At 44.6% G+C, this 72,089-nt stretch overlaps 1 protein-coding gene across 1 annotated transcript; it reads left to right on the top strand.

The window, feature by feature from the left end:
* The first annotated feature begins 19,945 nt into the window (after positions 1–19,945).
* LOC147733097 (uncharacterized) lies at positions 19,946–70,551 on the top strand. The gene is made up of 4 exons (XM_086957645.1): positions 19,946–19,998; positions 23,814–23,905; positions 58,710–59,450; positions 67,977–70,551. The coding sequence occupies exons 2-4, from the start codon at positions 23,845–23,847 to the stop codon at positions 69,020–69,022; spliced, it is 1,848 nt and encodes a 615-aa protein (XP_086813771.1). The 5' UTR covers positions 19,946–19,998; positions 23,814–23,844; the 3' UTR covers positions 69,023–70,551.
* The last annotated feature ends 1,538 nt before the right edge of the window (positions 70,552–72,089 follow it).

The raw sequence follows: 72,089 nt of genomic DNA, 5'->3' as shown, positions 1-72,089 counted from the left end.
GAATCGATTTAATTTTCTTTGGAGCCCAATCTCCGTCTGATCCATAATTACCAGATCATCAGCATAGAGAAGGCATGATATCTGGTTTCCTCCCAGTTTTGGGTTAGCCCCTCTAACCTCTCTCAACTTTTGAGGCAGGTCTGCTAAGAACAGGGAGAATAATAGGGGGGCAAGTACACAACCCTGCCTTAATCCGTTCCCAATTGGGATTCTCTTTGTCAATCCTCCCTCCTTATCCAGGATTATCTGTGCCCAGTTTTCTGTATGCAGTTCTTGGATTAGTGCAAGCAGGTCACCCTGTATTTCATAACCAACCAATGATGACCACAGCTGATCCCGGTCCACCAGGTCGAAAGCTGCACGGAAATCCACGAAACAGGCGAATAATTTTCCCCCCTGATCGATTGACTTCCGTGCAATGGACCAAAGGGCAAAACAGTGGTCAACAGTTGAGTGGCCTTCTTTGAACCCTCCTTGTTCTGGCGGTACTATTTGTTTGTTGTCCACCCAGTCCTTTAGTATACCCAAAATTACTTTTGAAAAGACCTTTTCGCCTATATCTAATAGGTTTATTAGGCGATAATTTTTTGGGGAGTTTACATCACCTTTCTTATGTATTGGCCTGACAATTGCCCCTTTCCAATTATCTGGGAACTTGCCTGAATTTAGGATCTCTTGAAACATATTAGAAAAAAACTCCGCCCACCAATCTATATTCGTTTTTATTATAATTGCAGGTAGATTATCAGGTCCAGCAGCCCGTGTTAGATTTAGTCTTTTTATTATACCTCTAATGGCATCTGGGGAGAAGTATGCTTTAATTTCTTCCCTTATTCTAGGCCAATCCTTGGTCGTTGTCCCCTCCCTATCTGGCCATGTACCATAGATTTCTTTCAGATATGTCACCCACTTGACCTCTGGCACCGAGCAGTGTAGGGTTCCTGAGGCTTTCCCCGTACATTCCTGAATTAACTTCCAAAAGCCTCTCACATTCTTTTCTTCAATTGTCTCAAGTAAATTCCCCCAACATTTGTCCTTAAATGTCCTTTTTTTATCTCTAATAGTGACCTTATATTTTATTTTTAGTTTCTTAAGTTCATTTACCGCTTCATCACTATAATATGCTCTTAGGTGTCTCTCCTGTTTTCTGATGCTGGCCTTAACCTTCCGACATTCATCATCGAACCAATGAGAGCTGCTACTGGGGTATGGTTTCACATTATTTACTACTTTACGGTTACCGTGTTTTAATTTTATCCTGAGGCATTCCACCATATCCCTTATTGTGTCCTCATACCATATTATGCCCTCCACTGGTGCTAGGCTATCTAAATTCACGGACAACTGGTGTGCACTCAGTTTTTTTATATATTCATCGGTAATTCTCGTGGTTAGTCCTTTAGGGTATTCCACCTCTACTGGAAGCACTTTTTGTCTATGAGGGGAACTGCGTACCTGGAGTTCTACCTGTAGAGGGTAGTGATCACTACCCTCAAGCCTAAGGATTTCAAATTGTTTAATTAGATAGAAGTTCCACGTCTGAATGAATGCATAATCTATTGGGCACATTTGTTGTCCTATCTTAAAGGTAAGATTCGCGGGCCGGTCTGCATCCTTCCTTCCATTTACGCAGACCATCCCTATGGCCCCCAGCAATTGCCCAAGCTCATCGTCTTGATTTGAAATCTCACAGCGGGGAAAAAGTGCGAGCTCTATTTTATATACTCCCAGCATATCCCTCAACCAGGGGTCCGTTTTAATAGGATTTAATCTATGATTGAAGTCCCCCAATATCATTAGCACATCCCTTGGATAGCAATCACATAGGTACTCCACGTCTGATTTTAAACATTCTAGATCAGTCTTATATTCGTTTGATTTCCCTTTCTGAATGTACACATTTATAATGCATAAGTTTTCACCCCCCAGCATATTGTTTACGGTACACACTCTACTACCCAACGCCCATTTGCACTTGAGTTTGAGGGGTTCCAAATCTTTGGCTATCCTAGTTGAGATCAGCGTCATCTGGCCACCGGAGGGTCTACCTAATTGGTTCTTTTTTGCTGGTTTTACGTGGTGAGTGAAGCCTTCCGTAACAGGGGTTTCGTCGCACAGCCAAGTTTCCTGGAGGCATACAATATCATTTTTCTTCAAGATGATATACAGTATGATCTTAACGTTCTGGCGATCATTGCTTGAATGGCCTGAACCTAAGATGGCGATCATTTGAGAAGGGCAGGGAGCACTTCTCCTTCCTCTGCTGGGCTACGTGTTGGAACCCTAGGGTCCTGGGCAAGTGTTTCAGTTGCAGTGCCTGTTTGTAGGGGGTGATCTATTGCTAAGCCATCATAACTTGACACCACGTTTCTCATGAGTGCTGAGTCTGACCGTAAGGTGGTGCCTGCATTTTGGAACGTGGAGTATTTGATGAATGATGTGATCATCCGTGACCAGCACTGAGCTGCTGCAAGACTCATAAGTGGCCGTACTCTACCCCCATCTCCCTAAAGAATGTCGCCTGGCCTCCACATGTTAAGGATTTCCCCCCTGGACCCATTTCAAATGATTTCAAATGATATGCCAAGATGACCCAGTGTGATGTTTGAAATTGGCAATGGACCGAATGACTATGTGGCCACACCTGGGTTGTGGTCCCGCTTCCTCTAACTTTTTGAGCCCCCATGAAGTACTTTTCTTCCACTGCCGATCTACCAGAACTGATCTACTTCCAAGCCCTCTGTTTCTAAGCATGGGCGGAAAATCCGTTCCGCTCGCGGATTTTCGGTAAATTCGCAATCCGCGAACGTTCGCGAATTTACCGAAAATCCGCAAATTCGCACGCAGCGGATTTTTTTTTCTTGGTGATACAATTTTGCGGCGTGCGGTGTAAGTTCGCAATTGCAAACATGTAGGTGCGGCGGGCAGCAACAATCTCGCACTCGCGAAATTACAAAAATTGCAATTTTGCACAAGAAATCTACTAGCAAGCAGCATAGACCTTCTGAAAATGATGATTTTTATCAGAATAACTCCTCAGGTTGGCATTTGCCTGCACTTTTTTGGATTTGAGGTCTTTTGATTTTCTTTGGATAACTTTTGGATTAGAAATCAACTTTCTCATATAAGCTTGTTTGGGGCATTACAGTTGCTGTAATGCTGTTCTGCAGAAAAACGAGTTTTGCAAAAGTGAAAGCAGGTTCAAAAGTTCAAACTCATCATTAGTAACCATTCCCTGTAGTGCTTCCTGACAAGGGCCCCTCCAGAGTTCAGTTGCTAGTTGCAACAATTGTATGACCCTGCTCTGACCCTCACAGCAGCCTCATAGAATAGCTACAAGTAGGCCACAAAGGTCCTGGAAAAAAATTGCACTGCAACAGAAAGCAAATTACAGATAAGGAAGCAGGTGCCAGACTGGAATTTTGACACATTAATAAATCAACCCCAAATTAATTCATGTCAGTTGAAGCAGGCAGGTGTGCTTGCTTTCCCCCCCATAATCTACAGTGATGATGAACCAGAAGGTGGCATTGATGTACCAGAGGGTGGCATGGGTGAAACAGAGGGTGGCAGGGGTGAAACAGAGGGTGCTGGGAACCTGTGATGATGAACCAGACGTAGAAACAACATAATTGTGACCGTTGCGAGCTGACATGTAAGTTCGCAATTGTGAACTGGTACAAAACCCTCGCAAACTGTCAGAAATCCTTGCGAGCTGGCAGAAATCCTTGCGAACACAAAAAAAAAATCCGCAAATTCGCGAGAATTCGCAGATTTTGCGGATTGCGAGTTCGCAAATTCGCAAAATTCGCGAACGCTAGATTCGCAAAATTCACCCGCCCCTCCCATATTCCCTCCATCCTCTACAGGGGACTTGTTCTCCTATATTCAATTACGCAACTGTAACTAACGTAACCATGCAAAACTGGTATTTTTGTTATTCCTGACCGTGAAAACCTGAGCAACATGGCTGATGGCCTGTAGAGCGGCTAGACAGCTATAGAGGAGATCGGCCCTGGTTTACCCCCTCGGCCGTCACCTACCCAGCCGGACATTAGGCACAATTCTCCTAGTCTCCCCACTTATTTCTCCTTCCGCCCATTCCCTCCAATGAACTACCGTAACATTGCTCTTTTTCCGGTGTTTTACTATGCTCTTGTAACATATGCAATTTGTAACTTGTAACTCAATGATCCAAATGTAAAGCGCTCTGATATTTCCAAGTCTAGCCAGCATAATATAAAACTCGTCAAACATACAAACAAACAGCGGTGAAGGTCAAGAGCTGAAGGGGGAGGTTGTTCCAGGATTATGCATGGGATAGGAAAAGGTGCATCCTCTACTGTTCCTTTGGCAAAACCAGGGTGTGTGAGCGAGGGAGAGGAAGCAGAGAGCAGGTGTCTGAAGGGCTCGTGGAAGACGACAGGGTGGTTGATGTAGGCTGGTCATTGGTTGTGCAGGGCCTTATAGGCATGGATCAGCAGCTTGAATTGGTATCTCTTCTGTATAGGGAGCCAGTGGAGTTTACTGAGCTTATTGGAGATGTGTCGGTTTGGGGAGATTGAGGACGAGTCTAGCTGCAGAGTTCTGTATGGTTTGAAGTCTCTTCAACAGAGGAGAGGAGAGTTGATCCCAGGGTAGAGTGCATTGCCATAGTACAGACAGCTGGTGACTAGGGTCTGAGCGACGGTGCATCTGGTGTTGATGGGGAGCCATTTTTATATTTCTCAAGCATGTGAAGTGTGTGAAAGCAGGTGCACGAGACAGCATTGATCTGGGCTTTCATGGTGAGTTTGCTGTCCAGGATAAAAGGAAGGTTTCTGGCATAATGTTGCAAGCAAACAGTGCTTCATTGAGGCCAATAGGCCTAAGGAATGTTTTTAGGAAAAAACATAATAGGTTGTCTATATTTTTCTTTGGGAGCCAATTGTACACACTATATCAAGGGAAAGTCTAAAGCAGAACAATATTTTAGTAATATTTGCAGAATATGATCATATTTGTTATCTTTTTATGTACAAATATTATGATCTAGAAAAGTGACAAAAACGTGCTCTAGTGTGTGAAAAAACATTCAAACATGCATCCAGTTAACAACAAGATATTAAGCTGCTTAGGAAAAAAAAAAAAAAAATAAGGAGTTAGGTTGTTTAATGGTCAACTGCATTTTGATTTAATTTAGTTGAGTGAGATCATCATCAGGACAGGTGTGTGAGCAGCTACTATCTATAAGATACAAACAAAAATTGTGAATGTAGAACCCCAATTGCTTAAATTGTACAATAATTAAATGAAAGAAAGAAACATGCCTAGGAGGCAAGAGTGCTGACAGACTAATTACTGTTTTCATTTTGGCAGAGGCATACAGTGATTGCCCCTGTGGTTTTTCAAACCTGACTTCAAACCAATTATATCTTTAATTTCTAACCAAGCTCAAAGTGTGCTGATTTGGATAGTCAAGGGAAAACTTACTTAGACATGGAAACCTTGTTTATTTTACAACAACTTCATGGTGCCCCAAAGTAATAGTGGTCCTGACGTGAGTGAAAAAACGGGGGGGGGGGGTAGGGTTTAGGGCAAGGCAGTCCTTTTCAATGAAGACAAGGGCGTGCTCAAGAGAAAATTAATTTGCACTTATGCGGAATGTGATAAATGTAGTTGTGCTTCTTTTATTTGAAACTATAATGAATAGGTTCCTATTTAACAATGGCTCTTTTCAATGTCATCCGAATTTCTGAAATACATAAAATAAGACTGAACAGGGTCTTCAAGAACCGAGCTAGACCAATGACCTGGCCAGTGTGACTGCTCTCCCCCGTGCAGATCCACCACTAAGTGCAGCCCCCTAAGCTCTCTGTTTGCTAACCACTGCTGGGTGTTCAAAGGCACTCTCTCCACCTGCAGGGTCCTGCCTGCACCTCATCCCTGGTGGTCCAGAGAGAGAGCACTCTGCTCTTCTGCTGTTCTGCCTCTCTTGGCTTTTCTGTGCCCTCCTTTCTCTTTTCTCTCCCAGCACTCTTTTCTCTCTTTCTTCCTCTTTTCTCTCTCCCCTCTCTGCTCCCTTCTTACTCAATGCCGCTGATGCCCCCGCAGCTCCTCCACCCTCCAGTTTCTCCTTCCCGCCCCCATCTGACTGCACTCCCCTGACGCCTGCTTGATTGCGGGCAGCTGCTGGTGCACCGAAGGCGTGCCAAATGCAAGCCCATCGAGGCCCGGCCATGACCTGACTGCAACCAGTGCCAGGAAACCTGGTCCTCCAACCCGCCTCCGCTATGACTCCAGCACCCTCCACACTCTCATACCCGGATGTAGACGCAGCTGCCAGCTTTCAAAGGCGAGCAGTACCCATGGCCCAATCTCCTGTTGACACTGCTGCTACACCTTTACCCACCTCCGGACCCCAGCAGCAGCCCCCAGCCTACCAGACATCACCGCTCACAAACCACTCAGCTGCATCCTCCTCAACATGCGCTCCCTACACAAGCATTCCATAGAAATCTGGGAACTCCTCAACACCCAAGTGCCCAATGTTGCCTTACTCACAGAAACCTGGACCAATGCCAACTCGGTGCCCAACATCTCCACCGCCATTCCCGATGTATGCAAGATCCTGTGGAAAGACAACACAGCCTCCACCATTGGATCACAAACTGCACGACACACTCGCCTCCCTCAAGAAAGCCAGAAGACGACAAATCAAGAAATCAGGCTGCTTCACCCATGCACTCCAAGAATCCAAAAGCTCCTGCTGATGACTCAGAAAGACGCGGAACAACTGAACCCCAGAAACACGCACCGCCTACAGAAGAGCCACTACAGCACACCACCAACTCATTAAATCCACAAAGAAATTTCTCCAAGACAGAATCCTCACCAACACGCAAAACTCTAAAGAACTCTTCTACATCAACAAGGAATTTGCCAAACCCTGCAGCAAAACAACAGATGTCCTACCCTCACAAGACCTCTTCAATAGATTTTGCACTTTTTTCCACCTGAAGATGAAGATGATCTACGACAACTTCAACAACCAAGACCTCCGCACCACTCCAGATACTACCCCCAGCGACACCACCCAACAGACCCTGCTCACCTGGACCCCGCTCACAACAGAAGAAACCCTAAAGATCCTCCCCTCACGACCAACATCAGACCCCTGCCTACCCCACAACTTCCACAGACCTGTCACGGCCATCGCACCAGAACTACGCCAGATGATCAACTGCTTCCTCGAAACCGCCACATTCTCCGACGACTGGAAACACGTGAAGTAATCCCCCCTGAAGAAACCCTCTGCAGACCCGACAGACCTTATGATCTTTAGGCCCACCTCCCTGCTTCCGTTCGCAGTCAAGATCATTGAGATGGCAGTAAACACCAAACTGCAAAAATAACAGTTGATGGACAAAATACAGAACAATGTCCTACATTGAAACTGAGCTAGGGGCCTTAGAAGATCTAGACTGGGAGACTGCACTGATGCATCCACAGGAAGTGGCCATTAAGTCAAGGCTTCAACTTATTCAATTTAAATACCAGCACAGGGCTCATTATGACAGATCTCACTTACATAGAACAGGGAGGGCAGAAACCCCTAATTGCCTCACTGCAATGAGGAATCTGGGGCCTATTTCCATACAATATGGGAGTGTCGGGAGATATGAGCTTATTGGGAGAATGTACTGACTGAGATGGAGGCTGTGTTAGGCGATGATATACCTAGAGACCACAAATGTGTGCTATTGGGCATTCATACAGACATAGACCTCCCGAAGCCAAAGCTATTACTAACCAATCTCGGCCTGGTGGTTGCCAAGGGAGATTTGGCACGTATCTGGGGGTCGACGCAGGGACCTACATTGGATGAATGGAAGAGGGGGATGGATATGTAAATGACAGGAGAAAAAAACACCTATGCGGCCAGGGGATACCCAAACGAGTTCCAGAAAATATGGAGTCCGTGGATACAATACTATGGTCTTCAGACTGAAGTTTTACAACTGGCCACCCAATCATAGAATAGAAGAATGCGATGGGGAGGGAACCAAGACGTGGTGGATTCTAGAAGTGCAAAACTGTGACTCCTGTATCACTGTTGCAAGTATTAATGCCTCCATGCCTCAAATGTTATCAAGAATTTGCTTCCAACACCTCCAAATGTCAATTATAATAATGTTGAATTAAAGAAAATGTTAACTCCTTAACTGCGGTGCAAATTTCGACGTGGTGCAGGAGTTCTTTGCATCTGCCAACGGTTGTTCAAAGCACTGGGCAGGTAGTGCTTGCGTCGGCCATTGGCCGACGCAAGCACGGAACGAGTTAATGAAATTATTATTATTTTTTTTAATTCATACATTCACCCCAATACAGAGATCTGGGCCTAAATCTATCGTTTTTTTACTCCCCGTGCAATTCCAGTTTGAAGCCAACCATATGCAAATCAGTCTTGACCCCACTCCCAATTGCAACAGTCCAGCCCGAATTGCCAGGCCAGGTCCACCCTGCACTGGAAACAAGCATCTTAAGACCAGTTTCGGGTTTCACCCCCCCATCAGCCAGAATAGCTTGAACTCAAGTGGCATGGAGAGCACGGGACCCACATCTGGGCATACCCGTCCCACTCAGGGTGACAAATGCAAACAATTGATGGACGGAATGCAGAACAATGTCATACATTGAGCTCAGTACAGAGATCTGGACCTAAATCCATCATTTTTGTCCTCCCCATGTCAATCCAGTTTGAACCCAGCCATATGCAAGTCAGTCTTGACCCTAAGCCCAATGGGAACAGTCCAGTCCGAACTGCCAAAGCCTGGTCCTCCCTGGATTGGAAACAAGCATCCTAGGTCCGGTTACGGGGTTTCACCCCCATCAGCCAGGATAGCTTGACTCCGGTGGCATGGAGAGCATGGGACCCATGTCTGGGCATACCCGTCCCACTCGGGGTGACAAATGAAAAAACAACAATTGATGGACAGAATTCAGAACAATGTGATACATTCACCCCAGTACAGATATCTGGGCCTAAATCAATTGTATTTTTGCTCCCCATGCCAATCCAGTTTTAACCCAGCCATATGAAAATCAGTCTTGACCCTGCACCAATGAGAACTGTCCAACACGAACTTCCAAGCCAGGTCCTCCCTGGACTGGAAACAAGCATCCTGGGACAGGTTTTGAAGCTTCACCCCTCATCAGCCAGGAAAATTTGACTCCATTGTCATGGAGAGCATGGGACCCACGTCTGGACATACCCATCCTACTCGGGGTGACAGATGTAAAAACTGGAATAGCATGGGGAGCAAAAAAGCTATGGATTTAGGCCCAGATCTCTGCACTAGGGTGAATGTGAATTGTGGGTTGCTGGAGCTGAAACAGGCTATTGTGGCTTCCTTACATGTTTGGATTTTTCTGTCTTTGAAACAAGTCTTTACGTTTTGTAATCTGGGCGTACACATGCCTGGACAGATGGAAATCAGGTGGATTAGATCCTCTTGTTTATCATTACTTTGCCCGCACACTGTCAGGCCAGTGTATTTCCATGCTGGTCTGGTCACTAGGGCTGGGATATTACCTACAAATGATGACAAGAGGCGCTGTTTTATGCTTGCTGGGAAAGGAATGGATATGTTTAGTGCAGGAAACAGAATATTATAGTAATTTATTTCCATCCATGCCTGCAAACGGGTGCTGAATTTGATTTTGGCGTCTAGCAAGGATATGAGGGGGTGTCGTCTATGTTGGATATGACATTTAGTTGGTGGGCTCTGATGATGGTGGCCACGGGGTCATGTAGGTGTTGAAAAGAGTGGGGCTGAGGGACAAGCTTATGGGGACGTCACAGAAGGGGTCCTTGGGCTCTGAGGTGAATGGAGGTAGATGGGATTTTTGGGTTCTTCCGGTGAGTAAGGAGGTGCACCACTTGGCACTTAAGGAAACTTGGCGTGATGTGAACACTAGGAATCTGTTCATACACTGACCACTGTCTGATGGACACCAGAACGCCATTGCCTCGAGGCGAGTGCACTGCTGCCACAGAGGGAAGCGGAAAGCCACAGTGGTGTGAAAGGGAAAGGAAAGGAAAGCAGGCTGCCGGTCGGGCGACCGGCCCTCGGCTTCACACCCGTCACTCGTCTCCATCTGCCGATTCAAACGGCTCACAGGCTGGTGGCTTGGCTGTTCCCTGCTCCCCCTCCCCCGTGCTGTGCAGTGCAGAGCAGAGCGCTGGAGCGCGACCGTAGGTGGCCGCCAGAACTCGCAGCCTATGCAGCAGCGGCCGCGGGCAACATTCGGGAACGGCCCGGTCGCGGCGGGAGCCCTCGGCAGGCAGCCGGCCGGGGCCACGAGAGCTCTTGGTCAGCTCAGGGCCAGTCTGGAAAGTGGAGGAGGATTGCAGTAAGGTCCCCTACAGCGGCAGGAGCATTTCAGAAGCAGCGGGAACACTCAGCAGCAGGAACAGCAGCCAGGGCTTCCCCTGAGGCGGCGGGAGTCGCAGGAGCCACAGAGACCAGCCTGTGCATCTGTGCATCTGCCGACGCGGGAGACAAGAGGTAAGAGGTGGAGGCAAGCGTGGCAGCCGTTAGAGGTCGCCGCTAAGTAAGAGCCAGAGGGCGCGGTCTGAGGGGTTGGTAGACTAGGTCTCCAGCTTGCAGCCCCCCTCGTGTGCACCGCTTGCTAACCCCTCCGTCCCCCTCCACCCTTCCTGAAGGACCGAGAATCCTGCTCCGTGTTTTGTTTGTTGCCGCCAAGAGTGGCGGTTGCGCCTGGCTCCGAGCGAGCAGTGTTTTCCCGACTCCCGACTCCCGGTGCCTCCCGGTGCCTCCCGGTGTCGTCCGTGACAGGGGGTGTGACTGAGACAGTACCGCGAGTAGGAAAACCGCGCATCTCCATTGCCAGCGCCGGTGTCCTAGCGGTGAGCTCCGGTGACGGTTCGGAGCAGCTCAATTGAGGACCCTCCACGCCGCAAGTTCAGACGCCCGGGCCTGGACGTTGAGGTCAGCGGCCACAACTGTCTTCTGCAAGACTGGGCAAGGCAAGGCTGAAGAGTGGAAGCGCCCGGGGTAGTGCCTGGGGGGACGACGGACGACGGTGCGGCGCGGTGAAACCTGTGGGGAGATCAAAAAGCCCATTGTTAACCGCAGCTGTCATCGGCCAGCCAGCAGCTTCCAGCTTGCCAGAACCAGCGCGAACACCGGAGCTCTAAAAACTCCAACCCCCCCAGCAGTTGAGAATCGGCTAATATCCTATATATGGGCTTCACTCATACAGAACTAGTGAAATTCACCAGAACAGAGTTGGCCGAGGCCGGTGAAGCGGCGGTGAAGCGGAGCAGCCTAGTGAGAGGCCAGGAATACCACGACTTGCGACGACCTGCAAAACCCGCATACTACACTACTGTTGCTGTAGCGGGTTGCGGACCGCAGCAGCGTTCGTGAGCGGCAGGGAGCGGTCTCCCGGAAGCTGCAGGAGCAGCAAGAGCCTCCCAGCCCGGCAGGAATCACAGGGCACTGCCGAGTGCCTTCCAGTACGGTGAGGAGCCGTGAGCCGCTTTCCTGTGAGCTGCTTTTCTGTGCGGCGGGAGCCGAGGGAGCTGGGGAATATTTGCCTGGCACGTACGCAGCGGCCGTGCGGGCTTTTCACCGGCTCTTCATTGCAGTAAGGACCACAAAAGTACTGTCAAGCATAAGTTGTCTTTCTTCGCGGCCGGAGCCGCAATTTATTTGCATAACAGCAGAAATCGTGAGAACTTCCTATCGCAGCATCCCTGTGAGGGTATAACAAAGGACAACTAAGGGACTGCAAATAGGCAGAGCAATGAGATCAGGAACAGTCAGACTAGAACTAAAGCCTAAACCACCTGCCCAATCCAAAATGAGAAAAAGGAAACAGGGCAGCCTAGAGCTGAGCGCCTCACCGAGTTTAGGACACGTCCAGGCTACCAACCTCAAAGCGTGCAACAACACTGGAGAGGACTGTACGCTAGCAGACGTGGACATACCGTCACCCAACCAGCCTCTAACCCCAATTGAATCATTGGACATGTTGTCACCCAACCAGCCTTTAACCCAAATTGACTTCGAAAAAAGAAACCACCAGGCATCCTTGGCCCCCTTGCCGCTTTGCCCAACTAATGTCCCCCACAACTTACAAAAGCCCGCACAAAAGCCATCACAAGCAGCCCTGGGAAACCTGGTAACTATTGACGGAATGCCGCCGAAGAAAAAGATATGTTCATATCAGCCTAAGATCTACACAAAGTTCTCCTTTCTTAAAGACCCAGGGACAGCCATATTTTCAAAGACAGGGGACATCAGTGGCCTCCAAACTCCACTACTAAAAGGTGTAGCAGTCGATACCCACACAGCAAAGAGCCTAGCAGGCTCATCCAACTGCTTAAATAACTTTTCTTCATTTAGCAGCGGGGTAGCCATACTCGCGTCAACACCACCACAATTAACATCAACGGACCCAGGGGACATGGCTACACTTAATTCAACAACTACTCCTGCTTATACTACCATCTTTAACTTTCCGGGAAATGGGACAGTCAGGAAAAACCATATGGTTGAGCAGAGTACTGTAAAGAAAGCGGAAACAATTGAGTCAATATGTGTGCAGACCTTATCCACCTCCAACCTGACACAACCGAGTAAGTACGGTTTATCTTCCTTGAGTAGCCAAGAGAGGTCTCAGGAAACTAGGGCCATGGTTCACAGGGAAGTGGAAAGAGAAGACTTGCCTGGCCTCCACCGAGTTAGCAGTTCCCCAACTCGTGCAATCACTGGTATGGAAACAGGGGGCACATGTACGGAGCCACCAACGGAGCCACCAATGGTTTTAATAAGAGAAGCAAGTGGGCATCCTTTGCCCCAATCGCCAGGACTTCCTTTGACTCCCGTAAAAAAATCCCCAGGCAACCTGAGCAGAATTATCGAACAACTAACTCCAACCATTGGACCAACGGTGCTAACAGCATCTCAACGACGTACATTGCTGCAGTTTAATGACTCCCAATCTACAAATAATTCCATAAACAATGATATGTCTTCTATTTCTGTACAAGAGTGGGAGGAATTAGTTGCGGCCTACAATGCCAAACCCCCCGAAGAGAAACCGATGATCAATGCCTCCTCAAGACCTGAAGGGGGCATTAACTTAGGCAATTCAGTCCCAGATACCCTATGGTCTACAATCCTAAGCACCTTGCAACAGTCGGCCACCGCCCTGGACTTTCAGTCACAAAAAATGGACTTACAGCTTACCGTCTTGCAGTCAATGGCCGAGTCAATTTCAGGGATTGATTGGAAAATCTCGGAACTAAACGGACTCATAAGGAGGGGACAAGATGCAGTCCTTGCAGATCACTCAGCTACCATCCAACCCCCTCTTTATGACCCCCTCTTAGACAAATTATCATCTTTACCATCTATGCTAGGGGACCTGATAAGCGACTTAAAAGCATCAGCCCTCCAACCATTAAAGCAATATACCGCCGACCCTCCTGCAGTTCCTCCGGTACCTGCTTCAAGGCAAGAGATCAAGTTGCCAAGTGACCAGAGCCTAGCTATTGCCTTGCCACCCCAAGCTTTATCCACCGAGCTACTGGAAACAGAGGAAGCAATCACTATCACAAGCACAGCTGTACCTTCGACTCAAACCAACGCAAAGTCCCGCAGAAAGAACAAAAGGAAAGGTAGGAACCGTTCACTAATAGGGGCAAGGCTTAACATAGAAGAACCATCACCTTCCACTGCGATTTCAGACACTGATGCCCGGAGCCTGTCACCAAGTGTCCGCCTGTCCCCTTCGCCCGAAGCCCAAGACAGCGCGCCAATAGAGTCCTCATCACAGTGCTTAAAATCAACACATAATTCCATAAAAAAGATGACATCAAAAAAATGCACCAAACAGAAACTTCTACAATTCAAAATAATCCAGTCAGGCCAGACTCCAGACAACAGTAAAATTAAATCGGGTGAAGAAGCCGCAGAAAACAGGCGGAATGCCACCCCTCCGGTCACGACCTCGGAGACATGTTCGGAGTCCAAGCCGAAAACAACTAGTACCACGATTATGAACTTTGAAACTTGTCCTGAGCCCAAGCCAAAAACAAATAGCGCCCTCTGGGTTACGAAGCTAGATAACGACCAAGGCGGGGGCTCACTCGCCTTAGGTGCATCATCTTCTAGCCATGCCCTTGATCAAGCTCCGCAGGCCTTCAAGAGCCCACCGACGGTTCCAACAAAAGTGCTATGTCAGAGCATTCCAACCTCAATTCTGTTTATCCCAGAATATACATCCAGAGGGAATGAAGACATATTGAATAGGGGGAACATTTTAAGACTCCTGCACTCTTCAACAAATCTAGCAAATATCAGCTCGAACGACCTTTTACAAGTAGGGTTCCAATCAAACACCTCGACCCATCAGCCTGACATTACCAAAACTACCTGGATCTCGCCGGAGATAGCTAACAAAATCTTGGAAGAGGAGGCAATGTTCCAGCAATGGGGAATTGCCTTGAAGCTGGAAAGGCAACCCCGCTATCCAACTCCGCTTTTAGCCTCCATCCAACCTCAGCTTCAAAAAAAACTCCACTTCAATATTAAAGGGAGCTAGGAGCTGCTCACCGGGGCAACGTTACCGACACACTAAAAGTCCCCAATGGGGCCAATATCGCAATCAAGATACGAACTTGTCATTATCGACAGACCCTAATTGGAGATGTATTCAGCGCACTATCGCGACAACGACTGCTGATGTTTGACAGTATGGGCAAGTGCCCTTTAACCCCTTGGTGGTACGTAGGGCCACAAGAATCTGTTCATGGAACATCAATGGCTTAGTTAATAAAAAGAACGATCCGGAGCTCATACAATATTTAACCTCATTCGATCTACTGTTAATACAAGAAACTTGGGAAGATAAAGTATTTGATCTACAGGGATTTACGTCACTCTGTGTGCCAGCAATCAAAACTTCAACCTTCTCCGCTGTTCAGGAGGACTGATGGTATTCGCCTCTATAACGTCAATAGGCGAAATTAGGGCTCTGGACTTTCACATAACCCCCCCAAGTGTCATACAGGTGGTAAAGCTCTCACTCCCTCTAACAAAGCAACACCAGGAAGTTATTATTATAAATACATACATTCACCCCAAATGGAAACAAAAATCGGTGGAAGAGCTGGGGCACGTTTTTCAAAAAATAAGGGACTCCGGGGAGTCAGACACCTTCATCCTGGCTGGTGACTTTAACATGCTTCTCATCAGCAATGAGCAAGGCACTGACCTCTCTTATGAATTAGACACAGCATGGGGCGTGCCGCCGCAAGGTCGAACAAAAAATAACAACTTAACGAAACATTCAAAAAACCTTCTTTGGCAATTGAATATCCACAACTTAAGGGCCCTAAATGGACGTTATGCTGAAGATGACCCACCGGCAGCCACGTTCCACTCTAGCACACAATCCTCGCATTTGGATTATATGTTCATGTCTTTAGACATGTTCAGCTGGATAACTTCATTCAAAATAGACGTGAATGACTTCAGCGACCATCTGCCCTTGGTGGCTGAGATAAAAACCAATCCGGCAGAGGAAAAAGAACGCTACATTGGCCCAGAAACAGAAGTCAGTGCAAACTTAAAAAGGATACGGTGCAATCTTGACAACATCGACCTTATTGGTTCAATCGCGAAAACCCTCTTCCACCAAATTAATTGCTCATCTAAGTTGGCGAACGTCTGGCATGACTTCATCATCACCATCGGGGAACAACTGGGTAGTACCAGGCCTTCCAATTCTTGCCGGGTGAGAGGACCCTTAAGCACGAGACAGATGCGGTTGGATATGAAAATACAAAAACGCTTGATTAATCAAACTCTGAGGAGGATACGAAAGGATCAGGGGAACCCTAGTCTGCAAGTAGTGCTGAGGGAAGCAAAAAAACAACTCAAACAGCTGAAATGGGCAAGTCAAAAACAAAGGAATGAAGAACTTTGGGGGAAACTTGTCCACGAAGGAAAGCAAAAAAACAGTTCTAGGTTCTGGCAAATGGTGAAAAGGATCCAGAACCCGGACCATCTGGGGCAAAATTCGCACATAGCAGAGGAAGTATGGACCAAATACTTATTGTCACACTTTAATAATGACAATATAGGAGATACGACAACAAAGGCTCCCTGCATGGAAATCATAAAGCTTGGTCGTGATGGTAACCCCAGCAATCAAAGCGGGACAAGCATGTGTGGACTGGGGGAGTTTGAGGATATGACCTTACCACAATCAGAATCTTTAGAAGGGGAAGGAAGACCCATAAAGGACATGGAGACAGGGCTCACGGGATACACCCCAGTAGACATCGGGCGTCGAATTACCAAGGGACGACCGAATGGGGCCCCGGGACCGAATGGAATCCCCCCCATGTTGTACAAATCTGACGTAGCCTTTTGGAGTGCATCCTTGTGTCAGGTCTTTAACGAGGCCAGACTTACTTTATCCCTTCCGGACTCCTGGCATGGGTCCGTCATTAGCCCGATATATAAACATGGGAGCAAGAGTAATCCGAATAGCTACCGTCTCATTGCTTTGCTTGACATAGAAGCAAAATACTTCAGTGGTCTCATTCTGGAAGAACTATCGGCGTGGGCGTCCGAAAAAGCCATTATCCCTTCCAACCAAACAGGTTTCCGTAAAGGCCAAGGGACAACAACCAACATCATGGCCCTGTCCCTACTGATGGGCGAAGCAAAAACCACCAAGCTACCGCTTTTCCTTTCATTTATTGATTATACGGCGGCCTTCGACCATGTGGACCGAAACAAACTTTGGAAAAAACTATCCACTTGGGGCATTCCGAAACATCTCCTAGATGTCCTAATACTGCTTCACTCTAACACCTGGGTTAAAATTAAACTTGGAACTGGCCAGCACCTCTCGAAGCAGATTAGAACAACTAAAGGACTAAAGCAGGGGTGCCTATTAGCGCCAATTCTATTCAATCTGTTTATTTCTGACTTACCGGAAGAACTTGACAAATGCCGTAATCATGCGCCCAAGCTAGGAAAAGCCACCCTCCCTAGTTTGTTATATGCGGACGATTTAGTGCTGATAAGCCGGTCGCCAATAGGCCTTCAGCATCTTTTGAATTGTACCCATGCCTTCTCGGTAAAGAATGCCCTAGAAATAAACCTCAATAAATCTAAGGTCATGACGGTAAACTACAGGAAGAAAAGGATCCCTTGTTGGTACCTGAACGGAGTAAAGCTCGAACGGGTAGCCACATACAAATACCTCGGCGTCGTGCTGGATTCTAAGAACACGTCTAGGCCTCAGCTCCAGTCCATCCGAGGGAAGGCAATAATGACCCACCTCGCACTGAAATCACTAAAGACTAAACTCCCTGACCTCACCCTTAAACCCTTCCTTGAAATCCTCCGAGCGAAACTTCAACCAACGCTCACCTATGGGAGTGAATCGCTGCATGGGAAGGACGCTGCATTGTTAGACACAGTCATAGCCAATTGTTACAGGGCCATCTTCAATCTTCCCAAATACGCGTCTCCGGCCCAAATTCGTTTAGAATTTGGGGTTGTCAAACAAACACTAGAAAGACGGAGTGCATATGTAACTAACTGGCGCAAGATCCGCGACGCAGACCCTGACTCCTTAAATGCCAGCGTCTGGGAAGAGCTACTCAGATGTCGCACTTCACTGCCTAGGGACTACCTATTTGGATCTCTTGATGTGCTAGGCTTATCCGACATTTGGGAAACTGCCATAGACCACCGGTCCTTCAAAAAGTTGGCAAAAAAATCTGCCCGAATAATCTCGGCAATAGAAGATAAGAAAGACGTAGCCAACAGGGCGCATGGATGGATAACGGTGGGAGATTACGGCAAAATACGGCCACAAGCATATCTTAATATCGGGATGAAAATAAAAATCAAAGAAAAGTTCCTGAAATTGCGCCTTGGAGCTATCCCGATATTACCGCACCTGCCGCCATGGGAGAGAACTCACGCCTCGGCCCTATGCCGCCTGTGTAAATCTGGCAAGGAGGACATCATCCATGTGATATGTATTTGCCCGAGACTAATGGACCTGAGGCTCAAGCTGTTGCTACCGTTTTTTAGATCACATGCCGTTCGGACCTGTAGGCAGGCAGTTAAACTTTGTTTTTCCTCCAGCGATATTAAACTGAATTGTCAGGTTGTGAAGTTCTTTGATTTAATGCAGGAAAGATTCAAGCACACTTGAAAGACTGATTGGGACTTAATAACAACCGTGAATTGACAATAGTAACTGCTGTATTTTAAATAATTTGTACTGTTATATGGCATTTTAAATAATTTGTACTGCTATATGGCGTTTTATATTTTTGTAAAGATTTTAATTAATCATATACAAATAAATATATTACTTACTTACTTATTCACTGTCTGATACTTGCCATATAATTGACACACTATGACTCTGAGCGTCTACCAGGCCTCTATAAATCCTGGAATGAAGTGGACATTATAAATCTGGGCATGCCCTGGGCACCCTAAAATATTTGGCATGCAATGGGCATGCTGTGAGTCTGGACATGTACCGGGCACTCTATAATAATATACACACTATTAATATGGGCTTGTGGCACTCTATACAGATTGGCACGATGCGGACACAATACATTTGGGCATGCACTGAACCCTCTATGAATCTGGGCATGCAGCAGGCACTCTATGAAACTTTTCGTAATGTGGATCCTGTGAATCTAGACATGCAGCGGGCACTCTGTAATACTTGGCATCCGATGAGCATGCTATGAGTCTGGACATAGGTTAGGATAGGATAGAATGTATAGAGCACACTAAAACCCATAGGTATCAAGGCGCTACTGCGGAACGAAGGAGTCAGCACTGGCCACTACTCTGAAGCGGGCATGCATCAGGTACTTTATGAATGTTGCCATGCCCTGCATTGTGCACGCCATGAACACTGACATGCACAATGCAGTCAGTGAATTTAGGCATGGACTGAGTTCTGAGAAACCCTATGCTTTCTGTTACCAATCTGAGAGCAAAGACAGGCACTGGAATTTCTATGCCAAAAGGTATGCTCTGAGAAAAATTGTACCTTGCCTGTTACTGGGCATTCGATGGACCTGAACATGTACTTGACATTCTACGAATTTGGGCATGCCCCAGATTCGATAAACAGGAGTATGCTTTGTGAGCCTAGATAGGCGCTGTGTGGAATACCGTGATCATGGACTTGCACTGGAACTCTAATAACATGCACATTTGAATCCAAGCATTTGTCCTGGACTCTGTTAACCTCGAGGTAACGCGTAGGCTCAATTAATCTGGACACCCATTGGCATTCTATAATAAGTATATAATTTATAAACTGTACATGCAAAGGCACTCTACAGTCAATGACTTCCACGGGGTCGTCGACGAACGATGACATGCTCTGGGCCTTTTAGAAACTCACCCATTCTGACTGTCATTGTCCGTCAAGATGACGCAGTTCCTGTCGCAGCTTGCCGCTTCTGTTTTTAGCGACTCCTATTTGATTTTACGGGCCTCGCCCGGCCTGGCTTCAGGGACAATTGTAGTGACTCCTGTAATGGAATCTAATAAACTTAAGGGCTCGGCGCTTCGTAGGAAGGGGTGTGCAGTGGGGGCGGGCCGCCCCTTGTGTCATCAATGAGTGAGGTGATAAAATGGTAAAAATATGTGTTTTATGTGTTTTAAACACATATTTTTGCCATTTTGTCAAGCCGGGGTGAAAAGAAATGTTCCTCACTCGGTACCACCTGACCTTGCTATGCCACTGGCTCGGCCCCTTCTCTAATAATGCCTTGTCCACGTGGGCCCACCTACATCCCTCCAACGTGAGTACGTGCGCGTGGGGGGCGGATCCGGCATCACCCTCACCAAGTAGCAGGCCCTTAAATGCTGCCCTTCTGAGCCAGAGAGATACAGAGGTGGAGAGGAGAGACAGGTAAGGACCAGTGATGGGAGATATAATGGAGGGAGGGAGGCACAGGTAACAGCTGGGAGGATAAGGCTGATCTGCGCCAGCAGGAGATAGTGATGGGTGTTTCCGCCTGAGTGAGTATTGTTGTCACCTGCTGTCTGCGATCAAATGCATTATGCCGCATATATTCATGTATGGAAAAACTCATTTTGTAATGAAAATGTGGAATATACAGGTGTCCTGGGCTTTTCATCACGGTTTCTGTCTGGAACCACTTGTATATATTTTTTTTATACTTTTTGACCTAATACCCTTTGCCACGAATGGGCTGTTGTTGGGCCAAGGATTTCACAATGCCCTTTCTTCGCCGGCCTTGAATGTGCACTAGGGGATCCTAGTTTGGCACCGAAGTGTTTTACTGCTGAGCCAGTTTTGTTACACTGTGTTGTAATGGTGGGCAGCCTGGAAAGGTGGGCGTGTCTGAATGGTGGCGTCTGGAATCACTTGTGAACTGTGTGCCAGAGAGCAGCGTCATACACAGAAAACGCACAGAGGATTTGTAGACATTTGAGGTGTGGTGTTTGGGCTCAGGTGTAAGTGCAGAATCGGCTTATGGCTCAGAGAAGTCAGAATCTAGCTGCTATGGAACCTGAGCACATAACCTGCTTGACAAGAAGCAACCTTATAATTACGATTTTTTCCTTGGAATAAGAATGTTCAAGTGTTTTATACAAAAAGTTTATGAACTGTAACACTTTGTTTATATGAATTTTGACTATGTGATAATTATGAAAGCGTATCTTTTTGTAACTTATAATTTAGTTTTAATACTGATTATTTGGGAATGTAGAGAAATTGATTGCTTTTGTGATTGCAAAAAGACAAGACAATGGCACGACGCACAGGTATTGAACAAAGGACCAGCAATAGCGTGTAGTTAGGCATAGAGGTGATGGGATACAGGGGGCGATACGACTCAAAAAATGGGGTGCATGAAACGTGTAAGGTGGGATACATGTCTTAGGGTTTACTGAAGGACGAGGGAATAGGATTTGGGTAGATCTAGATGTAATAGGGTACAGGTGGTAGGTTCTAGGCTATAGATGGGTACGCGTATCATGTATAATTAGGTGTATATCGAGTAGGGTATTGAGAGGGGGAGGGGTATTGCTGTATTGGCAGATGTTGACGTACCACGATTTAGACCGACCAATGGATAGCAGTGTATAGTAAGGGGTAAAGCTACTAAGGTGTAGATGGAGAGACGTTAGGATATTTATAATAACCACAGTTGTGCCATTGCCCTTTGCACAAGAAGCAAAACTGGCACATCCATGGGCCACAGAAGGAGAAAGAGGGAGACCAGCAAAGACAAAAAAGAAATATAGAGGCGCAATGAAAGGACAAGAAAAGAACAAGGAGAGAGAGAGAGAGAGAGAGAGAGAGAGAGAGAGAGAGAGAGAGAGAGAGAGAGAGAGAGGTCTATAACAGATGAATTAGACGTAGACAAAAGAAAAAGACACACAGAGAGACTTAGGAGTGAAACGAGAGAGAAAGGCAGAAATAGAGAAAATGTGTGAGAGAGGGTGAAAAAGGGAAAAGGAGAGAGGGGAAGTAAAAGAGTGAGAGTGGGAAGGCAGAACTGTGGCCAGGGTGAGAGCAACAAGAGGGGTATTTCAGGGTGGCGGCTATCATAGAACAGTAAGGAGACCCAGGGTAATAGCAGGGACAGGATGGAAGGCCCACATTGAGGCCAGACAGAGAGAAACCCTTTGAAAGAGAATGGGTAAGGAGACAGATAAAGGGAGTCCTAGAGGCACAGTAGAACAGAGAGTAGGAGGTCAGAAGTGAGGGGAATGGAGGTGAGGATTGGAGTCGAGGCAGAGAAGAGAGTGAGCGAGAGAGAGAGACAGCAGATAAGCAGATGATGGAACACACTCAGGTAACGTTGGAAGTGTGAGCCAGAGGGGAACTATAGAAAGAATGAGAGAAGATAGTAGCGAAAGGAATAGATAGAAGAACAGCCAGAGATGCAGAGGGAAAACTGCGAGGATGGCATTTAGGAGACGAGAGAAGTAAAGTAACAGGGAAATACTGAAACGGGAGAAGGGTGTGGTAAAACAGAATGGAGGGAAGAGAGCCTAGAGCGAAGTCAAGGAGAAAGTGGCTAAAGTGAGGGAAGAGAGATTGAGATCCAGGTGAAAGAGTCAAGAGATGGAGAGAAGGAGGCCTAGGTTGGATGGACCAAGGGCACTACATTGCCCAGAACGGTCCCTCATCTAATAGAGTACTCTGCCCTGGAGGTTGTTGCCTGAGGTCAGGCTCCTGCCCGGAGGCACTGACTGGTGCACTCTGCACAAAGGAGGTAATGGACTGTGTCCGCCTGGCTTGACAAGGTGGAGCTAGGAATGGGGCAATTGCGACTACATCTGCACAAGGGTTGCCCTTGTGAGGTAGCAACTACAGCCAGAGAACCAGATTGCTGAACCTTTGGGATGCAAGTACATGGAGGAGCGCAGCAGAGCGTTACCTGTCTCTTTTGCAAATAGAGGGGTATAAGATGTATCTGGACAGTATACATTTCACTTATGGATGGAGGACATATTCAAAGTGCTTGATCAACGTGGTCAAGTGTGGTGTCTCCTCATCAGTCTGAGGCTTGCGAACTATTACTTCTTTAGATGCCATCGGAAGGTGACACAGACAAGCAGTAGCCATGCTTCTCACCAATGGATCACAGCATACCCAAAAACAGATTGACTGATAAGCACATTTTTCCTTTTTCTTTGGTGAAGTCTGTGTACCTTTAATGCAATCATGGATGTCTATTTTGGCGAATGAGGCCACCGCCCCTCTATAGGTTCTGTCAGGTGGTGACGAGGTCTCGTGGTTGGTTCTAAACACCTCGATTAGATGTCAGAGGTGGACCCATTAAAAATTGGTCAAAATAGATACCACACATTTCTGATGTTCCCACAGATTTATCCTGTGGCTGTAGCATCCCAGCAGTTTGCTGGAATGTTGCTAATTCTGACATCTAAATGATGACAGCTAAAGGGCAGTGCAAACATGGAATGAATTGTCCAGCAGTAATGCTACGCAGTGCCAGAATGTCTGGTGCTCATTGTATCTAGATTTATCGCTTGTCGCGAGGTTGTACAATCACTATTCCTATTACACACTGCTTACAGTCCTATAGCGCTCTTTGCTTCCTCTCTGGTGCATGTTGTATTTGATTGCCCGTCTTACATAATGAATTAGGAAGTTGGTGCACATTAGGCTAAGGATTAAGGTCCTGCATTCAGTGTTACTTCAGACCATTATCGAGGTTGTAAAGTTTCCCTTCGCATAAGAATAGGTTCTGAGCTAGAGGTTTGTGAATAACAGTGCAACTACTTCCCCACAATCTATTGAAATACTTCATGTCTACCTAGCTCTTTTTCCGAGGTTGCAGCAGTATTCTTGTTGCCACAGAGGATGAGATGCGTGCAGATCCTGCTTCTGAGGGGTCGCACGTCATACATATCCCCATCTTCCTCGTGACCCGACAATGCACACTCAACCTGAAATAAAACTCTGACCTGACTAGATATTCTTTGCATCAAAGAGACAGGACCTAATGATGTACTTACATGCCTATGTGAAAAGAGAAAAATGTGGCAGAGAGATTGAGAGATATGGGAGTGACTTTGTGGAACAGCAAGAGAACCCTAGGAATGAGACCTAGGCAGAGAGAGAGAGGAAGGAACGGCTGGGGCAGGCAAAGTGAGATCTAGGGCAGTAGAAAGGAAACCCCTGACACGGAATGACCATACTGAAGATCAATGCTTCTTTTGAAGGTGTGCCACCGAAGACCACCCTGCCTTGGCCATGAAGGTTCTCCTGAGTACTGCGCTGCTCCTTTCTTGCTGTGGAGTGATCTATGCAGACAGTGAGTACCCATTTACCCTCCTTCCTCCCATGGTGCATGCGCAGACTGAGTATCTCATAATCGCCATATTGTGTCCTTTGGAAAGTATCTGGTCTATGCACAAGGTATGGATGTATTTATAGTATTTGTGATACTATGTTGCCTGACACACACATCTGAATACTTTGTGAAACTAAACATACCAAAACTCTGCCAGCAGACAGAAGGTTAACCTTTCCTTTGCCAAAGAGTGTAAGCGTGAGAAAACAATAAATGCTTCTCTCTCTCTCCCTCTCTCTCTGTACATATATATATATATATATATATATATATATATATATATATATATATATATGTTCACTTAAAAAAACCATAGGTTTCAGGCCTTATATAGTTAGGAATTAGCATTTTAAAAAACCATTGAAATTGCTCCTATATAGTTAGTTGTACTAACTATATTTCGAGCACCCGCAATCCACAGCTGATGATGTCACATATTACTTCATTCATGACATGGTCAGTGACATCACTGATGACATCACTGATGACATCTCATTTGACATCACTGATGATATCTCTGATGACATCATCCAGTGACTGTGTGTTTCTGTAAAGTTTAAATATGATTTACATATTGTAGAATGAGTTGATATATAAGTGTCTGGATGAAGGATTTAGTAGGTGCGTGACTGACTGTATGAGTGAGTGATTAAATGTGTCTTACTAAATGCATGGGTTAGTGGCTAAACTGTCTGAATGTGTGCATCAGTATATCTGTTGTTGTGTAAGCTGCTGCATGTGTTGATCAGTAGCTATATGAGTGGCTATATGGGTTATTGATTGGTTGCCCGAGTATTTGAATGGGAGACTGAGTGTGTGTGTGGGTGGCTGGGAGGTGTGTGACTCTGTGCATAGATGTGTGAGCAGTTGATTTACTAGGTGTATGAGTTCAAGAGTGCATGTGGAAACAGCTATACGGGCGGTTGACTGTGTGCATGGGTGTGTTGGTGAGTGAATGGATATCTCAGTGCTACATGTGCAAGTAAGTACATATGTAAAACACAGTGCTTGTGAGAGTTGGCATATATAAATGACTATACATGAGAGCCAGTGAATGTGCGTGTGGCTATATGGATCATTGTGTACTTGTATCAGTGATTGTATAAGAGAGTAAGTATGTGTTAGTATATGTTTGAATAAGTAAGGTGTTGTGCGTATAACTGTATAGTTGAGCAAATCGAAGTGAGAATGATTCATTGCATGACTGACTAGGTGTGTGAGTAACTCCATGGATGAGTGGCGGTGTGTGAGTGTCTGTATAGGTGTATGAGTGCATATGATAGTGTTGTATTGATGAGTGACTGTATGTATGAGTGATTCTATGGGTGAATGAGTGAATGTGTGTGTAGACCTAGGAATCAGTGAGTGCGTATGTAGTAACTGGTATTGGTGTGTCAATGGTTTCAAGAATGGTAGTCTGTATTTAACACTGGGTGTATTAAAGGTTATATTAGAGTGTGAGGAGGTGCATGGTATTATCACATGAATGATATCATCAGTGATGTGATCAGTGATGTCAAATGAGATGTCATCAGTGATGTCATCAGTGATGTCATTTGAGATGTCATCAGTGATGTCATCAGTGATGTCACTGACCATGTCATGAATGATGTAATATGTGACATCATCAGCAGTGGATTGCGGGTGCGCGAAATATAGTTAGTACAACTAACTATAGAGGAGCAATTTCAATGGTTTTTTAAATGCTAATTCCTAACTATATAAGGCCTGAAACCTATGGTTTTTTAAGTGAATTTGCAAGATTTTTAAAAATGCTAATTCCTAACTATATAAGGCCTGAAACCTATGGTTTTTTAAGTGAATGTGCAAGGTTTTTTAAATGCTAATTCCTAACTATATAAGTCCTGAAACCTATGGTTTTTTAAGTGAATTTGCAAGGTTTTTTTAAATGCTAATTCCTAACTATATAAGGCTTGAAACCTATGGTTTTTTCAGTGAATTTGCAAGGTTTTTTAAATGCTAATTCCTAACTATATCAGGCGTGAAACCTATATTTTTTTCAATAAATTTCAAAGGTTTTGTAAATGCTAATTCTATTAGTGGATAACGTTTATATATGTTATTATCCTTCTGGGACCACCTGAGCAGCCATCTTGTTTCTCAGGAGAAGTGAGGCACAAGAGAGCACAAAACAAGAGAGGAAAATGCGAAAAGAGGGCAGGGTTGAGACCCCCTTTTTTTATTTACTGGAGGGATTTTCACCAAATATAGAAAAGGCACTACTGCATACCTGTCCCTACCGTTTTGCCAAGTTTGGTGTAATTCCGTTCAGCCGTTCGGGCTGTAGCGTGTCTAAAAGTCCCATATAAAATGTCATTTCAAAAATTTCTAATTGAATTTTCTCAAGAACTACTGGAGAGATTTACACCAAACATACAAATTGCACTGCTGCATACCAGTCCCTACCATTTTGCCAAATCTGGTATAATTCAGTTCAGCCGTTCGAGCTGTAGCCTTGTCAGAATGTCCCTATGGAAATTAACAAGGGGAAAACATGTTTTGGGACTCCCCTTTTTTCACGGCCCCCGCTTGATGAATCCCCCTGAAACTTTCAGGGAAGGAGTGGAGCGCAGTGAGGCACATTTAAGGAAAATCGCAGGCAGATCCCTCAATCGGCACCAAAGTTATTCCCAATAGAATGTTCCGAATTTCCTATGGTAACTAGGTCGTAACTATATATACCTACTGGCGACCCCCAGTAGGTAATATATATATATATATATATATATATATATATATATATATATATATATATATATATATATATACATATATATATATATATATATATATATATATATATATATATATATATATATATATATATATATATATATATATATATATATATATATATTCGGCAAAAGGACGTCCTTGCAGCGGTCTGGCAGCAAATGGAAGACGAGGCAAACCCGGTAATAGTGCTCAGCAATTTATTATGCTCTTCACCACTCCACCACGACGCGTTTCGGTGCTCGAAGCACCTTGATCACATGGCAACGTCTTGGGGCATTTGTGCTCTATTTAAAGTGATACAAGCCATTTCCAAAGTGCCGATTACCATAGACATAAACAACATACTACTGTTTTGTCTACCTTACTGCATGAATACAATTTGTCCACAGTTAATACAACATTTGATTTGGGTCCATATTATGCCATGGTATATTAATTACTATCAATAATTATTAAATAATGCAATCAATAAATACATTGGTATGAATACTAATACAAATGCAGGTAATTTTCTCCATGTACCAACAAAGCAGCAATTACAAAAAGGGGGAGAGAATGTGCAAACTATGCAATAAATATATAAATATATAAATAAATACATAAATACACCAATATATATATATATAAAAATAAAAAATTAGTATTATCTATATACACATATAAAGATCAGATATGAAAATATATCTTGTATGTTAAAATTAAGTTCAATCTAAACCTTCCCCTTCCACTTCTAGTGTTACTACTGTGTTATTTTTGGGACCGTCTCATGCTTGCATATAGTCATGGACCAAAATCCTTTCATAAAACACCCCAGTAGGCCATGCTAATGAGTGGACACTTGTGCAAAATCGGCAAATAAATAATTGCTAAAAAAAAGAGAGAGAGAAGTTTCGTGATACCCAGTGTAAAAAATTAAGTGAACAAAGTTTCAGTTAAAAAATTATCATTAGATATGGAAGAGACAGCTACCATGTTACTGAATATATCTAAGATGTTAAAAATTTGCATATAACTTTAGAGATAGGTGTGACAATCTTCCCCAGCATTTAGTCCATTAGGAGTCTTGGTATTTAGTAAGATTATGTGACGTGTTTCCAGCCTTCGTAGTAGTTGTTCCCGGTCACCTCCCCTCCTCTGCGGTGGGATCGTATCAATGACAAAGTACTTCAAATCTGTTGTTCTATTGTCATGTACTTCACCGAAGTGCCTGGCTACTGGGTATGCAGTATCTCCATTGGTGATGGCCCGTAAGTGCTGGAGTATACGCTTGTATACCTGTGGTCTCGTGCTACCCACATAGCGCAGACCACAGGGACACTCCAGCACGTATACTGCATACTCGGTACGACACGTCACTTTCTGCTTGATAGTGGTGGGGATGGAGTTGAATGGTGTTAAATATTCTATTTTATTCACTCCATTCTTGCACGCTTTGCAAGATGAGCATTTCAAAAACCCCCTGCTTGAGTCTAAACACGAGTTCTTGGTCCTGATCTCTGGGCTGCTGGATACTAGACAATTTCCTAAAGACCTGGCACGTTTATAGGCTATGCTGGGTGCCCCTGCAATCATGCTTCCCAGCACTGAGTCACTTGTAATCAGTCACCAATTGCGCTTGACTATATTTCTTATAGTCCGATGTTGAATATTGTATGTGAAAATAAGCCAAGTTTCACATTCTGCTGTGTTGGCCTTGACTTTCTTGTTGTGAGTTGGTAAGGACAAAAGCGGTGCTGAGTCACTAGATGCTACAGATAAGAGGGACTGCCTATCTTGTGCATTTGTTCTATTCATAGCTTTTACTATGACCTCATCATTATAACCTCTTTGTCTGAATCTGCTTCTACACAATGATTGGGATGCTATACAGTCATTTTCTAAACTACAGATTCGTCTTATCCGGAGTATCTCCCCGTAAGGTATGCTCCTGATTAAGTGGGCAGGATGATGGCTGCCCGCATGGAGGACACGGTTTCCTGCTGTTGATTTGCGATACAGCTTGGTTTCTAGTTTGTCCTCTCTCACGAAGATTTCCACATCTAAAAAGTAGACAGATTTATCACTGATGTTACTAGTGAACTGTAGGTTTAAGCTGTTTTCATTCAGATTATCAATAAACTCAGCCGCCTCTAGTGCTGTGCCATCCCAAATAACAAAGAGATCATCAATAAACCTCAACCATTTCACTAGTTTGGTAGACATGATGTCGGCAAATTTGTGCATCAGGACCTGCTCCTCCCAGTACCCCATATGCAAATAGGCATAACTGGGAGAGAAGCTGGCCCCCATTGCTACTCCTCGAATTTGCTGAAAAAGCTGATTCCCAAAAAGAAAGAAATTGTTGTCTAAACATAAGCTAATCATGTCAACAATCTTGCGTGAATTCTGTTTTAGCCCATCTGGTCGGGAGCCTAGAAAGTGTTCCACTGCTCTCAGACCATCAGTATGATGTATGCTGTTATATAATGCGGTTACATCAAGGGAAATCAATAGGTAACTAGGTTTCCACCTCACATCATATACTTTTTTCAAAAAGTCACTAGTATCTAACACAAAAGAGGGCAGGGAATTTACCAAGTCTTGGAGGAAGAAGTCCACATATTTACTGATGTTTTCTAAAATGCTGTTGCAGGCAGATATAATTGGGCGCCCTGGCGGCAGCAAGTTGTTTTTGTGGACCTTCGGTATAAAGTATATTACCGGAGTGATTGGATTGTCATTTTTCATGAACTTAAATTCATCCATAGTTATCACTAGGTTACTTCTCCAAGCCATGAGTTTGGAATAAATATTGTTCTTGGCAAGTTGGACCTCCTTGGCATCTGTCCGTCGATAACAAGGGCGGTCATTGAGTTGCCCCATTGCTACACTTAGATACATCTGACGAGGCCACAACACCACATTCCCTCCTTTGTTGCTTTGTCTGACAATGATGTTTATGTTATTTTTCAATTTTCTTATTAGTTGGTGGTATTGAAAATCACAGTAATTATGCGTTTTAGAAAAACTGTTATGTTTTAGGAACAGTTTGCGTAATTCCTGGGACACCTTGTCATGGAATCGGTCAATGTTGTCCTTTATCATGAGGGGACAAAACTTAGATTTTGGTTTGAATCCTGTGACTGTAGATCTGTGCGTCCAGCCCGGGCCCGGACTGGACTGCCTCATAGATGATTCATTTTGCATGTACACCAGCTCAGTTAACAAGCTTTCATCAAGTGCTGGCACAGAAGCGGATTCAGGACATGATGCCACACCAGTTGTGGGTTTAGCCTTTTTATGCAAACAAAAGTATTTTCGTAACTTCAGTTTCCTTACATATTTAAAAAGTTCAATCTTGGTATCAGCATAGTCAAAATTGCTTTTGGCACTATAAGACAATCCTAACGCCAATATGGAGGTTTCTTTGTCAGTCAGGGATAGCTCAGTGAGATTTATAACCGTAGGTGGTTCAATAGGTTCACTGAGTGTGGAATTCATATGCGATTCCACTAGTTGCGTTGTTTTCTTATTTTCTTTATCATGCCTGCGTTGCTTGTTGCACCTCCTCCTTGCTGCGTGTTTGGCATTGGTGTTTTGCTTCCGGTGGCAACCTGTACACCTGAACGGAGGGTCTGCTTGTGATCCCGCTGCACCACCTACAGCGCTTGTGCAAGCGTTAGTCTGGGAAAATCCCACCCGCTGTGACCGGATTTGCTCGTTGTAAAATTCAGTATCAATATTGGAAATGCCATCTGATACTGAAGAGGTTTCAACAGCCTCAGCCCTTGGTGTTGGTTTTGTTTTTGAGGTGCCTGCAGTGCTTGTCCCAATGTTTGTCTGTGCTGTTTTGAGGCGATCATACTTTATGGCGAACGTAAAAATCTGACCGTGTTCATAATCGAGGCGGTCTCTTTGAAACTTATACGCCTTGCGCCTCTTAATTACGTCTTCCTCGCGTTTCAACCTGACAAGCATTTCATCCCTGTACTTGGCGGTCTGCGGATTGCTAGGCAGTTTGTCTATTTCAGCATTTATCCCGTCCATTTCCACAAGCAGTTTGGCTCCATCGCTTTCAGCATATTGGCTCAGGATGGCCATTAACCTCTTAGAAGACTCCAGATTGCATTTAGCCCAATCAACAAACATATTGGGATCAGGGTTATCATATGATGGTGCCGACATTATTCTTAATCCTCGCGAGACCCTGCCAACCTCCAAATATCCGGTCAAAGAGCTATGTTCCCATTTGGATTATTCTGCTTTGCTGGCTTTTTCTAGAGCCTTGAATAGGGCCTTTACACTGTTGTTTGATTCTTGAGGGATGCCTGAAGTCACAGATACTGTTACGTCCCCAGCCGGGGAATCAGTAAACATAGTTTTAGCTGCCTCGAACCGCCCCTGCAAAGTGCCGGTGGACATGGTGTTAGTAGTGAGCGTATTGTGTTGAGTTCAATGCCCCGTTAAATCACAATGTCAAAAAACAGGAGCATGCACACTCCACTCGGGACTTACTCTGGATCTCCGTTGTCTTGCGGGTACTGTCAGCGCGACTCCAGTCCGCGATCGCCTGGCGCCGAACAGCCTCCAGCGAACGCCAGCCACGACCCGGAACCACTTCTGACCTGCTTCCCGCTTTGATTCCGGAACTTCCACTGCCCCGGGGCTAGTCAGTTACTCCTCACGGAGTGGAACAAGGGGGCTCCCAGAAGGGAGTCACTGCTTCATACCTCAAAGCCCAATTGTTGAGGGGTTTGCCAATTTCAGGGAAGCAATCCTGAAGAATATGTTTGGCAAAAGGACGTCCTTGCAGCGGTCTGGCAGCAAAAGGAAGACGAGGCACACCCGGTAATAGTGCTCAGCAATTTATTATGCTCCTTACCACTCCACCATGACGCGTTTCGGTGCTCGAAGCACCTTGATCACATGACGTCTTGGGGCATTTGTGCTCTATTTAAAGTGATACAAGCCATTTCCAAAGTGCCGATTACCATAGACATAAACAACATACTACTGTTTTGTCTACCTTACTTCATGAATGCAGTCTAATACAATTTGGCCAAAGTTAATACAACATTTGATTTGGGTCCATATTATGCCATGGTATACTAATTACTATCAATAATTATTGCATAATGCAATCAATAAATACATTGGTATGAATACGAACACATACAGGTAATTTTTTCCATGTACCAACAAAGCAGCAATTGTAGTTATAGTTAGGACCTAGTTTCCATAGGAAATCCACAACATTCTATTTAGAATAACTTTGGCGCCGGTGGACGAATCTTCACAAATTTCTCCAAGAAAATGGCCTGCTTGGTTCCGCTCCTTCCCTGAAAGTTTGGGGGTGATTCCTCAAGTGGGGGCCGAGAAAAAAGGGGGGACCCAAAAAGTGTTTTTCCCATGCAATTTTCCATAGGGACCTTTAGCCAGAGCTACAGCCCGAACGGCTGAACGGAATTACACGAAATTTGGCAGAGAGGTAGAGTTCTGTTCGCAGATTGTGCGTTTTGTTAAATGGTGTAAATCCGTTTTGTAGTTTCTGAGAAAATTGTAAGTAAAATCATAGCGATATCTAGAGTAGGAGTTCAGTACGCGTACTGAAATCTGTTCAATTACGAGCGCGAGCTGCATGCTGATTTGCTGTGAACTGTCTGTCAACACTCGAAACCAGGAAGTGTTGGCGGCCATCTTGTGCCTCGCTAGAACCGAGTCACAAGAAAACAGTAAAACAAAGTTGAGAAATAAGGGAAGGGGGCAGGGTAGAGATATTCTGACCCTGTAGGCTTGCTTAGGGGGTCGTATATGGATGTTAAGGCTCTATTTTTTATTTTATTTTTTTTAAAGAAAAATCGCGGTGTACACGTATGTAAATACCTACAATTACGAGCAGGATCTGCATGCTGATTGACTGTTGTTCCGATGCCGACCAGCCAAACACCGCAGGAGTGAAGAACGTCCCAATCCCCTACCCTCGCCGTGACCCCCAACACCCACTAATAAACCGGGTGGTGGAGAACAAGACACCGGGAGAAGGTGGGTAAATAAAACAAGGGAACCCAAGGTCTTGGGGAATACAGCTCATCTCCTCCAGCTTCTCGGCAGCTAACTGCTTGACCCAGATGAGACCGCTATAAAAGAAAAAAGGGGGACAAGGTTAGACACACCCCACTAATAATACCAGTGCCAAGTACACACACAAACCAATTAACAAACGGGAGTGGCTTGATACGAAACAGAAATAACTCCACTGCAATCGTATTGGTTCTTTCTTGTGTAACCCCAGACCAACCACGCCCCCTCGGGAAACACCGAGAATGTAAAAGGGGGTGGAATACACAAATAAAAGACAAAAAAGGGACAGGGGAAAAAAGGTGTCAAGGGAATTTGAAAGACACCCAAAAAAAACCTGGACTTTAAAAGAACACGAAGGTAGCGCAAAAAACGGCCGTTGTTCAGCTCCTTCGTGAAACCACCCAAAAGACACACAACAAGATGGTTTGAGTACAAAAAAGGGAAAATAACGGGACGCCAGAACTCATAGGAAACGCAGCCGCGAATCCCAAAACGTCACCGAAATACCAAAACAGGTCCCCAGTAAGGGTTAAGTAATGCCCAAAGGTATATGAAACTGGGGAAAAGGGGAATCAAAATCCAGCCCTTGGAAGGAACGCTGGAACAGACCCCTATGGAAAGGGAACAAGGTAGAACAACAGGAACAGGAAACACATGGCAAGGGACCATCCAAGAAACCAAGCACCTGTTTCCTGTAAGCAGGCCCTTTTAAAGCGAGCCCGAGGGAGCGTCCATAAATTCGCATATGCACTTGGCACCTTAAGCTAAAACCAAGACCGGGGAACTAGACAGAAGGCACCGGCCCCCCTGAACCCCAACAGCTGTCAATACTCCAAACCAGGAAGTATTGGCATCCATGTTGTTTGTCGGAAGAGCAGAGTCACAAGAAAACAGTAAAACAAAGTTGAGAAATAAGGAAGGGGGCAGGGTAGAAACATTCTGAGCCTATAGTCTTGGTCAGGGGGTGGTACATGGATCTTTATGGTCAATTTTTATTTTTAAAAAAAATAAAAAATGGCGGGGTACTCGTGCAGTAGGGACTTGTAAGGTGCCCCGAGCACTGAGGAACGGCACTCCTCTGGTTTTATTTTGAAGTATGCGGGGGGTTACGGTCCTACTCCCAGCAGTCTCGGGGAGCGGCACCCCTCAGGTCTTTTACAAAAAAAATTGAGCTCTCTCTCTCTCTGTCCCTGTACACGTCGTGGGGAACTCCACATTTCTGGGGGAGTGATATGTAAAATGACCTTCGAGCTCCGGGTATCTGCATTGTCTGGAGTTTTTTATTAATGTTGGAAGGGTGTGCTTGATAATACGTCCTTGTTAAATCCCATAGAAGCCTATGTTCTGGTGCTATTATGGGGTTCTATGGGAAATAACAAGGCCGTATTATGAAGCTCTTTATCGCTGTTTTATCCGCAGTTTCTTGCCAATAAAACAGCGTTGTTTCGAAGTTCACGTTTTTTTCTTCAAGTTCAACAAGCAAACCTTTCTTTATATCAGTTAGTAAATCTGTCGCTTTCTGTTCCCGGTTCGTGTGATTCATCCAGTGCTCAATTTTAACACCGGTCCTTGATAATATGCACCTAAGTTTACTGGTAAAAAAAAAGAGCAATGGTCCATATTATCAAAAAAGGCGATATATTATCGTCGCATTTATTGGCAGGAAACTGCCGATAAAGCGGAGATAATGGGCTTGATAATATGTACTTGTCAATAACCATAGCAGCCTAGGTTAGGATCGGAACCTGGGCTGCTATGGGAAGTTACAAGGGCCTATTATCAAGCACATTATTGCCGCTTTATCAGCAGTTTGCTGTCGATAAAAGCGGCGATAATGTATCGCCTTTTGTATGTAAAGCTTTCCTTTTTTTTGGTGTAGCAGTTGTACTCTCTTCGCGTGCTCAGCGTCGTTTCGAAGTTCACATTTTTTTCTTCAAGTTCAACAAGCAAACCTTTTTTTATATCAGTTAATAAATCTGTCGCTTTCTTTTCCCGGTTTGTGTGATTCATCCGGTGCTGTACTTTTGTACAGTATTAATAGTCATATTTTTTATGTATTTATTTGAAAGGTAGTGCCGAGGCGCCAAACGTTGATTACGTACTACTCATTGCACCGCCATTTTAGAAGTTTCTCACCGTTGTATTTATTACATCAGTTAGTTAGAACTCAGTAGTTTTCAATCCTAGTCTTGAATACCTTACTATAGTATTTCAACATTATTTTTATTGTGGGCCGTCATACCCCTCCCCCACAAAATAAAAGAAGTATGTCGTTTTTTTTTAATATCTTTTATTAAACAATAAATATAAACGAAACTCAATTATAACTATATTAGAACTGGCAAAATAAGTTAAACAATGTTATAAAGAAATTGTGAAATGGATTCCAAAAGGTGTCCGATTGGTAATCTGCAAAAGAAAAAAGAAAATTAGAGTTTAGAATTATGTAGATGTGAGTAAATGAGGTGAAGCATTACAAGTTGTGGTAACTCTACAGTTTTACATGTGCAGTGTATCTCGTATATTCCTGTTCTGTTATAGTGCCGCGTTCAAGTGGTGTCTATATGGAAGTGCCTATTGCGTTATTGACGCCCGTTATGGTGACTTATTTCTAATGCATTCCTATGAAGGATTTATAGATCTAGGTCTCTGTGCTTACCGTTGTATAAAGCTTGTGGCCAAACACTGCAGCCACTGGGATGGACAACTTTTGGTGGGCTGATCTTCTACACGTCCAAGTAGACAGCAGTGTCTAAGTTTAAGAGAGAAAGAGAAATTATGTCACAGAGAGTGAGAGAGAGAAAACAACATTAAAACTGTGTCGCAGAGTCTAGAGTTGAGATTTTTTGTTGAACCAGACGTAGATTTACTAGCTCTTTGCATCACTTTACCCATGTCAAAAGTGACTCAAAAGTGGCGTAATAAGGTTAATGATCTGTTTGTCAGACTGTTGTAACCAATCTGTTGTCACTGTTCGAAGGTAATTATACATTTTACAGAGAAGCTGCTGTACACTACGCACTCTGGGCCATAATATCAAGCCTGGGCGACAAAAATTATTGCCACTTTATCGGCAGGAAAGTGTTGCTCAAGTGGCGATAATGGGTTTGATAATATGCTTTATGGAATTCCAATTGAAGCTCATGTCAGATGTCCTACATATGTAACATGAGCTTCGATTGGAATTCCACAGGGCATATTATCAAACTTATTATGGCCACTTTAGTGGTAGTTTGCTGCCGATAAACTGGCGATAATCTTGTTGCCAAGGGTTGATAATAGGGCCCTCTCTCGTTTCACAAATAAAGCTAACACTACAGTTTTACGAGTGCAGTGTACCTGGTACATTTTACTTGTTATAGTGCAGCGTTCAAGTGGTGTCTATATGGAAGTGCCTACTGCGTTACTGATGACTAATGTATTGGTTTCCAGGCTAAATGATAGTAAGCATGCTAGGTGGTGGCATGTGGGTAGTGTGGGCGGGCGTGCACCGCGCATGTGCAAGTATGAGTGTGTGCACCAACAATTAACAACAGAGAGAGATGGGGGTGGTGTTATAATGTAGCAGAGGCAGGCCCAGAATCGGGTCTGCAATGAATCAGCACTTCTAATCATTCTTCTTAGCGCGCCCTGAGCTCTGATTTGTCAGTGAGAGGGTGATCGCACCATAGTTTGTACTGCTTATCATACTCAGCGTGTACCCGTGCATTCGGTACGAATATGCTTTGACGTTACGCGTCGCATTAAAGCTTCGGTGTGACGTCATGTACGGCGTTCTGCATGCGTTCTGCATGCGAAAGGGGGCAATGTTTCTACTTGGTTTAAAACATGTATGTATTTAATGTACATACTAAGGGCAGACATTTGGGATAAGTATGATTTTTTTAATACTTGTAATAATCATATATTTCTTTTAAAAAGAATTACACAAATCGCGGTAGAACATCATGCGTACTCGTATTGAAAGAGCTGCGCAAGCGCATCATAAGCGTACGCAAAGCCATGTGACTTTAAAAGTAGATATTTGATTGGTTCGTAACTTTTCCTATTGCGAGTGTTGAAAGTTCCGTCCCATTATAATTATTTGACTTTGACTTTCTAAGAAGAAGCATTTGTTGTGAGAATCTTCTCAAATAGAAGGAAGATCATCATAATAAGAGCATTGGAGTTATCTTCCAGCAGTTCTTCAGAGGGAGATTTCATTCCTGAAGAAGCTCCAAAGAAGAGGAAAGAAGCTCTAATTTGAAAGTTTTTCACTTTTCCAGAAGGTCAAAAAAAGGTTAATGCTCCAAAAGTAACCTGTAAAATTTGCCAAACAACTCTTTCAAGGGGTGATCCATGTAAAAAATACTCCTTTGGCATAGCAAATATGGTGCGACACGTGAAGAACCACCAAGAACTTTGCTCGAGCTGAAAGACGGAGGTTGCATGAGAACCCAGCTGCTGTTACACCAAGCACATTAACTGCGGCAGCATTTTCAGGAAGCAGTCCACACCCACATATTGATTCTGACTTTGCTAAAGTTAAATTTCTTTGCATTTATTGCGATAAACCTTTGTGTTATGGGGAACAGTCTATCCACCTGATAAACGCAGGGGCTGTATGACGTAACAACGCATACTTTACCAAAGCACACCATTACAACGCAAATTTTGCAACGCAGGATCCTTTACAACGAATGCCTTTACAACGCATGACATTACATAGCAGATGCTATTACAACGCATGCCATTACAACGTAAATCTAGGTAAGTATATATATTTTTTTTTATGTAATTTATATATATTTACTTAATTTTAATTATTAAATTAATTTTTCATTAATATATTTCTAAATATATATATATATATATATTTTTTTTAAATAGTGTAGGTGTTTTAAATAATATTCTAAATCCAGTTTGTGTAAAAATAGTGTAGGTGTTTTAAAATAATATTCTAACTCCAGGGGGAGTTACCTGTACCCCATAACCCAAACCTAGCCCTGAACCCTAAAAATACCCCTGTACCCCAAAACCCTAACCTAGCCCTGAACCCTAAAAATACCCCTGTACCCCATAACCCAAACCTAGCCCTGAACCCTAAAAATACCCCTATACCCCAAAACCCAAACCTAGCCCTGAACTCTAAAAATACCCCTGTACCCCAAAACCCAAACCTAGATACAGGATCATTGCTGTCCTCGACATTAGTTGTTCTTTTTTTCATTCTTTTGTTCCACTTGGAATTTGTTGAGAAAACACAAAAAAAAAATACAAAACAAAAAAACAGTTATTTTTAGAAATACCTTCACTGGTGAAAGAAAGAACTTTGGGCCCGATGTATGTACCAAATACCGGTCGGAAACGGCCGATTTCGGCCGTTTCCGACCGGTATTTGGCCTACTGAGATGTAGGGGACCTTTTTTTGTCCGATTCGGTATTTTACCGATTGGGTAAAATTACCGAATCGCAAAAATACCGAATCGGTAATTTTACCGATTTTTTAAATCTGGGATGTAGGTGGGACTACTTTCAGTCCCACAGGCCCTTCAGATTCGGTATTTTAACACCCAATCCAATTGGGTGTTAAAATACCGAATCCAGGTGTGCATGCACATGTGTGCATGCACACCTATGCCATGTGACAGACAGACATGCCCTTAGGGCATGTCTGTGTGCCACATGGCTCACATGCCTTTTTTTGGGGTGCTGGAGGGTGTCAAAGTGACACCCCCTGCACCCTTGCACAAATCGGTAATTACCGAATCGGTAATTACCGATTCGGTAATGCCCATTGATTCCTATGGGCTTCAAGGCCCATAGGAAGCAATGGGGGATACCGAATCGTATTTACAGAATCGGTAAATACCGAATCTTACAGATTCGGTATTTACCGAATCTGAAATCCCTACATCTCCCCCCCTCTAATTTACCACTTCATAAATACAGATTCGGTATGATTCGGTATTTATGAAGTGGTAAATGTAGATTTACCTACATCGGGCCCTATATTTCTATGTTAGTGTGTACAAGTTTGTCAGAATGAATGTGTAGTTCATAAATGAATGAATGAATATCTTACTAGTGTATGGAGAATGTGAAAGTGCAGAACTATAAGGAAGTGCTACAGCATAAATCTATAAGGTGTTTACCTATAGTATAATGTAGTATGTGCGAAGCATTTGAATGTAACATATGTACATAAATATGTTAGAAGTCTATGCTTCAATTTGCAGTGCTGGTGAAACTGCCTGGGTGAATTTGTATGTGTTAGGGGCGGATTTACAATCCCCTTGTGCCTCTTTTACACAGCCGTTGAGTCACTTTTGTGACACAGCTGTGGTGCAAAAGATGTGCCATCGTGTGTGATAATAACAATGTGATGCATCTGGAGGGTGCATTACATTGTAAAGCCCTGCTCCAGAAGAGGCTTTCCTGTGCAGAAGGGGGTGCAGCAACGCCTCCTAAAAGTCATTTTTGAGCTTATGCTGCGTCAAAACATTGCACGTGCTTGAAGCAGGTGTAAGGATTGATACAGCTTTGTGAGCATAGGGCCCCAGAACATTATTGGAGTTGTGTTACACTTGCAACCGAAGTTAAGCAATAATTAATCCAAAAATTACTTTGCAATTTAGTTTTGTTATTATTTTATAATAAGAATATGAAATATAATCTAAAAAATTAAATACATATAAATATTTATATTAAAAATATGAGAAATTACTGTAAAAAGAAAGACATAATAATTAATACATTTATAACTTATCATTTACGAAACCTTTGAAATTCACTGAAAAAACCATAGGTTTTACAAACGTTATAGTTAGGAATTAGCATTTAAAAAACCTTGCAAATTCATTGAAAAAAACATAGGTTTCACACACGTTGTAGTTAGGAATTAGCATTTAAAAAACCATGCAAATTCATTGAAAAAAACCCTAGTTTTCACACGTTATAGTTAGCTGAACATTTCTCTCATACAAAACCTTTGAAATTCCTCCGTTATAGTTAGCTCAGCTAACTATAACTTTGCACTGCTGATGACGTCACATATAACATCACTCATGACATGGTCAGTGACATCACTCATGACATCACTGATGATATCTCAAATGACATCACTGATTATATCATCCTTGTGAAAGAATGGCAGACCTCTTTTTGGCGTAATATAACCTTTGATACACACCTTCAGAAATAGAAAGTAAAAAAAAAAATGGAGATACCAATACCACTTACCAACAACCTATTCAGTAATTCAGCCATTTACATACCCATGCACTCATTCACCAACAGTTCTATATAGTCACTTATATATGTACTCACTCATCATATGTACTCATATACTTATAAATACTGTTACACACCGACACTCATCCATACAGTTACTCACACACATAAACACACATGCAAATAAACTATCAAACATCCATTTGTTTACATATACAGCTATACACACACCAGTACACTTACTTTTACAGAAACGTACACATACTTACTCTCTTAAACAATCAGTGATAGAAACACATACTTATTTATACAGGAACTTTTTGAATCTGTCACTGACATATATCCTTACTTATATACATCGATACTCATGTTTAAAACATATGTACTTACTCATAAAGACACTATTGAGGCAGTCATTCACTCACTAGCACACCCATAAACACATTCATCCACCCGTGCCGTCCTGCACACATGCTGTCTTCAAAACACATACAAACAGTGAGTCAGTCATTCATGCATCTGTGCCCTAAGTAATACCCGCCACCAAACCATACAGACACTCATTCTGATAATCAAAAAACCAATTAATAACCCATATAATAACCCATATAGACACTCGTGTAGCTACTCACCAACCCATGCAGCCACTTATACACAAAGTGAGACACAGATACAGATATTTACATAATCAAACATTACTCGCTAATACATGTATTCACTAAGATACACCTAATAGTTATACAATGAAATTTACAAAGAAAACATTCATTTAGACACTTATTTACCCATGTATTCTTCCATCGACCTTTATATATACATATATAAAAATATTTATTTTTCAGAAAGACACACATTCAGTGGATGATGTCATCAGTGATGTCATCAGTGATATCATTTGAAATGTCATCAATCAATCAATCAACCACTGCATTTCTAAAGCGTGCTACATACCTGTGAGGTTCTCAAGGCGCTGGGGGGGGGGGGCTGCTACTGATCGAAGAGCCAGGTCTTGAGAAGTCTTCTGAAGGCCAGCAGGTCCTGGGTCTGTCGTAGGCTGGTGGGGAGAGTGTTCCAGGTCTTGGCGGCGAGGTAGGAGAAGGATCTGCCACTGGCGGTGGCTTTCCGGATGCGAGGAACTGTGGCGAGGGCAAGGTTGGCTGAGCGGAGCCTTCGGGTTGGGGTGTGGAAGCTGAGTCGGCTGTTGAGGTATGTAGGTCCGGTGTTCAGTAGTGCCTTGTGTAAGTGGACGAGGAGCTTGAAGGTGATCCTCTTGTTGACGGGGAGCCAGTGCAGGCCTCTTAGGTGGGGTGTGATGTGGCTGCATCGGGGAACGTTGAGGATCAGTCGTGCCGAGGCATTCTGAATTCATTGTAGTCGTCTCAGGAGCTTAGTTGTTGTCCCTGAGTAGAGGGTGTTCCCATAGTCGAGTCTGCTGGTGACAAGAGCGTGGGTGACGGTTTTTCTCGTGTCAGGGGGGATCCATTTGAAGATCCTGCGGAGCTTTCGGAGGGTGTTGAAGCAGGACGCGGAGACGGCGTTGACTTGCCTGGTCATGGAAAGGGTGGAGTTGAGGATGACCCCCAGGTAGCGTGCGTTGTCTGTGGATTCCAGGGCTGCGCCTAGCAATGTGGGCCACCAAGAGTCGTCCCAGGCGGATGGGGTGGGTCGGAGAATGAGGACCTCCGTCTTGTCTGAGTTCAGCTTCAGTCGGCTGTCCGTCATCCAGTCGGCTACTGCCTTCATTCCTCTGTGGAGGTTGGGTTTGGCGGTGTGGGGTCTTTGGTGAGGGATATGATCAGCCGGGTGTCGTCGGCGTAGAAGATGATGTTGAGGTTATGTTGTCGTGCGACGTGGGCGAGCGGTGCCATGTAGATATTGAACAGCGTCGGGCTGAGGGAGGATCCCTGTGGGACGCTGCAGATGATCTTGGTGGTTTTTAAGCGGAAAGGTGGGAGGCGGACGCTCTGGGTTCTGCCGGAGAGGAAAGATGTGGTCCAGGCCAGGGCCTTCTCTTGAATTCCGGCATCGTGGAGGCGTGCTGATAGGGTTTGGTGGCAGACCGTGTCATCAGTGATGTCATGAGTGATGTCACTGACCATGTCATGAGTGATGTTATATGTGACATCATCAGCAGTGCATTGTGGGCGCACAAGTTATAGTTAGCTGAGCTAACTATAACGGAGAAATTTCAAAGGTTTTATATGAGAGAAATGTTCAGCTAACTATAACGTGTGAAAACTAGGGTTTTTTCAATGAATTTGCATGGTTTTTTAAATGCTAATTCGTAACTATAACATGTGTGAAATCTATGGTTTTTTAATGAATATATATATATATATCCCAGGTGCGCAAATTAAGAAAAATTATCAAGACAGAGTGGCCGATAGTGTTAACGGATGTTATCCTAGGCCCTATGTTACCCAAGTCACCGGCCATTACTTTCAGGAGGGCTCCATCCATGAAAGATCTTTTGGATAAAACACAACCTGAGCTCCCACCTAAAACTTCCTGGCTCACCAAACCAGGTTTATTTAGATGCACATCATGCCGGGCATGCACTTTTGCTGTCAATGGCACCCAATACACATCAGCTTTTAGTGGGAAACCCATACTAATAAAAGAACATCTGACTTGTCGCAGTGATTTTGTGGTCTACCAACTCACCTGCACATGCTAACTTTCGTATATTGGAAGTACAAAGCTGCAAGCTAATCAGTGCATCTTGCAGCATATACGGGCAATAGTGAACTCTGACATGAACTATCCGGTGGCTCGCCACTTTAAGGCAGTGCATGATAAAAAACTTAAAGATCTAAAATACACCTTACTGTGCTCAGTCCCTAATCCTGGCCGTGGTGGCGACCGTGAAAAACTTCTTAGGCAAAGGGAAGCATATTTTATTCTATTGCTTGATACAAGATCACCTAATGGTTTAAATGCTTTTGATGAATTACACCATTTTTTATAAGTGCGTTGATTTATTGAATCATCTGTTTTCTGAGGTTAACATTGTCTGTTTGAAAATGAATTGAAGAGTAAATTTACAATCATGATGACACTTTATGCAATATAGCGAAAGCCATGTTATAGGTTCTAAAAGGTTTTCAACCGTCTGAATTTTAACATATTATTTATTTAAAATATGATTTTTCTTTCACGTTTTTTGGCACTTGCACTTTATACAACCAAGCATTGAGAAATAGGCATGACATAGATGAACAAGTAAGACTTGAAATTGAATGGGAGTGTTGCATTTAATTACAATCTTTTCATGCACTTGCAATTGATTTGCTCACATTATCAATATGTGAAACAGTATATGCAGTAGTGATTGAGCACTTCAGCACTTTATTGATAACAATGTTTTAATGCTCTAGCAAACTTTTTTTATACAACACTATGAATAGACTGAATTATATCATTTAAGATTGTACATGTTTGTTCCACTCATTTATTCTCGAGCACTATGCTATAATTTTCTTTCTTGTTTCATCTTGCCATTGGATTTGTTCGAAACATTTGCTTCAATGCTTGTTTTATATCTTTGTTCACCCTTGCGTCCTGTTTCTTTAGGCGCATGGGCTTTTATTTTCCATAAAATGCTCTGCCTACTCCTGATGCGTCATGTGACCAAGCTCCATCCGCAGAGCGAAACGCGTCAGTGAGGGCACTTGCTCTGACACTTACAGAATAAACTTCTGCACTGCTGACACTTTCACCGGTGTAATGGCGTTCAAGATTTAGAACTGAATCAATTGTGGAGAGGAGGTCTGCGCCCGTTCATGACTGCAACGAGAGGCGGTCCGGATTCTTTTTGATATATACATATATATATGTATATATATATATATATATATATATATATATATATATATATATATATATATATATATTACCTAGTTATAGTTAGGACCTCATTTCTATTCGAAAAGCGTTTTTCTTTTGCCAATATCTTTGCCGCTGTTTGACGAATCTTCACTAAATTTTCCAAAACAAAGACTCACTTGGGTCAGGTCCTGCCTTGAAAGTTTTGGGGTGATTCCTCAAGCGGGGGCCTGGGAAAAAGGGGGTTCCCAATACGCATTTTCCCCTATGTTAATTTCCATGGAAAAAATTGGAACAGGCTATAGCCCGAACTGCTGAACGGAATTACACCAAATTTGGCAAAAAGGTAGGTCTTGGTCCAGAAATTGACCTTTTTTTTAATAATGTAAATCCGTTTACTAGTTGCTGAGAAATTCAAGAAATAGAAATATCGATATCTGAGCACCGAGGAGGGTCCGCGAAACATCCCGGGCACAAGCCTCCCTCTGATTGGCTGCCTACACTCCAAACCAGGAATTGTTGGCAGCCATCTTGTGACTTGGTAAGCGAGTCACGGGAAAAAGGGTGAAAAAAACATGAAAAACAAGAAAAGGGGGCAGGGTAGAAACACCCTAACCCCCTAGGCTTGCTCAGGGGTTCCCACAGGGAGCCCCAAGGCCAAAAAAGGCATAAAAAAAAGAAATCGGCAGAATTTGCACTGGGTGTGTAAATCCTGCTGAGTAAATTAAAAAAATGAGGCGCAGGCTCCTACGCTTCATTTTAATGAGCCCCCGGGTGAGCCAGGTCGTGGGGGCAATGACAAATTAAATAACAGGGGCCTGCGGGGGCCCCCGCAGCCCCAGGGACTGCCACCTCCTTGGGGCTATGCTAATTCTATGCGGGGGCACGCGGCCCCCCTGCAGCTCCGGGGACACCACCTCCCTGGGGCTTCTTTAATTGGAAGTGGGGGGCTTCCAGGCCCATTGAAAATTATGCAATACTTTCGCTGGTCCTATCAACAAAGAAGGTATTGTCTTGTTTATACTTTCCTACAAAGCACTGCCACATCCCCGGGGCGTTATTTGACTATGTACAGGGGCACGTGGCCCCCCTCAGCCCTGGGGACCGCCACCTCCCTGGTGCTTAAATTGATATAAAATAGGTGTGGGGGAGCTCCTGATCTCCCCACACTGCCCCGGGGACCACCACTTCCCTGGGGCTTTACAAATAGAGGGAAGGGGGGCCGCGCAGCCCCCCTCCTGGAGCCCTTGATGGCCTGGGGGTCTGCCACCCCCCAGGGCTGGCACCTTCAATGTCCCGGGGTGCCCACCCCTGGGACATTGCCATTTGCTATGGCAGGGTGGGAGCACTGCCATAGCAAACCTTTCCAAAAACCAAAGCAAATTTGCTTTTACACAAGGGGAGCTGCATGCCAGCAGCTCCCCTTGTGCAAAACCAATGCCGGCTTCTGCAAGAGGCGGGGAGCAGGCAGGACCGTGGGGGCATTGGGGCTCCCCCCTCAGTCTTCATCACAGAGGCCAGGCCCCGGGCCAAAAAAGGCCTGGGAGGGGGCCCCCTCCAGCGAATAAAAAAACAAGCAAAAAAAAAAGGCAGGCCGGCCCCGGGGGATGGGATCCGAGGGGCCAATAGTGGCCTAGGGAAGGGGGCGCGCGGCCCCCTTCCCTTTTCTTTTTTTAAATAAAGGGGTCAGGCCCTGAGGGATGGGGTCCCCAGGGCCACAAAAATAGTAAAAGAAGGGGGCCAGACAGCCCACCTTATAAAAAAAAAAAAAAAAGGCTGGCATCCCACCAGAGGTCCCGCCCCCTCCCTGCACCATTCTGCAAACGTTCCCCCTGGTGAGTTGTAAGTTGGGGAATTAAGTCACCCTGAATACCGAGGGACCCTGGGGGCAACTAGCCCAAGAGGCATGTTTGCAGAGTTGTGTAAAAAGGGGCATGGCCTCAGACCACCTCTCTGCAGTCCAGCTGTGTGGCGCTTACTGGAGGTACCTGGTGTGCTAGTTGGCCCCCAGGGACCCTCAGTATTCACGGGGACTTAATCTCCTAACGTGACCAAGGAACCAGAGGATTCCGAAACGCGTCGGACATTGTTTGCCACAGCTTTGAAATAAAAGCTTGCTTCTGAAGAAATCTGGGGCTCGGCTTTTTCCTTTTGAAAAAAAGACAGGAGTTGTTTGGTGCTTATATTAAAGGTTCGCGACCTTGCGGGCAGCCCGCCGCCATAAGAGGCAGAGGAAACTTTGCGAAAAGAGGTTTGAAAAAAAAAATATATATATATATATATATATACACAACGGTTAAGGTAATATTAAAGTTAGGTGAACATTTCAGTGACAACATAACGTTTTAAAGTCATGGAATCACTGTAATTCACATGTTATAGGTATATCTAGTAACTGTAACTCGAGCCCTGAGGCTCACCCTGCACAGTCTTGTCATCAATGAAGCATTTTCAAATGTTGCAGTGATGTTATCAATGATGTAAAAGAGCATCATGAGGGATGTACTATGTTGGCTAATTAGCTGAGCTCCATCTCTCGCTCTCTCTCTCTCTCCTCTCTCTCTCTTTCTCTCTCTCTGTCTCCACAGTTTGTTTAAATGCAGTGCAGGAAAACTACTTTATATTGGCTTGTGTCTGCCAGGTGACCAGGTGCTACATCTTTCCAATCTTAGATTTAATCCAGTGCTCTCATGCATAAGTGCCATGTAGGGGTTTATGTCACTTTATTAGCCAAGTCTGGTGGGTCAGTGGACTAATGCATTTACTGCAGGGACCAGTGTTCGACCTCATGGTCACAGGTTCAAACCCCATCTGGTTCACTCAGCCTTTCATCCATCTGAGGTTGATAAAATGAGTACCCTTAATTTGGATATCAACAAACCTCTGTTATTCAGCTGCAAGATACCTGTGGTGGTGAATGTGCACTTTACAAATACACGTTATGGGTTTTTTCTTCTACTTACAAAAATATTGCATACACTACAATGCCTACCACTAAATGGCTGGGAGAGTTTCCATTTACCATTCTAAACAGCGCTTTGACTAACATTGGACCTAATATGCAATGGAATGGTTGCAATCATTCTTGTCATGTTATACTTTGCATATGCTAGACTGAGCCTGCACACTATGTAGTAGTTCAAAGGGAGCACTACTTCTGCTATCCTGTGGCACTCTCTTGGAGGTGAATTTCAAGGGAGGGAGACCTCTCTCATTCTACATTCTCTAGTGCTTTAAAACAGCAAGTGCCATATGATTGAGCTGGAGTGTACTATAAGGGGAATATTTATGAGAGGCTTGCCTTGCGTTCTCACCACGCAGTGTGGTATATGCTTGACACAATTGTCTAAGTCAGATTTTTTAAGCCACGCAAAGCCACTTTTGAATGGCTTAAAAGATCTGGAGTAAAACAGCGCAGTGCATATCGCTGCATTGCATTACCCTTCTATGAGAAGGCACTCCATGGCCATTGTGTGGGTGTTCCCATACAACTCCCATCATTTTGACCCATTTCCAAATTTACCTGTACTGATAAACCTGGAGATACGTCAAAAAGTTACTCCTTCCCAGGGGAGGCATAACGAGGAGAAAGACCTCTATGTCCCCTCGTTTTTGCCTCTTTTTATGTGTGGTGCATTCTGCAGCACACATAGAAAGCAGAATGTGCCTTCCAGGATTGTTTTTGTGTAGGAAGGTGCCGCTTCCTGCACAAAAACAATCCTGCATGCAACACAGGCACCCTTACACCATGGTGCAAGAGGGCCTGCTTTGGCACTAGCCTGCCAAAAAGGTGACAGCACAGGGCAAAGAACAAGAATGTTCCATATTGCCTTAAATACCGTACATTCCTGTCCTTTCCCTGTCATGCAGTGCAGTGCAGCAAGGTGATTTTCTGTGCTGCACTGTGTCACTTTCTCATAAATGAGCCCCTAAGTCCATTAGTAGGTGGAAGGAAGCAACTGCTAAGTACATTTTACCTGCATGTGAGCCACATTATATGCATATAGAACCCCAAGTCATGAGGCATGGCCTGATATCACTGCAGGAGAGGCCTCTTCCTTGCAGAACACAACCAGCTTTACATCAACCTCATTGCACTCATCAATAGAACTGTGGGGCACCTCCCCATCATAACTAGTTGTGCACTTCACGAAAAACAGGGTAACAATCTTGCAAGCAGACAGCATGGGTTGTAGCGGCAAAGTAGATCCTTTCCTACGTTAGTGGGCACCCCCTCACTGTGAGCAAAGGTAAGGGTTTAAGTCATTATTTCATACCAACTTGTCACGTGCAGCCACTTATCCAGGTATGGCTTGTAAACCATAAGGACCCATCCTGGCTTCACTCTGGGTGAAGAATTGGCTAAGAAAATATAATTCCTCATTCTCAGGTGCATGAACAGTAGAGATGCCTTGTCTTCTGACTGGAACCTTCAAGACTTGCTCCTTTGTTATGCAGAGCCACTTGCATGGGGTCTAGTTCAAAGCCTGTCAGGCCAGCAAAACATATAGAATCAGGAGTCCACACAGTGGAAAGCCGAGGTTCTTCCTACCTATATAGGCATTTTCTTTTCTTTACCCCCACACTGGAAGTCTATTATTCCAAAATGTCAAAGTTAGTGTGTGGTTACGAGACACAGAATTCACAACGCGCTGCACCTTGCACCACATCACTATTGTGGATAAGTTGGTAACTTTTTACTCAGTGGAAAGGACACCCCCTGTGCGCCCCTGAGGAAATCCACTGATTACTGATGTTGACATTGAAACTGATACCCTTTCTCGGGCGACTAATGTGTTTAATCGCCGTCACTTTTTGGCCATTCCTCCTTTGTGAACACCTGCAAACACAATTGCATGCTAGCCTGGCACCTAGGGGCGCAGAGTTCATGGACCGGGGTACTGAACCTAAAATCATCAAACAGAATCTTCCACTTGTCATATGGACATTTGGTTATCCACTTGAAGCACTGGGAGGGAGCTAAGATTTCCAGAGAGGATGGTATTTCACCCGTAAAGATTTATTTACAAATTATTAGTCAAATCATTAATCAGCAACATTGCCAATGGTTAAAAGGGTATATTGATACAGCCAGAATAATTAAGGGAGCAAGTATTATAGATTTAAGTATTATCAGATACAGAACAGTAACAACCAGTATGTAAAAAGGGCAAAATATCCAAACAATATGTTCTACTAGCAGCCCGCCCCAGCATTGCCTGGGGGCAATGAGGCTTCAGGGCCAACCGCCCACCCAGGCCCCCGCCCGCCCCGACATTGTCCCTGCATGCCCATGCACGGAAACGGACCAGGCCCCTCTCCCGCCCCGACTCACTCCCGCCCCCCTCCCGCCCCGACTCACTCCGGCTCATGTCGTCTGTCTGCCTCACTTCACCCCCCCTGGGTCGCCTCCCCCTGCATCACCCAGTTTCACACTCAGAGTTTAGGAAAAGCTCGAAAACTTTCCCTTTCCTTACTTGTGCCGCCGCTCCTCACTGCACCGCCGCTCCTCCTTCGTCGTCATCACGCACGTCGCGTCACGGTCATCACGCACGTCGCGTCGCGGCCAGCTCTAGGTCCTGGCCGGCACAACTTTCAGGGGACTACTTTGTTTTCAAACTTAATTTTTTTAATTTACTTTTTTATTTTATTTATGTAGCCTATGTCCATCTACACACCCTGACATTTTCATAGATGTATCGGGTGTGTAGATTGGCGCTGTGGTTCCCGAGTTTACCTGGCCAAAAGGTGCAAGTTCTCTCTTTATAATAGTAGTATAGAAGATAAAGAAACCCATCCTATCGTAATTAAAAAAAAATGTAAGAGTTGGGGATTTCTAAAGAGGAAGAGAAAAAGATGTCAACATTATGCCAATCTCGGTTAAAGTTCAGAGGAAACGAAAGAGTGTCTAGCATAAAGTTATCCACTCTAGGAAAAATCCAACAGAAAGGTCTGCTAAATTCTAAGTCAGGGTAGAGTCTGCCCTTTCAATGGAACACACTAATTAAAGCACAATCTAAAATCCTAGAACGCCCATATCTCGCTCCCTCAGTCTAAGGCCAATCCTGTGACGGTATTTGTAGAGAACAAGTAAACTCCCCAAATTCCCATCCTCACACAATCAGATACACATCTGCTTGTCCTTGCCAGTTGCATCTTCCTACTATACTGGGTACAGGAGGTTCCTATCGCCATCATCCGCTCACGTCTGATGCCAGCGTTGTCTTCCCAGACCTCCTCATCTGTCGAATACATAGAATAAACCTTTCTCTAAATAACTAGAAACCGGATAACACACCTGCAGGGAAAAGAGTAAGAGCACACTGGCAAATTTTAAAGTGTGAAATACTCAGCTAAAGCCCAGAATCAGGCAAAGCTAACTCAAGGCTCAAAATGGAAGCACCTTACAATATTATTAATCCATAGAAGTCAAACGATTGTTATTAAGGTGTAAGTACATTCAGGAAATATGATTCCATTCATTATCATTCAACTTAGTACAGTAACATACGATTTCTCAACAGGCTAAAATGTGATGAGCTACTGTAAATCTAATTAGAGTGTAAGATGCAACTGCATGAAGTTTAATGCACCTTGAATATACCAGTTACATGTAACTGCATATAAAAAAAAATAGAAGGTGGTGCCTACAATTGCTCCTTTCCAGAGCCAAGGGTACCTAAATCTGCCTTATATTTTTCAAACTAACTCTATGACAGCCCAATGCAAGAATAACGGAGCACTCTTAGAAGCAACATTTGGTCTCTTCTTTCCCCTTCAGTGCATGGGGAGCAATACATGCTGCTTTAAAGGAGCAATCGATTGCCCCCTGCTGGTAGTGCCTCAGCCAGCTAGCTTAGTTTAGTTGCACTCCCATTCAAGCCCTTTACATATGCATACTTACAAATAAGACTGTTGCATGGCCAACCACTTTTGCCTCCAGAACAGATCCGGATTGCATGGGAGATGTACTTACCTCGAGCTGACACGTCATTATCACACTTGGGCTCACATTGGGTAACACTGTCATAATATCTTCTGATTTATCTGGTGCTAACTCCTTCATGTTATCCTTACCATTAGTTATAGAGATCATCTTCATTGAATTCCAATACCAAAATGGAGCGAATTCTTTCATATATCTATCAGGCTCCTCACCTGAAGCTAGCACGTTCATTAGGAGAGCTGGAATTAACACCTTCGCACTATCTTTAGGGTGACCTAGCACTGATTTGTTCACATCATCTTCAAGGCCGCTTGGAGGTTATGCCTTCAAGTTATTCTTAGAGGCGTCCTAACCTAACAGCTTCATTTTAACCTGCTGTACACCTGTAGCAAACACCTTTATGTTATATTTTGGAAAGGGGGTGGGGTGGTAACATATTATTAGGCTATGGACACCAGGAGTTGACAGCACTGCGTTATCTTCAAGGCCACCAAGAGCTAGCAGCACAGTGTTATACTCAAGACCACCAGAAGCTAACAGCACAGTGTTATCCTCAAGGCCACCAGAAGGTGACAGGATGTGTTATCCTCAAGGCCGCCAAGAGCTAAGCGCTTCATGTTATCTTTAGGGTGTCTGAGATCTACCCCTTGCCCTCATCCTTGGTGTCACCTAGAACCCACATGCTCTCTTTATCATGAAACCTATCTCCATGTTATACTCCTAGACCTCAGGAGAAAACACTTCCATGTTCTTTGTAGGCCTGCTGAAGCTAACATCTTGATGTTAACTCCGCTTGATATAATCTTCAGAGCTGCCTTGGCGATAACACATTCTTGGGATCCTCAGGACCATCAACTTAAGTGCGGGGGTGACCTAGCTCTAGGACACCCCCGCGCCGCACGGCCACCAGCTGCTGCGTGCGTGTTCCCTGCCTTCTGCCTCGCTAGCCGAGCTCCGCCGCGTGACCACGCCCCCTGCCTTCTAGCGGCGTGGTCCGCGACCTGCCCCCGTCGTTATTGCTGTTTTTTACTGTATTTACAGTATTTTGTTTCTTGTTGCCTGTCTCCCTGTAACTTGCCGAGTTTTGCCTTCTGTTTTTCTTGCTGCGTTTAGCCCCTTCGTCCCCCCTCCCTGCTCCCCGCTTTCCACCACCGCCGCTAACCCCGCCCCTTTTGCCTTCTGTACCCTCCCCGCTCCCGCCTCCCAGCTGCTCCGCCCCCGCGCAGTTGGCCATATATGGCGACCGTGCGACGCAGGTGAGTGTGACCTAGCTCTAGGACACCCCCGCGCCGCACGGCCACCAGCTGCTGCGTGCGTGTTTCCTGCCTTCTGCCTCGCTAGCCGAGCTCCGCCGCGTGACCACGCCCCTGCCTTCTAGCGGCGTGGTCCGCGACCTGCCCCCGTCGTTATTGCTGTTTTTTACTGTATTTACTGTATTTTGTTTCTTGTTGCCTGTCTCCCTGTAACTTGCCGAGTTTTGCCTTCTGTTTTTCTTGCTGCGTTTAGCCCATCGCCCCCCCTCCCCGCTCCCCGCTTCCCGCCACCGCCGCTAACCCCGCCCCTTTTGCCTTCTGTACCCTCCCCGCTCCCGCCTCCCAGCTGCTCCGCCCCCCCGCGCACTTCTCCATATATGGCGACCGTGCGAACGCGCAGCGGGAGCGCCGATTGTGCGCCGAAGGCGCGCCAAAGGTAAGCCCGTCTGCGCCCGTCCGTGACCGAACCGCGCCCAGCGCCAGGACCCCTGGTCCACGAGGACCCCGACCGGCCCGCCTGACCTACACCGCCGCCACCCTCATCGCACTCAACAACGGCCGAACCCCAGGATGCTACCGAGCCACCCCACGACGCTCCGACGGACCCTTCAGCTGCCACGCCTGCAAGTTCACCTGCATCCGGACCTGCCAGGCACCAGCACCTGCCAAGCCGAACACCAGCAGCAACCACCTCAAGTGCATCCTCCTCAACACCCGATCCGTCCACCGACACGCCATCGAACTCTGGAACCTCCTAGACGCCACAGCCCCTGACGTTGCCTTCATCACGGAGACCTGGATGAACGCCTCCTCAGTGCCCAACATCACCATCGCCATCCCAGAGGGCTACAAGATCACCCGGAGGGACCGCACCGCCAACCAGATGGGAGGAGGCATCGCCATCATCCACAGGAACACCATCCGAATCACGACTAGCACCGACAACATCCTAACCACCGCCGAACACCTGCATTTCCAGATCCACACCGATCCAAAGACCACCCTCAGAGGCACCCTGATCTACCGACCCCCAGGACCACGCACTCAATTCAGCGAGGACATCGCCGACTTCGTGAGCCCGCATGCCCTCCCCTCCGCTGACTACATCCTCCTGGGGGACCTCAACTTCCACCTGGAGAACAACAACGACCGCAACACCAGCACCCTGCTCGACAACCTCGCCAACCTTGGACTCAAGCAACTGGTGAACACCCCCACCCACCTCGCCGGACACACACTCGACGCCGTCTTCTCATCCAGCAAAGGCATCGCCTTCAGCCACGCCACAGAACTCCGCTGGACGGACCACAGCTGCGTACACTTCACCTTCAAAAGAACGACGATCCACTACCACCAGCAATAGGTTGCCCGCAGAAGCTGGAACAAGTTCACAGCCGACCAGCTCGCCACCTCCCTGAGCCAGCGCCCTCCTGCCAGCTCAGCGAACCCCAGCCAGGCCGCCGACAGCCTCACGAAGTGGATCAGCAACTGCGCGGATGAACTCGCCCCTATGAGGACCCCGCCCAGCAGACCCGGCAGCAAGAAAGCCCCATGGTTCACCGACGAACTCAAGAGCTCCAAGAAGAACTGCCGAGCCCTCGAGAAAGTCTGGAGAAAGGAACCTACACCGGACAACATGACCACCCTCAAACTCGCCACCCGGAAGCACCACCAACTGATCCGCGCCGCCAAGAAAACTGCATTCAAGGACCGGCTGGACAACAACGCACACAACTGCAAGGAACTCTTCAACATCGTCAAAGAGCTCTCCAACCCCAACGCCGGAAACAACGACATCACCCCCTCGCAAGACCTCTGCAACTCCCTCGCCTCCTACTTCCACAACAAGATCGCGGACATACACAACAGCTTCAGCACCCAACCGACGCACGCCACGACCCCAGCAACGCCGCCCACCACCACCCTCCGAGCCTGGACTCCGATCAGCACCGAAGACACCGTCCGCATGATGAACTCCGTCCACTCCGGATCTCCGACCGACCCCTGCCCTCACCACGTCTTCAACAAGGCCGACGCTGTCATCGCACCCCACCTGCGGGACATCATCAACACCTCCTTCGACACCGCCACCTTCCCCGAGAGCTGGAAGCACGCCGAACTCAGCGCTCTTCTCAAGAAACCTACAGCAGACCCCACCGAACTCAAGAATTACCGCCCAATCTCGCTACTCCCGTTCCCAGCCAAAGTCATCGAGAAGACCGTCAACAAACAGCTGGCCGCCTTCCTCGAGACGAACGGATCCCTCGACCCCTCGCAGTCCGGCTTCCGAGCCAACCACAGCACCGAGACCGCCCTCATCGCCGCCACCGACAACATCCGAGCCCTGATGGACAACGGAGAAACAGCGGCCCTCATCCTCCTAGACCTCTCCGCGGCCTTCGACACTGTCTGCCACCGCACCCTAGTGCAACGCCTCAGCAACGTCGGAATCCAGGAGAAGGCACTGGAATGGATCGTCTCCTTCCTCAGCGGAAGAACACAGAGAGTCCGCCTACCACCGTACAAGTCAGAGGCCACCGAAGTCATCTGCGGCGTCCCCCAAGGATCCTCGCTGAGCCCCACCCTCTTCAACATCTACATGAGCCCCCTCGCGGCCATCGCACGCCAACACGACCTCAACATAATCTCCTACGCCGACGACACCCAGCTGATCCTCTCCCTGACCAACGACCCCGCCGCCGCCAGAGCCAACCTACACGAAGGGATGAAGGAAGTAGCCGAGTGGATGTCGGCCAGCCGCCTGAAACTGAACTCAGACAAGACGGAGGTCCTCATCCTGGGCTCCACGCCCACCGCCTGGGACTCCTGGTGGCCCCCCGCCCTGGGCACCGCACCCAAACCGACGAACCACGCACGCAACCTGGGCTTCATCCTGGACTCCTCCCTCTCCATGACCAGACAAGTCAACGCCGTCTCCTCAGCGTGCTTCAACATCCTGCGCATGCTACAGAAGATCTTCTGGTGGATCCCCACGGAGACCAGGAAGACCGTCACCCAGGCCCTCGTCACCAGCCATCTGGACTACGGCAACGCCCTCTACGCCGGAACCACCGCCAAGCTCCAGAAGAGACTTCAGCGGATCCAGAACGCTTCAGCCAGGCTCATCCTTGACATCCCACGAAACAGCCACATCTCCGGACACCTGAGAGACCTGCATTGGCTCCCCGTCAACAAAAGAATCACCTTCCGTCTCCTCACCCACGCACACAAAGCCCTAAACGATCAAGGCCCGAGCTACCTCAACAACCGAATCAACTTCTACGCTCCCAAACGCCACCTACGATCAGCCAGCCACGCCCTCGCCGCCGTCCCACGCATCCGTAGAGCGACAACAGGAGGAAGGTCCTTCTCCTACCTGGCCGCCAAGACCTGGAACTCCCTCCCTCCCGACCTGCGCCTGACCCAAGCCCACCTCTCCTTCAGGAAGAAGCTCAAGACCTGGCTGTTCGAGCAGTAACGGCACCCCCCCCCCCGCTAAGCGCCTTGAGACCCTACGGGTAAGTAGTGCGCTCTATAAATGCCTTGATTGATTGATTGATTGATTGATATTCTATACTTATAGTAATCTTATCTATGGTTCTAATGTGTGTATACTCATGTCTATTGGTTCTAATGTGTGTATCCTCATCTCTATGGTGTATGACATTATAGTTCTAGAATCGTATTTTAGGAGAATGTTAAGCTGTTATGAGAATGTTAATGAGGGATTGGGAGTTTGCTGTCAACCTATTTGGATGGGATCCATTTGTGAAGATTAAACTTTTCTTGGAAACATCTTTATGAAGTTCAGAGTCATCTTTCAAATATCACACTGGCGTAGTCGGCAGCGCTTCACAAGGATCTCAACACCAGGAATATTTTACTTCGATTGGTGAGACTTTTTAAAAAACAATCTTGGGATTTAATCGCACAAATTAAGCTGTGGGCTTATCGGCACTTGCTCATCACTCTTATTTGTGTCTCTTTAAAAGTAAGTGATTGGGAGTTATCGAAGTGCACTGCATAGCTGAGTTTTTTCTTAAATTCGTTTTAGATCTGCAGCACCGGGAATATTGAAAAGAATATACTCTCAATGTGGTTGCTGAGATCGTAAAATACTCCCCTGTTGCCCTGGTGTTAATAGCGAAAGTGATTGCATTCTTCGAAGGCAGAAGTTGAGAAAAGCGTGTTGTCTCTATCGTTTTGGAACAAAATATATATCTAAAAGGATTAACGTTTGGCAAGTGTATTTTAAACATACGGAAACATACAGACTGGTGTTTGAAGTTTATACAAGGAAAGGTATTATTTTTAACCTCGGATTGCATCTCTGGCGGTTTGGCATTGGAGAATGTAAACCGTCACTTCTGACTTGCAGTCTTCAAAGTATCTTACGTGCATCTCCCGTGCTCTGGAACCTTTTCATCATTCAGTAGGCGAAGAGGGATTAGGTGAAGTGCTGCAGCAGATCGGTCCTGGTGGTGAGAGTACTGTGTTGTTTCTTTCTAGGAGTCTGAAAGATGCAGAAAGTCGAAACTCGGTGGTTGAGCATGAATCGTTGGCGATTTTTTGGGCTAAAAAAAAATTAAGGACGTTTCTGTGGGATGTTGATTTTGAAGTCAGATCGGATCATAAACCGTTGGTTGAGATTTTTGAGAAGAAAGGATTGGATTTGATTTCGGGACGTATTTCTAGGTGGATCATTGGCTTACAAGAGTTTTCATTCAAGGTGAAATACATTCCTGGTATAAACAACAGGATAGCGGATACTTTGTCAGGTTTGGTCCCATCGGGTGGTGAAATTGAGGATGAAATTGAGGAAGAGTTTGAGTGTGTGTGTGTGATTGATACTGACTGTATTTCGAAAGAGAAATGAATTGAGCAGGTGGATCAGGATGAGATCGTGAAAGAGGTCATCGGTCTAATGAAGGGAAGATGGGATGGTTTTAAGAAGAACTCTATTGACACTAAACCATTTTGGTGTGTGAGGAATGAATTGAGTGTTGAGGGGAATATTTTATTTAGGGGTACTAAGTTGGTTCCTCCTTCAAGCATGAGGAAAGATATAGTGCAGTTAGCTCATTTGTGTCATCCTGGCATCACAAAAACTAAAGAGAGAATTCGTTCTTCTTATTGGTGGCCGGGAATGGACAAAATGATTGAGAGAATTATTAATGATTGCCATACTTGCTGTATGAGTGATAAGTCTAAGAAAACGAGAGTTCAAACCATGATTTTAAGGAGTCAGCCAAAAGGTCAGTGGATTGATGTTGCTTTAGATTTAGTAGGTCCTTTGCATTTCAAGGAATCTCAAGTCTATATTTTGGTAATCATAGACATGTTTTCACGCTGGCCAGAAATTTTCTTTTTGAACAACATTGATTCCAAAGCTATCATTTCTTGTCTGGAGTCTTTGTTTGCTAGGGAAGGCATGCCAAAAACGTTATTAACAGATATTGGCGTGCAATTAATTTCAAAGGAAATGGAAAAATGTTTGTGTGCTCAAGGCATAGTACATAAAAAAAGCTCTCTTTACCACCCAGAGGGAAATGGAATGGTGGAGAGATTCAATAGAGTTATTAAGGAGGTGATTAATCTGTCAAAATCGCATGGCTTGGATTGGAAAAAAGAAGTCATTAGAAAAGTGGAGGAATATAGGATTACTCTGCATTCCACTACAGGGAAAAAACATTTTCTTTTATTTAGAGGTAGAGTACCAAATACCTTACTAGAACCATTTTGGGTTCATGATTATGCTCATTCTAAAGGTAAGGAAGTAAAATATGATCGTGAAGAGGTCATGGATAAAGTTGCAATGAAGGCTGAACAGAGGAAAAGTTATTTTGATAAAAGAAATTCGGTAAAATCAACAAGGGTTGCTGTTGGTGATTTGGTTGCCATCAGAGGTCCAGGTATTGTTAAAAGTGGTGAATCAAAATTCATGCATCCTAAGGTTGTGATTAAAGTTTTTTCAAATGCCATCAAGACCCAAGATCATAGGGTCTGGAATTTAAACAGAGTGTTTGTTATAAAAAGAAAAGACATGGTTGGTAAACGATTGGAAACTCAAACGGTTGTTGGGTCAGAGCAAAAGTATAATTTAAGCGATGAGCCAAGGAAGGTTTCATTTGAACAAAGAAAAACGTTTGAGCCAAGAGTGTCCTATAGAGTGTCGAAACATCCAGGTTATCTTTAAGACTATGTCTAAAATGGTGGTTGTATTTCTTTAAATTTCTCTTATGTTTTGTATTATAAGGGAGGGAGATGTGTGATATTCTATACTTATTGTAATCTTATCTATGGTTCTAATGTGTGTATCCTCATCTCTATTGGTTCTAATGTGTGTATCCTCATCTCTATGGTGTATGACATTACAGTTCTAGAATCGTATCTTAGGAGAATGTTAAGCTGTCATGAGAATGTTAATGAGGTATTAGGAGTTTGCTGTCAACCTGTTTGTATGGGATCCATTTGTGAAGATTAAACTTTTCTTGGAAACATCTTTATGAAGTTCAGAGTCATCTTTCAAATATCACATTAAGATATACGAATTTCCTTTTTAATGTTGCAATTAATAAAAAGCTGCTTGTGAAATCATCAAATGCTATTCCTGATTCTCATGGCTTTGTTTCTGACTGAAATACACTCAAATGTGCTGCTCATGTGGAAAGAGATCACACGATAATCATTTTCTAATTCTTTGTCCCCCCAGATGCGAAGGATTCCTCATTTTGTGACAAAAGTTTTTCCAACGTTGTCCTGAATACAGGATATGTGACCTGTTCCTGTAAAACTGGATTCTTTGGAAATGGCTTCACCTGTATACCCCTTGCTGCTTGCCCTACTGCTGGGTGCTGTCCTAGCGGGACCACGTGGAGTAATACCCAGAACAACTGTGTCGACATAAATGAATGCACATCAGCAGATTTATCTATGAACAAGTGTGTTCCCAGTTCGGGCTGTACAAACTTCAATGGTGGCTATAGGTGTAAGCTGAACTACCCGGATGTCCAATGTCCCGGGGGGCCATGTCCTCCAGGCATGGACTGCATGAATGTTGCAGGAAGTCCAATGTGTGCTGACCCTTGCGATCAGTACGCATTACTAGATGGATCCACACGCCTCTCCAACACAAGTTCATCTGGCATTTTCCAGTCTGACCGGAATATCTATGGTTGGCACCGGTTCAAAGGAGCGTCTGGTGTGTCGATGCAGGTGGGAAATGTGACTGGCGGCTTAAAATGTGGATCAGCCAAGCCCTTCAGCCTGGCAGCATCTCATCCTGCCTTGGGTGAAGGAATCAAGTCTGTGCCTCTACAGATGAACTTGGTGGATGGATCGTCGCAGGTGATTGGCTCTCTGCTCGTCAAGGCCTGTCCACAGAATACTGTTTCCAATGGATTTTATATCTACCAATTTACCGGCCAGATAAACACTGAGGTGTTCTGCACAGGTAAGTGCCTGTAAAGAGAGATGTGAGCATTCATAGAGATGTGCAGACTGAAATATTCTATAAGAGGTAAAGAGGTGCCATGCATCAGGAGAGGTGAAGCCTCCTCATATATGGTTTATGCCGAATTTATGCCATCACATTTTCCCGCGTGTATTTTTTAAAATTAAATATATTTAGCTAAACCAAGCATTCCAAGGTTACATGTGCGCAGTAAGTAGAAATCACATTGAAAAGGCCTCTAATCGTTGTTTAACTATGTAAAATAATTGTTATAAGCAATCTGTGAGGCAGTAAACTGTGTTTTTCTAATGTCAGTGTTGCTATACTGGGTTAAGAAACTGAAAAGTAATCTGTGCGCTATAGTAATACATGTGTGAAAATGCGTTTATTACAACAGTTGCTCTTCATAATGTATTACTGGCCACATTTATTTTTCCTGCCATGACTTTAGTATTAACTCTAACACCTTCACTGGGTCTAGACTCACTAACCTCCAATCTACTAACATGTCTGTAACATTATATGTAAAAATAGGCCACCTCCCATGCTTTCCTATATCTAACCCTTTGCCACCTTCCCACGGCCTCTATGTCTAACCTTGCAAACTGCTCCCACAATGTCCCTCTATCTCATCCTCCTTTTTGTTCCTCATCAAACATATCTCTCAACTCTTCACTGTTTCTCTACCTAAACTGTCCCGAGTTTCACCTAAGTTATCTCTATTCTCTCCACCAACTACTTTCTGTACCACCTTTTCGAATTAAACCTGTATCTCTGTGTAGCTGTTTCCAGAGGTTTCAGCCTGTGCCAAGATGGTTATAAAATAAAAACGTAGGAATGATAGCAGAACCTGTAGCACAAATCGCACCAACCCTGTTATCCTCATAATTATCAGAAAATACAGTATACCTAATATGTGCACTGAATTTTAGCACCTGCTGCCAAGGTGCAGCCCAACAAGATGACTATACATATTCAAATACAGCAAAAGGTGCACAATACAACAATTTTAGCATATTCATGAGAGATAACCAGAGAGACCAATGCAATTTCCAAGGTGCATACAAATCATCTTTTTATTTTTTATATTTTTTACAAGGCTCATATGTAAAAGGTAGGTACAACAGATAACAGCCAACACGTTTCTTCCAGCCACTGGTCTTCTTCTTGGCAAGAAGCAAAAGATGAGGTCAGAATTGGTAGTGCTTATACTCGTCCATCCTGAATTCAAGGCGGTAAACTATCTTAGGGCATCATATAAGACGTGTCCTATATAGTACTCGGCGCAATACCCTAGATGAAACCCTTTTCAACTGTAAAATGCAATGTGCAGTCTGTGGGGTTTGGACAGTTCTGCAGTTCTAGAGAGTAGGTTTAGTGGTGATGCAGCCTTAATATTTGTCTACCAATTTCAGGTCACCGCGTACTGTTCACTACATGTGAAATGGGCTGCTGGGGACGGTGACCACCCAGTTCATGTCCATTACCAGAAACTTCTGGGCTGCTGGTGTTACGCAGCAATACGTTTGGGCCCTTCAACAAAGTGCATTTGCAGCATTTTTGCAATGACTTGATTTCAAAAGCAAGTTACTAACTATCTGCCTTTGCCATGCAGTCAAACAACTGATGACTGTATCCAGATAAATCAGACACCTTCCCTACAGCTGCCATCTTAGAACTAGACCAGCCATGGGAATGTAAAACACACTGGTGATGGTAAAATCAGGTCACATGTCTGCACTTCACAACCTGTGGACACAGTTAGCACTCAGAAGCCCAGCAGAAAAGCTCCTAGTTGGAGCAACAGGGGCATTTAAAAGCACACTATATGGTGGGCTGGGGATAGGCACTATGCATCACTTTCCCACACTACAGGGACATGACGCAGCTAGAGTTAAGGGCAACTAGCTGACATGGGGTGGATGGGAAGCGTACTGGGTGACAGTCATATAGAAGGATGCAAATGTCCACACCCAGAAAATACCATCTCATGTACATGCTCTATTGTGCATGACTGATGCGTCTCTCCCAACCCAATTAGAATGACAGCCAGCAAGATGCAGAGGAGCGGATTGTGATACAACACCAATACTGCCTGATGTACTGCATGTGCACAATAATGCACGTTATTAATCGCTGTGCCTTGGGAGGCTTGTCCTCAGGGACAGTAAGCTAGGGCATTTCTGTTTACTTGGTTATCTGGCCTTATCCATTTGTGCACCCAGGATCTAGAACAACATCCACGTATCCATTAGGACTGCCATAATGCTGCTTCAGTTTAGGAAGGGGTTTATGACACACCTTTTTGAAGAACGTTACATGACAATGCATTAGTAGTCCACAAACCAGGTACCTCTCCTATCACTCATGAGTTTATCCTTGTCTTTGACCATCTACAGCGCTCCACTGCTTTTGGCTTGATTTGCCCTATAGAAATGCCAAATACATACATGCTTAGTCACAACTGAGGATCAGAACTACTGCCCACTGGGCCATCTTGGAAAGTTCCAGCTCCCTGACCACTGGCTCAAATTAAGTACAGAGCATAGCCATTGAAAGGTGCAAACATATGTTAGAGCCTTACAATAAACCCTCTGTAATGGTAAAGTCGGATTTTTCATTACAGTTTTGAAAATACAACTTTTAGAAAGTTTGCATGTTCCTGCTCTTAGCCTTTAATGGCTGCAGCTTGTCTTGCAAAGGTTTTTCAAAAAGATTCACCATTATTCTGTTTTTTCTTAACAATCCTAGCTTTTCCAGTACAACACACATTTTCGACCACCCTCAACTTTCTCTCCCCCATACAGCTGTATTCGTACTGAGGTGCACATCTTTGAAAAATTAATTTTGAATGAGATTTCTAATTTAGAGCAGAAATGCAATTTCATCCCATACGACTTATCTATCAGGGAGAAAAATGCATTGACAAGTCTTCAACTGGATCATTCAGTAGTTATCAATCCAGCTGACAAGGGTGGTGGTGTGGTAATACAGAATACAGACTCATGCAAAGCCGACATTCTCAAGCAATTGGCAAGTACTGACCATTACCTCAGACTTAACACTGATTCCTCCAAAGATATACAAAGACTTATTCTTGACATCATGGAAAAGGGAAAATCAGAAGGATGTTTGACTCATAATGAGTTCTTATTCGTCAACAATAAATATACAGGACACCAGTGATTCTTACACTCCCTAAGGTGCACAAAGACATAAACGCACCTCCTGGACAACCTTTTGTGTCAGGGTGTGGCTCGATATTAGAGCCCCTTGGCCAGTATGCAGACTTCTTCATTAAGGAGTTTGTACCTGAAACACTATATTATATAAAATACACTATGGATATGATTAAGAGGTAGAACACTGCCCCTTTCACCCCATTCCAATACTCTATGTACATTAGACGTTGAGTCCTATACACTAATATTTCCCAGGGAGCCGGCTTGAAGATCATTGAAAAAACCCTTAAATCAAAGACACACTCACATGGAGTTTCCACACTGTTTATTCTTACACTGTTGGAAATTTGCTTAACCTCTTAAGCGCTGCTGACGGCCAACGGTCGTCACAAGCGCTACCTCCCCAGTGCTGCGCACGACAATTGGACGTCCATTCAGCACTAGTTCCAATGGACAGCGCAGCACTGGGGAGGGATATTTGCGAAGCAGCTAAGGTGTTAAATCGAAACTATTTTGAATTTGATGTAAACTATTTACAACAGATCAAACGGGCATCCATGAGAGCAGTTTTAGCGGCAAAGTTTGCTGTACTTTTCATGGACCATAGAGAAAAAGAGATTATTTTATCCCATAAAAATCCATTTCATCACCGGATATGCCACTGGAGATGCTACATATATGACATATTTATGATTTGACATAGCTGTGAGAACACGATTAAAGATTTTGTAATTTGGCTCAATACCCACGGCAGTGGACTGAAATTCTCAATCACCCGTAACAGGTCCGAAATTGTCTTGCTGAATCTACTTATTAGGTCATCTGCAGACAGACTTTATACATCCTTGTTCCGCAAACCTAAGGAAAGAAATACCCTCCTTGCCCTCCTTGCCTACACAAGCCATCTCCCGAGAGCTCTTAGGGATTCTACCCCCTTTTCACAGCTCCTCCATCTCCTTAGAAACTGTTCCGTTAAACAGGACTTCTTTTCTGAAGCCACAACCTTATGCACCAAACTACAAGCCTGGGGATATCCATGCATTTTGGTGAGACAGTCCATGAACAGGGCCTGGTACTGTCTTAGGGAGGCACTGTTGACACACAAAAGCGAGCAAGACAATGAATGACCACATGGTTTGTGTAACCACGTATTTCCCAGTTACCAATCAGATACAGAAATGTATACTGAAACATTGACCAGTATTCAATGCAGATGTACTGCACTTGGAATGACCCTAGTTTGCATTAGGCAAGAACAGGAGTATTAAAGATCACTTGGTCAGGGCCAGCCTTCCCATCACCAAGCAAACTCAACCTTACCAGAAATTTAGGGCATGAACCCTCGTCTGGGACATTATAAATGTGGTAATTGTAGTGTCTGCCCTTTTACTGTTGAGACCAAAAACTTTTTAGACAGTAATGTAAACACCATGTTAAATAAATTCCCTACTTGCAATCTTGTGAATGTTATATATGCCATTACTTGCCCATGTGAACAGTTTTATGTTGGGCAAACTACACAAAAAATGTGCATTCGGATCTGTCAGCACAGGAGTCGCATTTAATGCAAAGTCAGCAACGCATGATTAGTAGACCACCTTGAACTCACAGGTCATACAGAAAATGATATACACTGGCAGGTGATAACTGTGGCAAAGCCTACACTCAGAGGTGCATCATTACCTCATTACTGAACAAAGAGGAACTTAAGTAGATACTTCATGCCAACAGTTTACACACTGGTGTGAGCAGAGCAGAGGACTGGACTTCTCTATTGTGTTCCTGATTTCTTAGTTAATGACTACTTGATTCCTCACAGACTACATTGTGCCTGTAGCTTGTCACCAATGTTCTGAGATGTTCCAGAAATATGTTTAATTTGCTAACTTCATGCTACATCAGCAAACTTACAGACATGGATTTAGCACACTGGCTAGTGATGTAATCTGGCATGTAATCCTGTTCACACCATGCTCTAATTTGTCACTTCTTGTTTACTTTGATATTAGCCCCCCATAATTGTCAATTTTCTCATGAGCTTGATGGCAGCTTTCTTCTTCTGATAATTACCTTATCAATTGCCTTCACCTTCTGTTTCTATTGCCTTTTGCAGTAAGACAACCACCTCTATAACTGCTTATGCTTTGAAACATGTATGTAAATATTTTCAACTCAGGCATTTTGAATTATCTCCTAGTAGCCCTTTTCTATTCAGTCCCTGGTCTGATTTTAGTATCTGTGCCCTACCACAATATCGCCGCCTTATATTTTCCCATTTTTTTGTGAATCTGTCCCCTTTTTGCTTTCTGTCTGTTTAACGCATGCTCACCGCATCCCTCACGCGTGAGACTGCTTGGAAAGGCGTCCAATCACTTTCCTGCAATCCTTCAACCAAAGGCTGCATGGTAAATCACACAATCTTCACCGATTAGCCTGTATGTTATTATCACTTATTTTACACAGCTCTCTATAGTGCGACACGGATTTCTTTATTTCATAATCTGGGGCACCTTCCTCGATGCACTTTTGGGGCCTGCCCCACATACCGGGGATAATTGCCAAATCTCTTTACTAACTGTAAGTATTCCGTCCATTGCTTGTCTCACCTGTACCCATAGCCACCGCATGTCTGTGAATGCCTTGACCATGTACAGAATAATCACCTTCTCATTTTGGGTTTGGCTTACCCAGTTTTTCACTTTACCTCTCACAAGCGTTACCTCACAGTCTTGGTAATATTTCATCTACAGTGTGATGCACGTTCGTTGACACTTGACCATGTACGTGCATGGATTGAGTGCCCGTCGTCTTCCACCATGGCTCAATCATTGTTAATCAATTTCTAACTCTTCTCTCTCCACCTCTCTCTCCATCCTTTCTATTTTCATTTACCTTACATGCATTTGCGGTGTCTCAGGCATATTCATGTAAGCCTTATGATGATCCCCATATTGTACAGAGGGATCAAAACATCGTCGACAAATAGTTCCATGACTAGTGCAAATGTTTTTCAATTATGATAGCATCGGTACTCCACACTGACATGTGACCTAAGGTGTTTAATATTTCTACAGTCACTAGGAAACTTTTGTTTCGTGTTTTTAATGTTCCCCACTTTTATTTTTCCTGTGTGTGTTATATGATTGATTAAATACATGTACATATCCATTTGGATTTTCTGACATGGAATTCATTATTCATTATTCTTCTGTGATTTATGCTTAGTGATATTCTACATTAAGGGACCCCTTGTTCCATTATAAATACTTGTACCCATGTTCCCTAATATACCTTTGGGTTCTTTTGTATATTAAAACATGCAGCCTGTCTTGGGTCACATGACTGGGTGTAGCTGACAGACTTTGGGAATTCCTCCCAGACAGTCACACTATAGCAGGATTAGGTGTGCCTCAGTGGTCCATCTGCTGGCAGGATGGGGAAGGGTGGAGATGAGTACAGCTAGACTTCCAACTAAACAGCCTGTGCTCTGCCTTCACACAAAGGGTCTAAGGATGTCATATTGACACTGCAGTCAGGTTGGAGTCTTAGTAGAGGAGTCAGGGAATTTCAGGCACTTAAAAGAACGTTTCCAGAAGCATCTGCCATCTTTTCAGAAGAAGGTCACCGGTGTGTATCAAAATAGGACTTTCGGACTTAATCTTCGGTACACTTCTGGGCCTGAGGATACTCTGCCAGAAAGAAGGACTACTGTGCTGCTGTAGGGTCTACCACTCTGCTGGACTCCTGACCTGCTGCTGAATTGCTGCCGTTATTCCCTGCTCTCTCCTTGCCTAGGGAAGGAGAACTGGACCTGCAACTTCATCTTGAACCCAGGGCTAGTATAGTGACTCCAACTGCTAGTCTTCTGGCCTCCTGATCTTAGCCTTGTACATAAAAGGCTCCCCAACATCCGGCACCAGTACATGGACCCAGTTAAAGTGAGTTCCTCACCCCCAAGGGGTGCCCCTCAGGTCCTCAGAGAGCTGTAATCAAGCTTTTGTGCTCTTTGCGAGTGCGAAGAGACCTGCTCACACCACAATTCAACACAAAGCTCCATCTGCCTGACCTTTCACACTGCAACATTGACAACTCATGGGGAATGCCAATATGAAACTGCAGAAAATGCCACACCGAAACACTTGGCCTGCTCTTCACAGTCCTTTGGCAGCCTCCTGCGACCCGCGACCTGCTCCTCATGGCCCCCTCCACCACAAAAAGGACTCTTGGCGCAGGTCTGAGAACATAAAACTTCAACAGGTCTAACCTGGTGATTGTAGCTGACCTGTACTCTAGTGAACAGCAGGCTTTGTGACTTCCAAATGGCTTTGTAAATTTGGCCCCCCATCTGAAGAACATGGAGCTCCATAGAAGGAAGAGGCGGAGGCTTCCTAGGGGATTTTGCCTTACACTTCCAAGGTTGTGCACTAAGAAAGGTCCTTCCTGCGTAGGAGCTCACTACCAAGCAAGAGCAGCTCATGCAGGTAACACCGGTGAGGCAGGTGAGGGTACTAGACAGATGACAATAAGGGAAAATTAGTTATTTATCTAATTTTCCCTTGTCGCCGTCTGTTGAGTTCCCTCCCCCCCACAATGATAGCTCAATTGTTCTATAGGTTGGCAGTTTTAGCCACTTGCTCAGCTACTGGCTGGTGTTGCAGGGCATTGTATAGATCAGTAACAAGAGCAAGTGAGTCTACTTCTTGAAATCACCATGACAAAAAAAATCTCAACCGGGATTTTGCATGTCAAGTACCTGCAGCCTATTTACATCCATGAAACTATCAGATGAAATTCAAACGTACTAGCTTTACTTGGGGCTCTAACAACTTATCCATAGCAACTCTACCTGTAACTGGATAGTTAGTAGACTCATCCCTTGTTACTGTTGCAGCAATTACTTTCTGCTGACTCATAGTTTGTGTTTCTCAGCTTATAAATATATAGTATGATTGTTACTTCAATGTATAATGTTCTTTATGTAAAGTACTCCACTACCTATGTAGTGAGCCCCAGGCTATTTAAATATGTAAGAAGAATAAAAATAGTAAGAAAACTGTTGGGGTACAGTATCTTGGTTTCCAGGAGGAAAATGTTGAGTTTGCAGTCATGCGAGGTCACCGTGCAAGGCCACCAAACCCATGGGTGTATTTGTGCAGTGGGCAGGCCCATAGCCGTAAAATTTGTGATAATTCACAAAAATAAACTAGTTTCCCGAAACATGCCATGTGAAAGCTCTATATTAATATCTATTTGTTGCTTTTCATTAGTTCACCCACTAGCATAGTGTGTTACCAAATAAATAATTAGCATGTGTGAATGACTAATATTTTCTGTTTCTTTTTAGATCCTAGCACTACACCACAAAGTCTATTACCGACTCTTACAACAACCACAACAACCACCACTGTGACAACAACAACTACACCCAGGCAATCTACACTAAGTCAATCATCACCATTCCCTTCACCACCTACATCATCAACAGCAAGGCAATCAACACCTGGGTTTTCAACAACAAAGACCTCAACCCCCAAACCATCAACACCAGTATCTTTGACAACAAAGCCATCAACGCCTAAACCATCAACACCCAAGCCTTCAACACCAGTGTCTTCGACAATAAAGCCATCAACCCCCAAACCATCAACACCCAAGCCTTCAACACCAGTGTCTTCGACAATAAAGCCATCAACCCCCAAACCATCAACACCCAAGCCTTCAACACCTGTGTCTTCGACAATAAAGCCATCAACCCCGAAACCATCAACACCCAAGCCTTCAACACCCAGCTCTTCAACAACAAAACCATCAACATCCAGGCCATTAGCTACCACAATCTCACTACCTTGGATTACTTTATCAAAGCCATCAACTCCCAGGCCATCAACACCAAAGCCTTCAACACCAGGGCAAACGATATCAGGGCCTACTGTTACAATAATCCAAACTCTAACTGAAAACAAAATTAAAGCCACAACTGACACCACAAACGTCAATGGGATGATAAAAGTCAGAACAATTATAAAGGAAACCACCAAAACGATAAGCACTGTTATAGAAATCACCAGGAAAACAACAAAGAAAACAACTGTGTTTTCCAGTTCGTATTTCTTAACAACTCTTCCCATTGATACATCTGTGAATGCAAACAACCAAAATAAAACAGAATATTCACTTCAGGTGAAAGAAACACCAACCACTGACATAGAGCAATGGCTTACATATTGCCCGTTAGTCCAGGAACCAGTCTTAACCACTACAACAACCGATAAAGACACACTTCTACTACCCGGTAGAACAATCACGTTAACCACAACCACTACAGTCAGTAACCAAACTACTATTCAAGTGGACAATCCAGATCCTCCAAACTGTATTTTAAATTATTGAGGCGCTTAGATGATTTGATCCTGCAGCTACTTCGACTTCTGGCTTCAGCATTTAACACCTTACATAGAGTATGCAAAACACCCCTAGGAGTGTTACATGGCATGCCTCCTGTCTCAATCAAACAGAGAGTCACATGAAATACCCACTGCTTCACACATCTGTAGATTCATATGAAAGTAATTTTGGCCACACTCCAAAGTTATAAGGCATGCCCATTGTCTCAGTCGCGAGTATAGCAGCCTGACAAACACATTGTCTGAGACACCTTGAAAATCATATAAGTCTGATGAAATGCCCATTATCTGGATCATATGGATACTCACATGAAATACTCATCCCTGGAATATCTTGAGTCTTATAAAATTCCTCTTGTCCTCAACCCTTGAAGATTAACATAATGGCCCTAATCTGCAGCTCATATACAGTTTCACGAAATCCCCACTGTTTGCGACACTTGGCGAAGCCGTGATTTGTACAATATATGAGACCCACAAAGAACAGCAGGAAACACCCATTATCAGATATGGCTGAGAGTCCTATGCAAAGTCTCCTCTCTGAAACTCTTGTATAATCCTAATAAATTGTATTTCCTACAACACTTGCAAGTCACATGTCACTTGCCCATTATCTTTAATCCATATCAAGTGTCATATAATACTCATAGTACAAGATCCCTGGCAAGCCCGATAAAATTTTCATTGTTGTGGGCACCTGTAAATTCACTTGAAATATCTTTTGTCTGAGACATCTAAAATGTCAAATGAAATGCTTATTGTTTCAGACACCTGGAGAGTCACAAAATGCGTATTCTATCAGACACCTGGAGGGTGACATGAAAGGCTCATTGTCTCAGACACCTGGAGAGTGACATGAAAGGCTCATTGTTTCAGACACCTGGAGATCACATGAAATGCTCGTTCTATCAGACACCTGTAGAGTCACATGTAATATCTATTGTTTGAGACAGCTAAAATGTCAGACACCTGAAGAATCACATGAAATACATGTTCTCTGGATACCTCAAATGAAACGCGTATTGCCTCAGAAATCTGGATTCACCTGAAACGCGTATTGTCTAAGACACCTGGAGAGCAAAGCAAAAGTCCTATTGTCTAGAAACCTGGACACCTGGAGAGTCACATCAATTACCCGTTCTTTGTGACACCTGAGGGGTACATTCAATGACAATTGTCTATGACACTTCGAGAGCCACTGGAAATGATCATTGTCTGAGACATCCAGAAAGTCATGTGGGACTCAAGGTTTTAGACTCTCAGATGACATAATCTGTGGTTGACAGTTGATCCTAGCCACACATCAACAAGGGTCCTACTTGTCACATTTTGGGAGTGGATGGCTGACCTCTATTTTCTTGCCTGTCTATTAACTGTCTGTTTCTGTGATTGGTGGTGGTTGATATTGGAGGTAACCATTGTTAAAGGTTGTTAAAATGTTTTAAATGGTTAATTATCAACGAAATAGTAATCTTTCCTGTTCTCCCTACTCTAAAAAATTAAATAATTTCCTAAATTGTGCATTTAAAGTCCTTTGTTTGTACGTATCTGTTATCTTTTTCGATGCAGACAGGAATTCAAGCACACAACGCATACATTTGGAGATGTGGTGGAAATATGTACATATACAAAGTCATAAATATGTCTATTGGCAGCGCCAAGAGTGTGCTTGAAAATGGACTCTTAAACACACACACTTTGACGTGCATGCAGTGGAATAAACATGCAAGGTCATACCGCTTAACATATTGATGCAGCGAGACACAGCCAGTTGTGCACACAGAGACAGACATAGCCAGATTTGCCATGGTAGGAGATACCTAGAAATGGACTCACAGATTGACCAACACAGATGTTTACAGGCAGGCTTGTGGAGGGGCACGCAGAAAAGGGGCCTGATTCACAAAAGTAATCTGAGACAAAATCCGACCAAAACTTAAGTTTAACTGAGACAAAACCCAAACTTTACTTTTTTTAAATGCCCTTTGTGAATATCGAAAGTCGTAAAGTTAGGATTTTGTCTCAGATTATTTTTGTGAATCGGGCCCGTACTATTTGAATTAAGCTGCTGTTTCCATCACCCAAGGACCATGGTTCCATGATCTACAAGTAGAGGACACCAGCCTCAGCGATCTTTCAGGTAACACCATTCAAAGAGCATGGAGAGCTCAATGATGGGAGCTGTGCTTGGTTTGGAAGTAATATCTTCAACCGCTACATGCTTACGGACTCTGAACTTCAGGGCCTCCTCGTTGACATGGTCTTGGCTTATCTTTTTAAAATTAACCATGAACTGTGGGCCCCGTTACTGTCCAATGTTTTTAAGGCAGTGGTGATTGGCCCTATCCTGGCATCCTGGAAGGAGGCTATAGTGATCCCTGTGTTTAAAAAGGTAACAGGTGCAATCCCTCTTGCTATAGGCCTATTTCCTTAATTGATGCCACAGCAAAAGTATTGGCTAGGGTCGTCCTGGCAAGATTAGAAATTTGGACCAGAGATTATGGGATTATTGGAAGATCACAGTATGGCTTCATGAGGGGCTTGGATACCACTGAACAGTGCCTCAACTTGTCACTGATTATGGGCAAATACATGCGGACCAGGAAGGTTTCTATCCATCTGGCCTTCGTGGATTTGTCCAGTGCCTTAGATATGGTAAATCGGGACAAGTTGTGGGCACTGATGAGGATCCCTTGGTCTCTCTTCTCCGTAGGCTCCACACCTCTACATCGCTAAGCATTAGATATGGCGCCAATAGCGAAAAAACTAGGCCTATTGCATTAACAGAGAGTGTCCACCAGGGATGCATACTAGCACCTTTTCTTTTTATAATTTATAGTAATGGTCTAGAAGCGTTCCTGGTAGAGAAAAATCTTGACTGCCCACGCATTGGGAGCGTCTAAGTTCCGCTCCTCTCTTATGCGGACAATACTCTCCTCATGGCCCACTGCAAATGGCCTTCAAAAATCTCCTGTATTCTTTGGCCACATCAGACATATGTATTGGGGTTTCCAATTTTATTAAGGTGGTAATTGCTATTACAAAACAATATT

The sequence above is a fragment of the Lissotriton vulgaris genome, chromosome 2_1, assembly GCF_964263255.1.
Source record: "Lissotriton vulgaris chromosome 2_1, aLisVul1.2, whole genome shotgun sequence".
In the NCBI taxonomy this organism is placed as follows: domain Eukaryota; kingdom Metazoa; phylum Chordata; class Amphibia; order Caudata; family Salamandridae; genus Lissotriton; species Lissotriton vulgaris.
The sequence above is the reverse complement of the archived record's forward strand: the minus strand, read 5'-3'. Positions and strand labels throughout refer to the sequence as shown.

What these genes read in the sequence shown, in the direction of transcription:
- LOC147733097 (XM_086957645.1), top strand. Translation starts at nt 23,845, where the DNA reads ATGAAGGTTCTCCTGAGTACTGCGCTGCTCCTTTCTTGCTGTGGAGTG. An exon ending in TGGAGTGATCTATGCAGACA is followed by an intron (nt 23,906 to 58,709) that starts GTGAGTACCCAT and finishes TTGTCCCCCCAG; the next exon opens with ATGCGAAGGATTCCTCATTT. An exon ending in CACTGAGGTGTTCTGCACAG is followed by an intron (nt 59,451 to 67,976) that starts GTAAGTGCCTGT and finishes GTTTCTTTTTAG; the next exon opens with ATCCTAGCACTACACCACAA.